This window comes from Otolemur garnettii, unplaced genomic scaffold (assembly GCF_000181295.1).
Source record: "Otolemur garnettii isolate 467f Iridium unplaced genomic scaffold, OtoGar3 scaffold00108, whole genome shotgun sequence".
Lineage (NCBI taxonomy): Eukaryota > Metazoa > Chordata > Mammalia > Primates > Galagidae > Otolemur > Otolemur garnettii.
The window spans coordinates 6,423,363-6,476,303 of NW_003852503.1; the positions used below are offsets into that span (position 1 = coordinate 6,423,363).

Here is a 52,941-nt window from a genome sequence, read left to right on the forward strand (position 1 = left end):
TTCCCAACTCTCTCCTCCTCTCTTCCCAGCCCTCCTCCCCACTTCCCAGACTCTCTCCTCCTCTCTTCCCCTTTCTTCCTCTGACCACTGTGTATTTATTGAACGTATTCAATTCATTGAATACCTAAACCCAAGCCGCTTGCTCTTTCTCATCTCACGGTCTTTCCCCCTTCCTGTTAGCCTCTCTTTTTCCATTTGTGCCGCCCAACCTAAAGCTCTACCACCTCCAAAACGGGAAGACCCTTCAAAGGAGATGGGAGTGAAATTCTAAAAATTCATATGGGAGAGGTTTAAAAAAGACTTAAAGTCTTTTTAAAAAGACTTTAAGACTTAAAAGTCTTAAAAAAGACTTTTAAAAAGGCTGATGTAGTGGGCGGTGCCTGTGGCTCAAAGGGGTGGGGCGCTGGCCCCATACACCGGAGCTGGCAGGTTCAAACTCAGCCTGGCCAAAAACTGCAAAAAAAAAAAAAAAAAAAAAGGCTGATGTGGTTTCCCAGGAAGCCCTAGGATAAATTCTGGTATAAAATAGACATCTATAAATAGAAGGGGAGGGAGAAAAAAGAGGTTTGGAGGGTGGAACTCCCAGGCCCTGAAGTTCTAGAACAGTGTCAGGGAGACTCAAAGCAGCAGGTGGAAAATCTTACCAACTAGATAGAGCAGGGAAAAGGCATTTGAAGATTGTGTTCCGAGCCAGTCGATGAGATGAGGTGGCTTTCCATTGGAACGGAGAAGGTGATGGTAACAAGGAGATTTGAAAGAGGGGGGTGAAACGATCTCTTCTGTTTGCTGAAATATGTGCTCTGCTGAGAGGAGAATTATGGTTTACATGAGAGTGCAGTTGGGCGGGTAGTGATTGGCTGGGGTGACTGTACCTTAGGTGGGGAACGTGGTGGGGGGAGACGGAGGGATCTATCTGAATAGAGATCTTTAATGGTGCATCACAGGCCTCTGCCTGTTCATGTTGTTATTAATGTTTGAACTGCACTAAAGATGACATACTTAGCGGATTTCCAGAAGCCTAGTGACTGCGTTACAGAACAAAACTGGGATCTAGGGAGATCTTGATAGGCTAGAGTTATGGACTAAATTCTGCAAGATGGAATAGATGAGGACAAAATACTCAGTCCTTCTCAAAGGCCTCAAATTCGTTAACACAGGCCTAGGGTGAGTGTAGGATCTAGTTCAGCAATTGCAGCTGTGAAGAAGCCTTGGCAGTTTTCATAAACAGAAAGCTCAGAGTGAGGTTGGAACCCCCTGGGAGCTCTGTCTTCCCAGCCTGGCCACTGCCGTGGAGGAAGGACCAACTTAAGTTGGTCACGTCCAGTTCAGGGCAGTCAGGGTGGTATCGTTCCCAGCGAGACCCCTAACCATTTCTCCTCCCTGCTGCCTCTCCCCCAGTCCTGCTGTCTGTGACCCCAGACCCACCACCTGTTCCCACCCTTCCATGGCCTTCGTTCTTCTCCCTCTGGTCACAGAGAGCTCGGGGAGGGAGGCCTGTGGGGCTCTGCAGGAGGAGCTCTGTGTCCTCCACACACTCCTTGCTGGGCTGAACCCTTTCCTCTGGGGTGGCATGGCCTGGGAACTGACCCCAAGGACAGTGCCTGGTACCCGTTGCCTTCTGCCATATTGAGGTGACTAGGTGAAGGCTAAGACTTCCTGAGAACTTTCCATGTGCCAGGCACTGTCTAAGTGCTCATTTCTTTTCTTTCTTTCTTTCTTTCTTTCTTTTTTTTTTTTTTTGTTGAGGCAGAGTCCCACCCTATGCCCCTGAGCAGAGTGCAATGTCGTCATAGCTCACTACAGCCTCAGACTCAGGCTGTAGGCATCCTGCTGCTTCAGCCTCTGGAAGCCGCTGGGATTACAGGTGCTCACTGCAGCTCCCGGCTAGGTTTTTCATTTTTTTAGGAGTCAGGGTCTCATTCTTGCTCAGGCAAGTCTCAAACTCCTGAGCTCAAGCAGTTCTTCCTCCTCAGCCTTCCACAGTGCTGGGATTACAGGCGTGAGCCACCACGCCTGGCCCAAGTACTCATTTTTTCTCCCAGAAATTGTGTGAAGAAGTTGTCATTATGACACATACCTTATAAATGAGGAAATTGAGCTCCAGAGAGGTTAGGTTAAGAGACGTGGCCTCTTGCTGCCTTAGCTCTGGGAAAGGCCAGGGGAGGGTACAGAGCTGGGGACAGGGGCCGTAAATCTCCCCACAGCCCACACTTTGCTCTTGCTGCTCTCCTCATCAGGGTCTCCCCTCTCTTTCTCTCCAGGAAGGAATGTCTTGTGAGTTCCTCAGGGAATGACAACACGGACAATGGGTTGCCTGGCTCCAAGGCAGAAGAGAAACCACCCACAAAAGTGTGAGCCCCTGCTTCGGGCCAAGCAGCTGTGGGGAGCCTCCCTTTCTGAAGAAGCTGATGCTTGAGCCCCAACGTGCTGAGACACCTACTGCTTGGCTCAAACTGTAGTCTTTCTGGCAGGAGAAACTGGGGTCCTGCCCAGCCTGGCCACCCCTTCCTGAGCCAGGGCTCCCCAGGGATAAGGGATGCCCAGGGAGAGCACCTGTGGAAGGTTCTGGAAAAGAAAGGAGGTGCTGAGGCGGTGTGGAGGGGCTGGTCCCTGACACCTGGATAGATGGTCCCTGACACCCCCTACCCTGTAGAAGCAGGACCTTGCTTCTCCTCCTGATTTCTCTTCAAGAGGGACTTGGGGGACCCACGAGGGCTGCCCCAAGAGCTGCTGTGTGTGGCTCCATTTGGAGGTGGAAGTGGGCTGGAGGACTCTGGAGGAGACCTGGGGCAGAGGGCTGCTGGCAGAAGGATTTCCCTAGTTTCCCAAGTGGGGAACTTCCCTTTTCCTCTGCCCCTGCAGCTCTCAGCTTAGTCCCATGCTCCTAGCCCGCTCCCCTGCTCAGTTTCTAAACCCTCCCAACTGGGGCTGGCCGCCTTGGTCTTGAGGGGTCCCGTAACCCCCACCCTGCTCCTCTGCCTGTGAGTTATTGAGGGGCTCGTGGCCCTTGAGACTTTCCAGAGCCCTGGAGCACCACCCACACCTTTCCTGGCATTTCTTCTTGGGGAATCAGGCTGCAGAAGTCTCAGGCCAGTGTCTTGGAGGCCTCTCTGCCACTGGAACGCCCACCCCAGCCCTGCCAGTGCTGGCAGCCCCTCCTGGGCATGGCAGGACCATCGCCACTCCTGGGCGCTCCGGAGCCCAGCTCTCCCCTGCTCCTCCCCATCCTCTGCAATAGTGGGTGCATTCTCTTGCTTGAGGGGTTGCACTGTCAAACCTCTCATTGGCTGGCCCCTCCTGTGCCTCCATTAGGCCCTCTCCCTTGCCCTGGGCCTGTCTTCACCTCAGGGACCCTCTTCCTTGGGATGAAGGGGCCCTCGGGTTCCCAGCTGCTTCCTGCTCAGCTGAGCCACCGCTTCCGCCCTGAGGTTGGGGGGAGTAGGGAGAGGGCATCCATAGCAACTTTGCTTTCCCAGGTCTGGTTTGCACACCCCTGTGTGGGGGGCTTGACTGTGCCTTAGCTCCTGACTTCCAGCTCTTGCCCCCCATCCCCTCTGTGCTGGCATAACAGTAAGGAAGGCAAGGTGCCCTGCCCTCCCTAAGGTCATGGAGGGGGCTGTGAGGCTGGAATCATGCTGCTGACAGCTCCTTGGCCAGTGATGACTCGTGGAGACTTCTGCCTGGTGCCCCTGTTGGGCTCCCAGACAGGGGCATGTGGTGATATTGGAAGGGGGGTTTCCTGATGGGGCCGTGTGGGAGGCTGTGACAGTAGACCTACTCCTTGCTCCCCTTTTGAATTCTGACACTCCAGCCTCTGGGTCCCTAGGATGGGAGGGGAGCAGCCCTCTCCCTGGGACTGCCCTTAGGGCTCTTCCTGCCAAAGAACAGCCACAAGCTTCCCTGAAGGTGGAGGTGGGGGGAGACTGAGGAACAGGAGCACCTGCCGGTGCCCGAGACGGTTCCCAGTGTCCCTTCCCCAGCCTGATAGGCTCACAAGTTCCCCCTCTGACCTGCCTCTGCTCCTCTTGTCCCCCACCCAACCTCTGGAGGATTGGGGTTCAGATTTTCCCGGCTTTGGGAGCAGACAGATCAGAGCCACTAGCCATTCCGGAAACTTCTTATAGCTGCCTTCACGCAAAACTGCTTTCTTCTCCCTTTCCGATGTCAACATTTGAAGAGGCGGAACTCCTGGGGTCTCCTTTTACTGTCTTGAGAGGAAGCCCAGATGTATGGAGCGGGGAGAGGAGGGACATCATCCTCTTCCTCTCCTGGGTCCACTGCTGACTTCTCAGCGGGTCACGAAGGCTCCCTGGGCTCAGCTCTTTCCAGTCAGCAACATAATAATCCTCACCTAGCTCACAGGGTCGTTGTGATGCTTGGCAAATTTTGTCGAAGATTTTTTTTTTGGTTTGGAAAGGGATCTGGGAATCCAGGTGTTAAAATTGGAGGAATTTTTCCAGATCCGTTCTAGTCTCATCTCTGTGTCCCATCCCTACGACACTCACACACACACACAATCACACACTCTTACTTTCCATCCTGCTCCCTTGGAATTATTTAGTCTTTGTAATATTAGAAACCCTGATTCTGTTGCTTACAGCTTCCTGTCCATGGCTCTTATTTGATGGTATTCAGCAGATGTGAGGGAGACTGCAAGGGGGACATTTGTGATTGTCCCAGTGTCTGGAGGCACTACTGAGATTTAGTGGGTGGGGACCGAGAATGTTAAACTTAGTCCCCACAACAAAGAATCACCCCATCCCGGTGCCAGCATTATACCCATGGAAAGACACCAGGGTGGGTAGTGTATGGGCGAAGCCATCTTTCCCAAGGAGACCCTCGGTGCATGGAACTCTAACCGGGTTCCCAGGCTGGTGAGAGTGTTCCCAGGGCTTGTGTGTCGCAGAGAGCCTTGTACATAGTAATCTTGGGAGACCTGAGTGCACGTAGCTGTGTTGACAGTGACATCAATGAGACCAAAGACGAAGTTCCAATCCCTTTATCTTTGACCACAAAATACGATGTCAGCATTCCAGATTTTGGGTTTCTCCCCATGTAGGAATTGAGCAGAAGGCAGCTGGAATCATCTTGTCATACTAGAGCGGACTGGGAGGGCAGTGACAGGACTCTGACTTTACCTACGTCTAGCTACCCAGACCTTTTGTGGCGCGAGGGGGGACAGGAGTGTGCTGCTGAGATGGCGGGAGGTAAGGTGTGCTTGTGTGGAGTGGATGTGGAGTGCACGTGTGGGAACGCACACGTGTGCAGGCAAGGTGGGCGTGTGGCAGTGTGATGGAGTGGGTAAGCGCTGCACGGAAGGGTGATGTGTGATGTGAGGGACTCTGGACCTTTCAGGAGTCACCTTTCCACGCCTATGCTGTGTGTGTTGGGCCACCGGGAGACTGAGGAAGGATGAGACAGAGGGGAAGATCAGCTGGGTTCCATCCCTCCACGACTGCATCTCATCCTTCCCGACAGCTGCCATTGGAAGGCCGGGGGGAAGGCAAGGCAAGAGGGGGGACTTCTCGGGAAAATCCTGTAGCTTGCTTCACTTCGCTTTGTCACAGGTTGGAGTCACTCTCACCTCCCACCTGACATGCAGTGCTTTTGACTATCTTATGCATGGTTTATTCCTCTGGCTTGGATGACAACAATACCCATAGTCACTTTTCCTGTATAACAATAGATCAAATGATACAGCGAGGGCCTGGGGAGGCGGCAGGAGCGTGGGGGTGCCTCTGGGGAGCACAAGTGTACACACACCCAGCACCGACTCGCGTGTAAGCACAGAATGCATATGATCAGACTTTCTTGCCTCTACAACAGGTTTTGCATTGTAGAATTGTATTTAGCTTTGCCTTGGATAAAATAAAAATTATGTTTACTAATTTGGGGCTTGGGATTTCCATTTTGGGCTCATTGGCGATTGGGTTCCAGTTTTATTTCTTGATAGCCACCACTGTACTTAGGACAAGTTTCTTTACTTTCTCTGAGCCCCAGTCTGTGTCTAGAACGTTCCTTGCCAAGGTGGGATAACCCATGTACGATGCACAAGAATGTCTGGCGTAGTCACAGACGTTCCAGTTGTATTCCTTCCAATATGTTCTCTGGAGAAGCTGCAAAGGTGCTCCTTTATACTGGAGTCATTGCCAGGGCCCTCCTTTCACTGCTTGGTCACGGTTTGGGGACCACTAAATGCAATAATATGTCCTTCCTCCACGCTCTAGGCATAAGGCCAGGTGGGGAGGAATTGGGGATGTGAACCAATGTATGTGTGTACTTATACCTTGAAATTCATCACACCACATTGTCTTACCATTCTGTATTCCTTTCTTTTTTTATTTTTTATTAAGTCATAGCTGTGTACATTAATACTATCATGGGGTACAGTGGGTTGTTTCTATACACAATTTGGAATACTTTCATCCAACTGGTTAACATAGCCTTCATGTCTTTTTCTTAGTTGTTAAGACATTTATATTCTACATTTAGTAAGATTCACATGTACCCTTATAGGATAAATCAGAGGCGTGATGCCACCAATCACCCTCCCTCCACCCATCCTCCCCCCTCCCCTCCCCCCATTCCTTTCTTTAATGGATTCATCTCAGACTGCATATCAAAGGGTTCTAGACACTACTCAAAAGAACTTATTGAAAGATTTCCCCCCTCAATCAAGGACCCCAGGAAGGCAGAGGTCTGGGAGGTCCTTTTTGTCAGCCCTGCTTTCTCCAGCGCTCAGCTATAGCAACTGTGCTGAGTGCTCCTGCCCTGAGTGGCTTCTCCATGCGGCCACTAGCCTGTCTTCAGGTCCTTCCTGTTGCCTGGGACCTCCAGCCACCTTCCCATCTGCTATGTAACTGTTGGACTTTGATTGCACTTTGGAATGCTGTGCATTGAACTTGAAGTACCCCTGTCTGGATCAGCCCCAGGGTCTGGTTAGGTCCTCATCATTGCTCTGTTTCACCTTTACTTTCTTTCTCTACCCAACGCCATTAGAGTTGATAGATGACTTAATAACTCAAATCAAATTAGGAACTGGGACTGCCCTGGGAAAACCTGGGGAAAGAGTTACCTTATGTTGAATCCCATGCCAGCCCTGTGTTGACTCAAGAAGACTAAAGTACGCCTAAATTAAGGGCCCCTAATTTGAGTTGGTGGCATGCGTGCCGATCAGGTGGAGTTTAGGGGGGGTCTATAAACAAGAAAATGAAGGTAAAAGTGTACATATGTTCTTAGGCTCTTTCAAAAGAGCCCTTGTGCAAAAGCAGGGTGTTATCCCTCATTCTCCTGCATCGGTGTCAGAAGAGGAGCGGGTTGTACTTCACCTCCCTCCCTCTCTAAACCTGCTTTCTTCTCTGTTGCTTTCATAAGAGAGGTATGGGCTGTGGTGAATCCAAGGGCCTAAGCCTTTGGATCTAAAGGAATTGGAAAGATTCTGTTTTGAGAGACTCTTTGGGCCTAATTGTCCTTCTTTCCCCCAAATCCTGCCTTTGGCCAACTCTCCTTCCTACCCTGCAATCAGTTACCCCTAGACTGGGTCAGCTTATTTCCAAATAAGAACAACTCTTAACTCCCCATATTCAGCTTTCCAGGAGGCTGGGGGCATCAGTGCAAAAGTGGGTACCAGACTTAAGAGGCAACGCTACAGGTACATCTGCTCCAAATTAGTAGACGGCCACCATTAAGAAGTTTGGACCTGGCTCGGCACCTGTGGCTCAAGCGGCTAAGGCGCCAGCCACATACACCTAAGGTGGTGGGTTCGTATCCCCAGCCTGGGCCCGCCAAACAACAATGATGGCTACAACCAAAAAATGGCCAGGCGTTGTGGGGCGGGTGCCTGTAGTCCCAGCTACTTGGGAGGCTGAGGCAGGAGACTCGCTTGAGCCCAGGAGTTGGAGGTTGCTGTGAGCTGGATGTTATGGCACTCTACCCAGGGACATAGCTTGAGGCTCCGTCTCAAAAAAAAAAGAAGTTTGGACCTTGGAGTAAGTGATCTGTTCAGATTATGGGAAGGAAGCTAATCTAGGTTATGGGAAGGGGGAACTCTGGGCTCTAACATTCAAGAGCTAATTAGAGGAAGAGGAGGTCAAAAAGGGGACTGATGGGAAGGGCCCAAGGGTAAGGCAAAGTGATGTTCTTGGGGCCAAAGTAGCAAGGAGTATTAAGAGCAGGATGGCCTAAGTTCAGAATCAGTCCTTAGCAAGGTTATTGTTGACCTCAATGAGCAAAGTGGATTGGGTCAGCCAAGTGGGTGAGGTGGCAAAATCTTGATTCTAGCATGTGGAAGAGTCAGTGAGAGAAAGGAATTGGCACCAGTGCGTAAGGTTACAATTTCAAGCAGCTTAGCTGTGAATGGCATTGGCCTAGGTTGGAAGGGAGGGGGATGGTTGTCTTTTAAAGAGGGAGAAAGTAAAAGCAGGGGGAAATGGGTGAGAGACAGTGGAGAGGAGAAGTCTTTGGCAGCTGAGAGAGAGGAAAGAAAGTGTCATTTGGGTGGACTGGAGGGAATAGGGCTCAGTGGCCAGGTGGAATGACTGGCCTTAGCTAGCTGAGGAGAGATAGAGGAAAGGAAGTCAAGGGGAAGTGAGTGCAGGTGAATTCACAGAGAGGATAGGACCAGAGACTGAGAGACTTTGTCTTATGGTCTCTGGTTCCTACTATGTTGACAGGTCATTTGCAGAGCAGACTCAAGGTTGAAGCCAGAGAAAGCTGAAGCTCCTCCCAATTCAGAGCCCTCAATGCTCCCCCTTCCCCAGGTACAGCCCCTTCCCTGGTATTACAATGTACCTGCATGCATGTAGCAGTAAACTGCACACAGTGGGATGAGGGCATTCTCTCAGCTCGCTGCTTACAGTGCTAACAGGTAAGATGGAAGTTCCCCTACCACTGCCTGTGAACAGATATGCAAAAGGACAATCCCGGACTTAGAATCCAGGGATCTGGGTTCCAGTTCTCTATTATGTACCAGTGAAATGGTCTTCAGCAAGCTACCTCATCCCTATGAGCCTCACAGCTCTAACCTGGAAAATGGGCATGGTAATGCCTGCTGCATGTGCTCCTGAGGGTTAAATGAGGCAATAGAAGTGAAATACTTAAAACTACAAAGTGTGGGCCATGTAAGTTTAAGTAGTTTGTAAGCCAGGTAACAGCATCCATAAGTGGTTCAGCACTTGGAAAAGACCCACCTGAGGCAAGACTCCATTGAGGGCAAGCCAGCAGGCTGGGAATTGAGCCCAGGTGTGGGCTTCACTAGGCACACCCCCTCCTGCTTCTGATCAGGCAGGGCTCTCAGCCGCAGAGAGAGGGGATGGGCGGAGAGTGGTGTGTGTTGAGAAATGGCTTCTTGGCAGACATGATAATATGTCAATTGTCTAAAACCAAACTCATGATCTCACTTCCTTCTGTCCCCAAATCTGCTTCTCCCCAGGCTTTCCCGTCCATCCAGTCATCAAGTCAGAAATATTAGTCAACCGTGACTCCTTATTTTCTCTCACACCTAAAACCTTTTGTCAGTGAACCCCATCGATTCTATATTTGAAACATGTCATGAACTTGACTACCTCTCACCACCATCACCATTCCTAGGATTCGGATCCAGGGCCCCATTGGCTCGCTCCCGGATTATTACAATAGCGTCCTCTCTGGTCTTCCTGCTTTCGCCCTTGTCCATCCTTAGAATCTAATTTCCAGAGTGATTCTTTTCAAACAGTATGAAATGATGTCACTCTGTCTCTAGCTAACGTGGTGGCCTAGGGACCCTTTACCTTTGCATCTTAAACAAATGAAAAATTGGAAAAAAGTATATGATGTAATGGTTTTCAGACACCAGACAATAGGCGATGGTGAGTGGTGATTCCTGAGAGGGAGCAAGGAATGAGGTAAGCCCAGAATTTCCAGGCTGCAGTGTGGAGGGTAGGCGGGATGACGGGCTAAACCCAGTGTTCTCTGAGTTGAAGAGAGTTGCTGGGAATCTGGGAGAAATTAAGGCTGTTAGAATTTGCAAGGCCAGAGATCTCCAGAGGGTTTCCCTAAGTCTTCAGCTGGGTACAACTGGTGCATATGTGTGCGGAGACCACCTAAAGCCAGGGAATGAACCACCAGAAGGGACTGAGGGGAACAATTCCTGGAGCTCCCCCAGGGCAGCCTTTCATGTCGGGCTGATTTTGCCCCACCGCTGAGGCAATGCCCTCCGAATACCCTTCCTTAGCTCTCATGAATTATGCAGTTTTGCCATTCTATTTGGTGGCAATGTGAACTATTCCTGGCTCTGTGTGAGCTCCAGGGATTGCTCCCTCTAATCCTTTCTGGCAGTTCTTTCCTCAGCCTCAGGCACGCCTCCATCAGGAGCCAGGGGGACGCTTTGCAGATCTTTGGGTGAATCTCTCTCTTCTCTTTCCACTGAGTTGGATCCGGTTCAGTTTCACTGCACTCTAACTCCACCTCCCTGATTCAGGGAGGCTCCCAGGCTCTGCCTGAGTCCCCCCCGCCGCCCTGCACGGTAGCCTCTGTCGGCCTCCCCTTACATGTCTTTCTCTCCTCTCAGGGATCCCTGACCTGTGCTGCCCGATGTCCTCTGGTTGAAAGCTGTTTTGTGTATTTCCGTCTCCCACCTGTTTTGGTTGTTTCAGATGGGCATGTCCATCCATTTCGTGTTACTTCATTCTTGTCAGAAGAAATTTACGTTCACACAAAACCCCCTGCGGAATTATTTATAGAGGTTTTGTTTTGTCATCGCCAAAATCAAGAAACAACCTAAATGTCCTCCGACGGGTGAGTGTATTAACAAACTGTCGTACGTCCGTACAGTGGAACGTTCCTCAGAAGTTCCATGTGCTAACACGGATGAGTCACAAATGCATTATGAGGAGCGAAAGAATTAAGACTCAAAAAAGTGCCTACTTCTCTTGTGACCAGTGGGTCCCCACTCTGGTGGGGAATCTTAACAAGGGAGGGAGGCTGAGCGTAAGTGGAGACCAGGGGTTGTTTGGGAAATCTTTGCATCTTCTGCTCAATTTTGCTGTGAACCTAAAGCCGCTCTAAAAAATAAAGTCTTAAGAAAACCCAAAACCTTAAAAAAGGGGGGGGCTCCTATGTAGTTCTATTGATGTGCCATTCTGGAGAAAGCCAAAACTACAGGGACAGAGGTTGCCAGGGGTTATAGGTTGGGGAGGGGTTGGCTACAAAGGGCAAAGGAGACTTTCTGGGGATGATGGAGCTTACTTGTATACGTTTGTGAAAATTAGCAGAACTCTGCACTAAAAATTGTGAGTTTTACTGTATGTAAACTATACCTTAAAAGAGCACAATTAGATGATGTCACTCTTGCTCAGAACCTTCCAGTCTATCTTACTCTGCCTTCACAGTGGTTTGGGAGGTTCTATTGTTCTGGCCTCTATGAACTCTGATATTGTTTTTTCTAACACTTTCATACTGACTTATTTCATTGTAGCCTCATTATGCTCTTTGTGGTTCCTCTCAACATCAGCCTTCTCTGTCTCAGGACCTTTGCACATGCTATTCCTCTACTTGAGTGCTTTCCCCCTCCATAGCCGCAGGATTCATCTTCCTGTTTCAATCATGTCTTGGCTCAAATATCATCTCAGAGATTTCTTTGGTCACCATATCTACCATAACATCTACCTGGTCACTTTCTTCTTATATGGCTTTACAAAGCACTTATAAGTAGTCTCTGAGTTACAAACTTCTGACTTATATACAACTTGCATTTATTAATGGAGGCTATTGCAGTTAAGTCCCTAAGTTGCAAACATCCAACTTATGACTCACACTTATGAACGGGGGCTATTACAGGTAATAGGTAAATGTACCTGTTTCAACTTACATACAGATTCAACTTAAGAACAAACTTATAGAACCTACCTGGATCTTAACCCAGGGACTGCCCGTATCTCCACCTGACATCTATTCATTTTCTGGTTTATTGTCTATTTCCTCTAATTAGGATGTAAACTCCAGGGGACCTGGAGCAAGGTCTGTTCTCTGGGGCAATCCAGACCTTTCCACCTTCCCTGAAGAGGTGGGATCCTTGGAGGCCTGCTCAAAAGACAGCAGCCCCCTGGGGCCGGAAAAGATTGTGTGGACAGGTGTCTGGGCCCTCAGCCTGGCAAGGCAGAGAGCATCTTTAGATGGCAGCAGCATGAGCCGCTGCGGGAGCTTGTTAGAAATGCAGAATTCTAGGCCCCGCACCAAATGCCCTGAATCAGAATTTGCGTTGTAACAAGCTGTCCAGGTGATCTGCGTGCAAGTTGGAGAAGCACTGGTCTAAAACCATGGATATGGGTCCCTGGCCCAAACATAGCTCTCACGCTGGGCACTGTCAGCAGGGAAGTTAGAAAACTTGGAATTTCTCTGTCCATTGTTCTCCTTCTCTATTGGCTATTAAAGGGCCCTAAAGAACAAGTTTGGGGGTTTCTGGGAGTAAGCACAGGAGACCCCAACTCTGTATAGTAACGATTAAGGAAAATACTGATTGAATTCTCAGGGTTGCTAGTCGTCTGCATACATGGTCTAAGTTTCCCCATGATCCTGGAAGGCAGGTTTAATTATCACCATTTTACCCAGGGTAAAACCAGAGCATAGAAAAATTTAAAAAAGCTTTCCAGGGCAGCACCCGTAGCTCAGTGGGTAGGGCGCCGGCCAGATACACCAAGGCTAGCGGGTTCGAACCCGGGCCAGCTAAACAACAATGACAACTGCAACAAAAAAATAGCTGGATGTTGTGGCGGGCGCCTGTAGTCCCAGCTACTCAGGAGACTGAGGCAAGAGACTTGCTTAAGCCCAAAAGTTTGAGGTTGCTGTGAGCTGTGACACCTTAGCACTCTACCCAGGGAGACTGTATCTCAAAAAAAAAAAAAAGCTTTCCAAAGACATGCAACTATTAGGCAGCAGAGCTAAAATTTAAACCTAGTTCATTTAGTAAAACAAGTAGACAAACCATTTATGGATGTTTGTGAATAACAGTGATGGCGAAGCTAATTGCTGACAAACTTTGCTTTGCATGGATTACGTCATTTAAACCTCACAGCAACCCTATGAGAGCTATTAGCCCCATTTTACAGGTAAGGAAATGGAGGCATAGAGATGGTAAATGTTTGTGTAGAAAATAGTCCAGAAAGACACACAGCAGACTGAGATCAGGGGTTGCCTCTGAGGAGGGTAGGTGGGGATTGGCTTGAGAATGGAAGGGGGGTGTTTTAACTCTTTACACCTTCAGGATTGTTTGACTTTTTGTAACTGTGCAATACGTTGGTAACACACACACACACACACACACACACACACACAGTTTTGAGTCAAAGTCTACCTGCCTCTAAAGTCCAGATTCTTTTCACTGCAATGCTGTTCCCCCATCTCTCCTTTCCAATTCCCTTTCTGTCCCTCCCTCTCACTCTAACCCTGCCCTGCTCCCCAAACACAGGGCTGCTTGGTGCCTGTTGCTTTGTGCTTGCTGGTCCCAGCAGCCATAATAGCCTCCCTGGAGTGGGCCTGCACCTCTCTGGTCTTTGGCTCCACTTCAAACATCGCTGCCCTGTGGCCTTCACATGCTTCTTATGGGGGGCTCTCCCACATCAGATGCTGGTGTGGGTGCAGATAGCAGGGAACACTTCTGCACTGCTGGTGGGATTGCAAACTAATACAGCCTCTCTGGAAAGAAGTATGGAGAATCCTCAGAGAGCTAAAAGCAGACCTTCCGTTTCATCCCGCAATCCCATTACCACCATTTTACTACGAGGACACTTGCACTGGAATGTTCATCGCAGCTGAGTTCGTAATTGCCAGGATGTGGGATCAACCCAAGTGCCCATCAATACATGAATGGATTAATAGACTGTGGGATATGTATGCCACGGAGTACTACTCAGCCATAAAAAATATGGAGACTTGGGCGGCACCTGTGGCTCAAAGGAGTAGGGCACTGGTCCCATATGCCGGAGGTGGTGGGTTCAAACCCAGCCCCTGCCAAAAACTGAAAAAAAAAAAAAAAGGAGACTTTACATCTTTTGTATTTACCTGGATGGAGGTGAATGAAGAACATTCTCCTTAATAAAGTATCACAAGAATGGAAAAGCAAGCATCCACTCAGGGCTAATATGAAACCAATAGACAAACAATTACAGGCCCACACCGGAGACAAACACAATTGAATTCAAACAGGAGAAGGGAGGAGATGAGGGAAGGGGATTGGTAAACTCTCGCCTAAGGTGCCCAGTGTAGGGTACACAGCACACCCCTGCGAAGGGCTCAATTACAACTTGAACTTTCCCTGAGAAACACAAACAATGTCACCTCATCATCTGTACCCTCATAATCTGAAATTAAAAAAAAGAGCAATATTCTTCACTGAGCCCCCCCATCCCTCCAGAAACAGGCTGTGGCTGCCCTCCTGTCCGCCTCTCTCTGCGGCACTTGGCCAAAGGGCGCACTCATCCTCTGTCACAGTGGTGTAATGACCTGCTATTGGGTGTATGGGGTCCTGTTCTGTGGAGACGGCTCTGAGTTGTGAGACTCTGTCTTCCTCATAAGTCACGATTCCTGGTTCCCTCTTGACCTCCCAGCAGAACCACCTGTGCTCTGAGTGCAGCGTGCAAAGGCAGCAGCTCTCAGCGCCGGCCCAGGTGCGGAAAGAGCTCAAGCACTTCAGGGTCAGCAGCTGTTACCCTAAAACATCCCATGAGTATATGCATGGGTGCTTGTCTGTAAATCTATAATATATATTTTTTATCATTCTATTGTAAGTAAATGTCTTTAACTTTTTTAACATATGATCTATTTATTTATTTATTTAGAGACAGAGCCTCAAGTTGTCGCCCTGGGTAGAGTGCTGTGGCATCACAGCTCATAGCAATCTCCAACTCCTGGGCTTAAGTGATTCTCTTGCTTCAGCCTCCCAAGTAGCTGGGACTACAGGTGACCACAACACCCGGCTATTTTTTGGGCGTAGTTGTCATTGTTGTTTGGCAGGCCCGGGCTGGATTTGGAACCTGCCAGCTCTGGTGTATGTGGCTGGTGCTTCAGCCGCTTGAGCTACAGGCACTGAGCCAACATATGAATTATTTAGAAGTATTTAAAAAATACTTAGATATTACCTAGGCATTTTATATTTAAAAAATTATTGTTTGGTGTCATCTTATAACTTAATAGCATTACGAGTGGAGATCTTCATTTGTTTGAATGACTTAGTGTAGGTTTCTTAGAAAACTTTAGTTTTCTGTTAAATTCACACCTTAAGATATTATTGGGGAGTTCAGTCCTCGGGAAGCAAGGGTGAGGGGGACAGGGCTGTGAGGCAGGGAGCAAAGAAAGCAAAGACAAGGTCATGGTTTCTGAGCTGACCACAGCTGCATCAGGTGCCGCCCAGTTGCTGAATCATAAAACCTGTCCCCTGGGGGATTAGCCTTCTCTGAATAGCTCCAGGCTGGGGAAGAAGGAGGAGCAATCTATCTGCTGGCTCCTTCCTTTCTCCTGTCTTCCACTATTTCACATACACACCATGAATAACAGTTTCTGTATTTGGTTACTCAGCTTCTCCAGGCAACATCAGGGAAAGCCAGAGCTCTCCAGGTGCAGTCAGCTGGCCAGGGGAGCTACGGCTGCTGTGGCTGTCATCTTGGTGCATGTGGGGAAGGCCACTGAGCCAAAGCCTGGCCCTGGCCCCAGGGGGGGCAGGGACCAGTGGTGGCTATGAAGATGACAGTGGCCAGGATTTTATACCTGCAGGGATGGAAGGGGCCAGGCCTGGGTCCACTGGAAGCAGGAAGCCAGTGGATGACTGAGGCCTGGAGATGGGGGGATGGGGGCTGCAGGTGAGGCTGAGAGGAAATTGCTGGGAGCACAAAACTAGCTCTCGTGCTCTCACTATTTTTTTTTTAATATTTTTATATTTTTATTTATTTTGAGACAGAGTCTCAAGCTGTCACCGTGGGTAGAGTGCCATGGCATCACAGCTCACAGGAATCTCCAACTCTTGGGTGTACGCAATTCTCTTGCCTCAGCCTGCCAAGTAGCTGGGACTATAGGCACCTGCCACAATGCCTAGTTATTTTGTTGTTGTTTGGTAGGCCTGGGCTGGGTTTGAACCTGCCAGCCCCTGTGTATGTGGCCGGCGCCCTAGCTGCCTAACTACAGGTGCTGAGCTGGTAAGATGTCTTTAGGTGATGCAAATGAAGGTGAACTTCATATGCGACGTTAGAAGGAAGATAGTGTCTGGTTATTCCACTACTAGGTAAGGCAATGACAGTCTGATCCCTTCGTTTTAACAGTAGATTTCTCATTGAGATTAGCAAGGAATCAATGGAGGGATATGTAGGTATTATGCAAATATTCAGTTCTTCATAGTCTTAATCCATTCCTGCTGCTGTAACAAAATACCTTAGACTGGATAATTTATAAACAACACACAATTATTGCTCACAGTTCTGGAGGCTGGGAAGTCCAAGATCAAGGTGCCAGCAGACTCAGGGTCTGCTGAAGGCTCGCTCTTTGCTTCCTGGATGGCATCTTGTTGCTGTGTCCTCACATGACAGAGGGACAAACAGGCTCCTTCAAGCCTCTTTTACAAGGGCAGGGATTCCATTTGTGAGGCTGCATTTCTAATGAACTGGTCACCTCCCAAAGGCCCCACCTCCTAATACCAACACTCTGAAAGTCAGAACTCAACACGTGAATTTGAGGGGGGCCACAAGCATTCAAACCATGGCAATCATTAATCTCTCACTGAATGGTTTTACTGTTCATTGAGGATCCTGGCCTAAATCAATGACTTCATTAGAAGTTGCCAACAGTGGTTTTCTGTCATTCATCCGTATCGATTGGTTACGCTTTTCAGGAAACTAGAGTGTTCGCTCACCACCTAGAGCCATCCTGTTAGCTGAAAGTAGATTCCCGTGGCAAAGCAGAATAATGCTAATAGTTTTCTCTTTCAGTACCATTTCAGAGTACAGACTCGGTGTGACTGCCAACTCCGGACTTGGGTGACAAACGGATTGTGCTGTTTTCTTTGTTTACAAGTTTTCACTTAATAGATCTTCTTGAGGAACTGAGCCTTTTGTGATTATGTAGTGACTCTCTTTATCTTAAAGTTAGTTTTGTCTTTTTTGTTCTAAATCTCTATTTAAAAAAAATTCTATAGCTACCCCCGGTTTGGTTAAGTGCTTGCTTTTTATATCTTTCCCCACCGTTTTTAGTGTCAATGGTTCTGTAATCTGATATTTTGTATATGTCTCTTATAAATAGCACATAGCTTGGTTTTACATTTTTAGCCAACTTGACTATCTCTGTATATTAATTGGTGAGTTGAACTTTTATTGTGATTATTGTACTTTTTTTTTTGACCATCTGACTCTTTATATTCTATTTATTCCATTTTTTTTCTTTGAGACAGAGTCTCACTATATTGCCCTTGGTATCGAGTGCTGTAGCGTCACAGCTCGCAGCAACCTCAAACTCTTGGGCTTAAGCTATTCTCTTGCCTCAGCTTCCTAGATAGCTGGGACCACAGGTGCTTGCCACAATGCCTGGTTATTTTACTTATTTATTTATTTATTTTTTGACTGTAGTTGTCATTGTTTGGCAGGCTGGGGCCAGGTTTGAACCCGCCAGCCCTGGTGTACGTGGCCAGTGCCCCAGCCACTGAGCTACAGGTGCCGAGCCATATTTATTCCAGTTTTTAATGCTTTTTCTTCTTCTTAGTTCTCCTCCTCTTCCTCCTTTTGAGGTTGCTTAATTTTGTTTGTTTGCTTGTCTTTTCTTAATCTGTTTCTTCTTTTGGAAGTGACACACTTTCTTTTCATTCTTTTGGTGGTTACCTTTTTGACCACCTAGAACATAGTACAAAGACTTTACGTAACATAACCTTATTTATTTATTTTTAAGCCAGTCAAATTGAGCAGCGGGGTAACATAAATATTTAACCCTCCCCTTGAAAAATTTAAGAACTTGGGAATATTTTAACTCCAACTATCCCCCCTTCTATTTTATAGGTTATTGTTACTCCATATTTAGTCAGGCACGACTATGGTGCATTTCACAAGGGTACATATTAAATTTTTAAGTGTAGAGTATAAATGTCTTAACACAATAACTAAGAAAATGTGGTGTAGGCTATGTTAACCAGTTTGATGAAAATATTTCAAATGGTATATAAAACCAGCACATTGTACCCCATAATTGCATTAATGTACACAGCTATGATTCACTTAAAAAAACCCATAAAATAGATGTTATTGTTATTTTATGTATATAAAGTTTCAGATTTATCTTCATTTTTACCATGTGCCCTCCCTCCCTTCCTCCCTCCCTCCCTCCCTTCCTTCCTTCCTTCCTTCCTTCTTGAAAGGGTTCTTGAACTGTCACCCAGGTTGTGGCACAATCATAGCTCACTTCAGCCTTGAACTCCTAGGTTCAAGCAATCCTCCTGCCTCAGCCTCTGGAGTAGCTGAGTCTACAGGTGAGAACCACCCTACCCGGCCAACTTCTAAATTTTTTATCAAGATGGGGGTTTTGCTAGTTGCCCAGGCCGGTCTCCTAAGCCTCAGGTGATCCTCCCACTTTGGCCTAAAGTGCTGGGATTATAGGATATGTGCCATGGTACCCAGCCAATTTTTATTTCTAAGACCTCTATGTGATTTTATTCTAAGTCTGCCTGTCATTTTTGCTTGATTATCAAAATACCCATTTTTAACAGAAAATAACAAGTGCTGGTGAGGAGGTAGAGACATAGGAACTCTTGGGTCTCCACATCTCCTTTTTTCTCTTGCCTCTCTTTCGAGAAACAGTTGTCTCCCTTGGACGTTTTTCTCCCCAGGATAAAGAATAAAGGTTCAATGGTCCTAGCTCAGTTCTTATCAAGCAGCCCAGCCAGCCCATGCCAAAGATTTCACATACCTGTTTAATAATATTGGCCATAGAGGTAATAATCATAACAACAGTAGGTAGCACTAGTGGTGCCAACAGTGGGACAGAGCATTTTACATTACAATAAGTTTCTTACTCCAGTGGGCTCGGGGATGGGTGGAGGAGGAGAGGGCTGGCTCAGACCCTTTCCTCCTCCACTCTAGCCCTTGGTGATCTGGGCTCTCATAGGAGTGGGAAAGTTCCTTCTCGGCTTAGCAATGCCTTTGAAATCTCAGCCCAGGCTCGTTCAGTGGACTGTGTCTCTCCCTGGAATGCTGGGAGCACCAAAGGATGACTGACCCAATGCTAGTGACTTCCTTCTGGGTGCCTCTGGGCTGTGGGGATCTCTTACAGGAATGGAGGCCCTTTACTGCTCCAAGGAATGCTGGGGCTGTGAGCGCAGAGGTGTGCCCAAGGGGGCTGTTGCTCCGTGTCTGACTTCGGGGACCCCTAGGTGGGCAGGGCACAGGGGAAGCAGCTCCCAGCACTGCAGAGGGGCGGCAGCATTATAGCTCAGCCTAGAATAAAAGAGACCGAGGAAGAGAAAGTCAGATAATGTTAAGCTGGGCAAAGTGGTGACATGTGCAAAATTAATCTTCCTTTTCTGAAGCTCTTTGTTTCTTTTCCTACCCTTTAAGGGTAATCTCATAAGGAAATCTCATAAGCCTTTCATCCTTTTCCTTATCTGAATCTTCCTTTGGTTTTTTTTTTTTTTGAGACGGAGTCTCACTATGTTGCCCTTGGTAGAGTGCTGTGGCGTCACAGCTCACAGCAACCTCAAACTCTTGGGCTCACACAATTCTCTTGCCTCAGCCCCCCAAGTAGCTGGGACTACAGGTGCCCACCACAATGCCTGGCCATTTTTTTGTTGCAGTTGTCATTGTTGTTTAGCTGGCCTGGGCCGGGTTCAAACCTGCTAACCTGCGTGTATGTGGCTGGCGCCCTACCCACTGAGCTATAGGCACCACCCTGAATCTTGTCTGTAGGAGGGATCTGTTAGTCTCATTCTGCCATAAAATAGAGACTTGAAAAAGCGGGGTGTATTCTATACCCAAAAGTATTTGCATTTAACAGTCATGTCTGATGTGAGGAATTTCGGCCTGAATTGCGGAATCCTAGGCTGTTACTTCCTAAGATGGAAAATCATTTGGGTTGGAAAGGGTTGTCAGAGCCATTTAGATCGAACCTAAGGATGATTTGGTACCCCCAGGGTGGAGGAAGGGAGGGGGAGTACAGTGGCTAGAGCCCACCTGCTTACCTTCCGGACACTGTAGATCCAGTTGAGATAGGCTGCAACTTTGGTGTATACTCCTGGGGTGCTTGGGCCCCCACAGCCGTAGCCCCAGCTAACAATGCCCACCACCTCCCACTGGGTAGATCGGTACATCAGGGGCCCACCGCTGTCACCCTGTGAAAGGTCAGAATAGGGGCTGCTGGGAGAGCAGGCCAGGGGCTGGGCTTTCCTTCCTCCCTCCCTGAACTGGCCCACCTGCTTCCCTGCGCTCCCCAGCACCCTGGAATGTTCTTCCTTCTGGGGCAGAAGGGTCTCGCTGGGGTCAAGGAAGTGGTGGGAGTGCTGTTAGCTCTCTCCCAAAGACTCAGAACCCCCATTAGCAGCAGAGTGAAGGCTCTGAGAGGTGCAGTAAGGAAGCCTGGTTCTCTTTGTTTAACCTAGTAGTCCCCACATTTATTTAGCCACTTACGGAGTGCCTATTTTGTGCCAGGTACTATTCTAAGCAATTGGGACTCAATTATTAAAAAAAACGAAAACACCCACAAAGACTCCCTGCCCTCAGGAAGCTTAGAATCAAGTGGCATGAGGAAAGACAGTAAAACAAGCAATAAGGAAAAAAAGAAAAAGTCAGATCATGAAAAGTACACTCATTTGGGAGTCCTTACTGGCTTCTGTAGCCCCTGGGGCTGCCTCCCCCTGAACCCAGTAGCACTGTAGGCATCTCACCACCGCCAGTGTGAGCTCCCTGAGGACAGATCTGCCATGTCCCAATGTTTGGGGCACACAAGAGATGACTAAGAGATACTTCTTACATGAAGGAACTTAGTGACTTAAAATGGGGGTGAGAATAGGGTGAGGGATTTTAACAAAAATGGCTCAGGAGACTCTGGCTGTGTCGGGATGTGAGAATACACAGGGTTTGCTAAACTGTCTGGCAGTGAGGGTGGGGTAGGGGACACGCACCAGTGCCCATCCAGATGAGGTAGCTTTTTATAAGTGCAGTTCAACAGCTTGGGGACAGTCACAGACAAAACAGACTTGGGAGTTCCATCTTTCAAGGGGCCTATAGTCCCACAGATCATAGAAGTGGGTGAGGAGGGTGAGTAATGTCATTTTCGTTGGAATTTGGAATCATTTTACTTGTTTGTATCCATCCATCCTTTTTTTTTTTTTTTTTTTTTACAAAGAGATGAGGTCTTGGTCTGTCCCCCAGGCTGGAGTGCAGTGGCACAATCATAGCTTAATGTAACCTTGAACTCCTGAGGCAAGCAATCCTCCCACCTCAGTCTCCTGGATAGCTGGGATTACAGGCTCCCATCCATTCTGATATCCCTATCTGACTATTCTTTCCTTCCCTCCCTCTTTTTCTCTCTCCCATCATGACACGTGGAGTGCCCGCCATATGCAAGGCTTCACATGAGGCATTCAGCCTCTGGGTCTTCTCATCTCTCGAGGACCTACATCTCTATCCACAGAATTTCTCAGGATCCTTGGAGGTCTCACCTGGCAGGCATCCACGCGCCCTTCCGGGATGCCTGCACATATCATCTTCTCCATGACCTCCCCCTGGTAGGCATCATCTGCATTGCACTGTCTTCTGTCAATGAACTGGACTGACGCCTGCATCAGAACGTCAGACATCTTCCCTGGAAGGTTAAAAACACACTGAGATTCCCATTCTTGCCTTCTGATGCCCCAGCTTATCAAGTCACTTTGCTTTTGTGCCTGGCACCTTGGTGCTTGGTCCTCCAGGGAGGAGGATTTTTCTATAGGATGGTCCTCCTACTCATACTTCTGGGAGTTGCTCCTGCAAATAAGAACCTCTCTTGCCCTGTGGTTCTGAGCCCACAACTTACCTCCATTCTGTTCTGTTAAGCCCCAACCGATGACCCAGAGTGGGGTGGCCGAAGTGAACTCCTCATTGAAGAAGGGCAGGCAGATGGGCCTGATTCTGTCTGCCAGGAGCAGAGAAGAAGGGGGAGACCCTGTATTATTTTCTCTATTTTATGATTTTTTTTTTTTTTAGTCGCTTCATCCTCTGTTGATTTATTTAGCTGGTTAACTCTTGGCTCCCAGGAATCTCTGCTGCTGGGAATTTTTCTTTTGTCTTTTTTTAAACCTTACTCAAATTAATATGAGGGTACAATTTTTATGTTACATTGTTCCCACTTGCTGGGTAAAGTTCTCTTTGTAGAAGAGCCCCTCACCTAGGGGGCGTATTATACACCCTCACAATGTACCATTAGGTGTGATCTCACCTCATGTCCTCCTTCCTTCTCTCAAAGGACCTCTCCCTTCCCTCCTCCCACTTCCCACTACCCCTGACCTGGACTATATTGTGTTTTATTGTTCTTACGAACATGTTTTTATATTGATTTCATATTAGACTGGAGTACATTGAATATTTATTTTTTTCATTCTTGCTATACAGGAACACTTCTACACTGCTGGTGGGATTGCAAACTAATACAGCCTTTTTGGAGAGAAGTATGGAGAATCCTCAGAGATCTAAAAGTAGATCTTCCATTTGACCCTGTAATCCCATTACTAGGTATATATCTAGAAGAATAAAAATAATTTTACCACACAGACATTTGCCCTGGAATATTTCTTGTGGCTTAATTTATAATTGCCAAGCTGTGGGAGCAACCTAAGTGCCCATCAACCCATGAATGGATCAACAAACCATGGTATATGTATACCGTGGAATATTATTCAGCCATCAAAAAGATGGAGACTTTATATCTTTTACATTTACCTGGATGGAGTTGAAATACATTCTTCTATTTTATCATTTTTATGATCATGGGGCTCTTGCTGGTCTGGGAGAGACTAGGTTAGCTAATCTCTACAGAGAGTAAACAACTTGCCTGTGGGCGTGCCTTTAATACAGAAAACAACCAATCCGAGTGCACCTCCTCACCCACCTCCTTTATCTAATTCTCACACATCAAGTCAACATTTTCTTGCCTTAAATCACTCCAGGGCCAGGTACCAGACAATGGGAAACCTCTGTAGCCCAGAGAATTGCTCATGCTCTCCAGTCCCACCCTTGCTCAAACTTGACTGCCTTGCCTTGTCCAGAGCTTCCTGTGGAAACCACAGCCATGACCCTGAGTCATGCTTTCCCCTCATGCCTTCTGCCTCCTGACTGTCCCGGGTGATTCCCTATGTGGTTACCTCTCTTTCCCTCAGGAATTATAAATAATAAACTCTTCTTTCAAAATTCATAATTCATCATCTTACGCCCCCTGATTAAAACAAATCTTGAAACAGACTTGGGGTTCAGGAGAGCCTGGCAGATGAGCCTTCTGAAAGGGTTCAGACCAGGATTTCTTTCTTTCTTTCTTTCTTTTTTGTAGTTTTTGGCGGGGCTGGGTTTGAACCCACCACCTCCGATATAAGGGGCTGGTGCCCTACTCCTTTGAGCCACAGGCGCCGCCATCTTTCTTTTCTTTTCTTTTTTTTTTTTTGAGACAGTCTCAGTAGAGTGCTGTGGCATCACAGCTCATAGCAAACTCAAACTCTTGGGCTTAAGTGATTCTCTTGCCTCAGCCTCCTGAGTAGCTGGGACTATAGGTGCCCGCCACAAGGCCTGGCTATTTTTTTGTTGCAGTTGTCGTTGTTTAGCAGGCCCAGGCTGGGCTCAATCCCTCCACCTTTGGTGTATGTGGCTGGCACCCTACTCACTGAGCTACGGGTGCTGAGCCACACACCAGGGTTTCTATAATACTTGTTCTGTGAGATGCTAGTAGAAGTGACAGGAAAAAGGATTCTATGGCTAAATAGTTTTTAAAATGTGGGTTAAATACAGTCAAACAGTTTCTTTTAAATAACTTCTCATACCTTTAATAAATGAATGTGCTCCAAGAAGGGGCCTTCCTATGAAAATGTTCCCTAAACGTATTTGATGATGGAACCCTCTCTTTCCCAAGGGACCAGTGTCCTCTGGAAACCACAGCTGGAAGTGCTGACTGAAATACTATTCGGTGTAAGCACGGGGCATCTGATAGCTGTTCAAAGATTCTGTGGGTGGCCTTAGAGGTAACGAGTTCTCTTCCCCAGGAGGAGAACAGACAGTGGTACAATGACCCTTCGGCACAGATACTGTGCAGACTCTTGGGCACTGGTCATGGGTGGGAAAGGAACTGGATGATCTTTTTCAAAGGTCCCTTGCAACCCCAAGATTGGCTGGATCTATGATTCCCACTTGAGAGGTTCCAAATGGAGAAAATAGACCTTGGAAGGATCTACCACAGGGGACGGGGTGGAGGGTTATCTGATGGCAGCAGCGATCAGAAACAAGAGGAGAGATGATGTGCTAAGGCCGCCCAGTGAGCTAATGGCAGAGTGTGAGTGAAACCTGACATAAGGGGCTCAGGTGGCCCTCTGCCTGTCACCCCAGGTACCACCTCTCACCTGAGAATATGAGTGGGGATTGCAGCTTTATAAGAGCAATGTCCTTCTCTTTGGGGTATATGGGGTTGAGCTCAATGACGACGATCTTGGCCACAGGCAGGGTTAGGAAGTTGCCCGCTTTGTTCGAGCCAACCCTCACCTTCCAGTTGGGCACATCGAGATACTTCCTGGGGGGGCAGAGAGAGCTGAGGTCAGGCCCGAGCCAAGCATGTCAAGAGGCTGTGCCAAAGGCTGGGTCCCCAGGGCCCTGGGATTGGGGTGCTGGGTGTTGCTCCCCAGAAGGTGTATGGTGGAGAGGAGGCAGTCTGAAGACTCACCTACCAAAAGCAAATTCTAAAAGGAGATTTGATTCTTTTTCCTCAGCGAAATGTGCCCAAGGAAACTTGAAGGGGGGCTGGGGAGGGGTCCCAGCGCTCTCTCCTCCAACCCTTTTCATTGTCTCTGTGACTCACACGGCACTTATGCTGCGGTCAGTTATGCTATAAGCTTGTTCTGTTAATGCCAGACACAGCTTAGTGTGCAGAGGTGTTTTTCCAGGAAAAGATTTATAGCAGCTTTTCAAAAAAAATGTTCAGAACCACTGGCTGAGACTGTGAACTCTTTGAAGGCAGTGATGGTCTAACGTGCTTGGGCACATATCTGGTGCTTGGTACCCAAGTGGGTACTCAGATGGTGAATGAATGAATGAAAAGAAGTGAGACTTCCTATGAGTGGCCCTTCCTAGAGGTCTGGCCAGGTCTCTCTCTGCTGGAGAGAGTATCGAAAGGGAATCGATACTTCTTAATTTTTTTTTTTTTTTTAGTTTCTGGACATAATGAATAAGTGGCTGAGACTCTAGACCCTGGAACAACTTCCTGGAAGACAGGTGAAAACAGAGTGAGGACTCTAAGCAGAAGGGTGGAGTTAACCATGGGGGGTGGGAGGGCAGGAGAGGACACTGGTATCTGATGGCTTCCCGCTAGGAGGGGTCAAGCTTGCTGCCCAGCAACCTCTGCTAATATCCTCGGTTCCTAACAAAGGGCATCACAGCCCGTGTCTCACTGGGGTGCCCACCCTCTGGCAATGGTCTGTAGGGGAGACAGGGTCTCAAGCTCTTTGGCTCTTCCTTGGCCCCACTCACACCCCCACCCCCTGGGCCTCCTTTCTTCCAGAGCCTTACCTGAAACAGTGGGCGGCGGTGAGGATCCAGCGGTGGTCCAGGATGCTGCCTCCACAGATGTGCTGCTTATTGTACTGGAGGCTGACCTGCCAAGGCCAAGAATCGGGAGAGGCCTGGGACCCGCCCACCACCCGAGGACTCTTCAGGCTCTCCCCACAGGCTGCACTCCACGTTGGTCAGAAGGAGGAAGAAAGCAGGAAATTAATCAACCTGTACAGGGGGATGGGGCGGCCTCCCCTTGGGGTCCAGCATCCACCCTGAGCACACACCTACAACTGGGGAGGAAGGGTGGAGGAGAACCCAGCCACTCCTGAATTGTTCACGGGGGGATATTGAGTGTCCTAGACCACAAGCTTTCCCTGAATCTTCCTCTCCTTTTTTCTTTCTGGCTTTGGATGTGTTTAGGAGTTTAGACTGTGCACATGGGCGTGCCCATTGTGCTGGGAATTGATGACCTTCTAACCAAACAGTGATGCAAAATTATAAAAGCCCTGCCCAGGTGGAGTGTCCCTAGTTGCCTCTGCTAAGCAAGAGATGCCTACAAGCTGCTTTGGGACCTGGAAGTGGAAGAAAAGTGCCAGAAACCGAATCTTTCCATCCCAATCTCCTCCTCCTGCAAGTCTCTTCCACCTGCTAAGCGGGGGTCTTCCAATCTGACATCCCGCTGACCCGGCTTTCCCATCCTGGAAACACGAGCAAGGTCTCCAAATCCCAGTCTCTGTCCCAGGCTCTGCCTCTCCAGTCCTTCTGGCAGCCACTGCCCTGGTGTCCATTCTAAGGGGGAAAGGCTGCTGCCCTTTCCTGCCTGTCCGGCGCTGTGCTTTTCAAACTTCACCTGATTTCAAACATCACTTTCTTCATTCTACCCTGTCCATCCCCTCAAGGCCCCTCAGCATCCCCCCTCGTGGGCAGGGTAGAGTTTACACGCCTCCTGTGTAAAGTTTCCATCCAGCCAAATTGATCTGCTTGCAGCTCCCTAAAAAATCACTCTGTTTTTGCTCGAGGAAGTTGCTCCTTTCTGAAATGTTATCTCTTTTCCTGTTTATCTGCCGTTAATCAATTCAACACATTCGTGCTGAGTTGCCTACAGTGTCTCCGCGCAGTGCTGGGTGCTGGGAGAGAGTGGTGGGCGAGACAGAAAGTCAGTCATGGCCCTTCCCACGCTGTGGCCTCCAGATTCGGTTCTCAGTGTTAAGTCTGGGCACCACCTCTAGGCTGTCCCACGAAGGCTGATCTAGGCTTGCCCAATCTCCAGCTGGGCCATCAGTGTACCCCCCACTGTCAAAGTTGACCAGATACCTTGTTTGGACAACTGAATATTGTTGTTTCCCCCTGCTATGAACCAGAAGAGACTTCTGGAATATCTGAAATAGATCTGGAGCTGGGGGGTTGAAAAGGGGATCCCTAATACTTCTCCTGAGCTCTGGGTTCTGGACAAGGGGTCCTTGGCAAGGCCACATCAACACTGTGCCTAGAGGTGAGTCCTGAGATGCCAAGGGATTGTCCTGTGTTGGACTTTTCACAGCTGGTCCAGGTGTTGGCCAGCTTTTCACTGAGGTTATTATGCTTAAGCCTTGTTATCTGGGTGAGACAGAGGCTCTTTAAAGGAGGACCTGTCCCTGGAGCATCTTTGTACCTCCAGGGCTACTTTATGCCACACCTGAGGTGATGGCTGCTCATTCTTCACCGACACTCACTATGTGTCAGATCCCACACAGTAGGTGTTGTGGGGATAACAAACCCCTTAACATCCAACGGGGGGGGGGCACATACACTGCTGAACTACGCAGGCAGTGACGTGACCTTCTTCCTCTTCTCTTGGGCTAACTGGCCTGGCTCAGTCCTTGCCCATGTTGCTGGTAGGAGCAGCCCAGGCCACAGTGTTGGTTTTCCCTTTCTTCTCTGTTAGAGCTAGAAGGGACCCCTGAGATCCTCATTGGGCAGTTGGACCAAAGAGCTTGTTAGGAAAATTCACCAGACCTCAGAGAGGTCAGGGGAATCACTCAAGGTCACACTAGATGTGAACGTGACAGGGGCCCAGGTCTCTCTGCAGCATGGCAACTGTGATGGCCACTCAGTTGGGGACTTCCCACAGGTTGTCACGCCTCTCTCTTTCACTCGGTTGAGGATAATGATCAGTTCTTTTACTTCTCTGGCATTTTCTACTTCCACTGGCATGTGACAGAGTGAGACGTATTCTAACGGTTTAGTGAAATTTGCTCAGGGGAATGTGGATAATCTGATCTCGGTTACCTGAGCTGATTGTGACAAAGGAGGTTATGTGTGCCCTGATTAGGGGTGGGAAGGATGGGAGGCCCAGTCCCCCCTTTTCAGTTTCCCCAGTCTCCCTCTCAGGTCTCTGCATGGGTCACAGGGCTGCGTGCAGATGGGTGACGGGAGTTCTTAACGTCAACCATGAGATGGAGCACTGACCCACAAGCTCGAGGGCTGAAGTACTAAGGTTGGGCCAAAACAGAGTGAAATTTGGAGGCTGAGATGTAGGAAAAAGGATGAAGGCCTTCCTTTCTGCACTTTGCTGGCCCGGGCCCCAAACCCTCCGAGACGGGGCATACTCACCAAGGCAGTTCAGGGAAACCAGGGAGCCCGAGAGACAGGGTCTGGAAGAGACAAAAAGGGGCCTGTAGTTTCAGTTTCTCTCTTGGCGGGGAGGCAGTGACTTGGGCCTTCTAGTGTTGGTGATTGAAGTCCCCTCCCAATACCTGGAAAATCTAGAACCTGCACAATAGGGACATAGAAACAGCATTTGTACTTTAATTCGATTTGAGTCATCCCCCTCAGTGCTGAGCACGAAGCCTGCCTCCAAGCCTAACCTGGCCTCCTGGCAGCCCGAGAGGGAAGAGAGCCGAGCCAGGAACAGAATCTGCTGCGCTGACGACTTTCCAAACGCAAGAAGGATCTTGATGGGATTCCAGGCTAATGATCATTCTGCTACCAAGCCTGTCCTTCTCAAGATTTATTCTTTGGTGAATAAGCAGCTCTCAGCAACATCCTTGAATGCTAAGAAGCCAGCATCTTCCCTGAGCCACTTGACTGTAGGGTGACAGATTTCATCTAGGGACTATGCTCCAGCAGGGTGGTGAGGCACAGGAATAGGCCATCAGCGGGGCCCTGGGGGCTCTTCCCTGGAGCACTGGGCAGATAGAGAGGTTTTACTCTGGCCTGGGTAAGTGGTGGGGAAGGACAGGTGACCTTGGGAAATTTATTAGGAAACCTAAGGTGGTAGCAAAACAATTTGGTTTTACTATTCAGATGAATGGACAGGTCACTTTCTCTCTCTCTCTGCCTTTGAGTAGGGCAGCATACTTTGCCCAGCTCTCCATTGTATTAAAAAAAACCAAAAAAACCGATCAGAAATCTGATTCTATGGCTCTTGGCATTCCATGATCTGCCTCACTAGGAGTTCTTCTTGTTGTCTGGCCTACATTCCCCTTGCTGGCAGTCTGCTCCGGGTGAGCTGGCTGCACCCCTAAGAGCAGCCTCCATGCGCTAGCCTGCTGTAGGCCAGGCGGTGTCTTCTCACTTACCTACTCGTGTTCAGCACCCGAAGCTGCTGGGTCTTCTCCGTGACTAGAACAACATCCAGTTCCTGGTCTGGGTCCATCCTCACATCCTTGAAGACAGGCTTACTGCTCATATCAGGAGGGAGAGAGAATTGTGAGCTGGGGCTGGAGGTTAGAACAAGATGGTAGGAACAGTCCCTACTCCTAGGAGAGAGAATGGTGGAGAACATCCGGTGGAAAGTAGCAAGGGAGTAGAGGTGGTCTTGGCCAGTGAGGGTGGGGCCTGTTTTGTTATACAGTAAGGAACATTCTCTCGGCATCCCAGGACTCACCCCTAGGCACAGCATTGACATGGCCTTGCAGGGACTCCTTGTCCAGAACCCAGAGCTCAGGAGAAAGGTTAGGGATCCCCTTTCCAACCCCCCAGCTCTAGACCTATTTCAAATGTTCCAGAAGTCTCTTCTGGTTCATAGCAAGGGGAAACAAAGAGGTCTAGGGGCCTGGGTTAGCTCCTTTGTCACCTTGGAGGAAATTGGAATATGAATATTCGGTTGTGCAACCAAGGTATCTGGTTGACTTTGATAGTGGGGGTACATTGATGGCCCAGTTGGAGATTGGGCAAGCCTGGATCGGTCTTTGTAGGAACCAGAGAAACATTCCCCTCACTTGGACCACCCTTCCTCTTTCTCTGCTCATCTATGCTCGCCTCCTTTCAAAGTTTGGGTTTATGTCTTCCCTCCTCCAGCAAGACTTAGCTTATTAATCCCATCCCTCTGACTATTCCTTTACTAAATCTGTCTCTTCCAAATCTGTTCATTCTTCCCCAATAGTGCTAATATGTGCCAGTATGCGCTCTGCATGGAGGGTTGGGCCAATTCCACGAGACTGGCTGAATGGCACGTTCTTGGGCAGGAACGCAGGCACTACCTGTGTGGACCCAGGTCTTCAACCTGGGAGGAGCACAGTCTGTTATAAGAGCTCTCAACACATAGGTTCTTGTCCCAGCTCTGACATTAGTTTGAATAGTGACATTGAGCAGGTCCTGTTCCTTCTCTGGGTCTCTTGAAGCCTCAGTTTCCTCCTCTGTGAAATGATGGGTAGAGTGGATGACCCCTAGGGTTTATCCCTCCTTAAATTGCTCATGGTTTTAGGGCTCTAGAAGAAGAATGGCCTCCAGGAGGTGGAGGAAAGAAAGCAGAGAAACCTGAGACCCAGATGAGGGATGTGTTGGAAGCAGACGTTCCCAGGAATGTTAACCCCGGCTCACCAATTACCTCCTCATAAATGATTCTGATGAGCTTTGATTTTGTTCAGCCAGGTGGTTTGGTGCTTTAGTGAGCTCCGGAAGGACAGAAATTCTGGGAGCCTATTACATTAAGAACTCCTGGAGACACCCAGATTTCACAGTCAAGCCTCAGCCTGCTGTGCTAGGTATGGCTGACGATGACACAGCAGTTGACTGGACTACAGTAGGAAGGAAGGGCAGCCTGCAACAAGGCTGGGTTGGGCCACTGCAGAAGGGAGCAGCAGGTGTGGGGGGATGAGGTAGGGAGGTGGGGTGGAGAGCATGCCTCCTCCACTTTTTGAAATGAAAGTGGCAGGGTTGCACCCCCTGGAGGAGAAACAGCAGCAGAAGCCAGATAAGCAGAACTGAGAGAGGAAATAGGTCCGATTGATTTGCAATGACTGCCCGGAGCATTTATTGAAAAAGGACCTTGAGGCTGTGTTAGAGATCAGGGAGAGGGGTCTGTGATTGATTAGTGATGGCTGCCTAGTTATTATGGGTCCAGTTTCTTAGAATCCTGAGGAAGTCTGGGGCCCGCCAGATCCCACTCTGCAGCTGCACACGTGGGTTATTTACCACTCAGTTAGGCTTTCTGAGTGACCAACTGTCTCATCTCCCTTTCCTTTAGAGATAAAGTTCCATGAGAGGAGAGAATTACCCAACCCAGAGAAAGAGATTCTAGAACCCCTGATGCCTGGGAATTAGGGGTCTTAGACATACATTCCAGCCCCCTACCTCCCAGCAACGATCTGAGAATGTTATTCATCTTCTCTGAGTCTATTTATAAAAGCAGTATGATAACTACCTTTTGGGTTTTCTGTCAAGATCAAATGAATATAAATATCCATAATGCTAATTACTCTTATTCTAACTCTATACCTTTTCCTTCCCTCCAGACTTGGAGCTGTGTTTGAAATCTGCTGAGAGAGCTGAGCTTGCTGATGATGAGGCCCTAATGAAATCAGCCTCGCTTAAACTAAATTGTAACCGATGGAACGTTCAGTAAGTAAATCAGGCTTTTGTATTACTGCGCAGGGACAATTGCAAAGTCAGGATGAACAAGTGAGGATTGAGGACAAGGGTAAGCTGGTACTGTGTGTGTGTTGGAGGTGACCTCAGATCTTCTCTCATCGGCATAATCACCCTTTGAGAATGGCATTACTTTCCCTAATTAACTTTTGTTCTTTTTAGAGATAGGTTCTAGCTCTACTGTTCCAGCTGGAGTGCAGTGACATGATCATAGTTCACAGCAGCCTCAAACTCCTAGGCTCCAGCCATCCTCCTGCCCCAGCCTCCCGAGTAGCTGGGACTGTGGGTGCCCACCACTACACTCGGCTCCCCGAATGACTCCTGAGGAAATTGAGGCTGAGGAAATTTCACTTCATGTTGCTTGTAAGTGAAAGCACTGGGATGGAAAATTTCTGCCTGGCACCAATGCCTGTATTTACAGGAAAGGAGGAGGAGGGTATGTAGGAAAGAAGGAAGAGGAAGGGAGAAAGGCGGTCACAGGGGTGACGTGACAGCCTCCAGAGGCTTGGGCTGGGTACCTGCTATAGCCCATCTGCCTACAGGCTGTCTTGGCCATAGCCTCTGTGAACTGGTCGAAACAAGCAGAGTACCACTTCTTTGTGTCCTGGTCCAGCACCTGCAGGGTGGATTGGTCCTTGGAGAGGCGAACTAGAAGGAAAAAGACCTGGGTCAGCTGGAGGGTGAGACCTACCTGGCCCATCCCGCTCAGAACACATCGTAAGCCCAGTTCCAGCTTCCCCAACCCAAAACTGAGGGCATCACAGAACACCACCACTTTCTCTGGTGATAAAGGACACGGTCACGCTACCTTCGGTCCATGCAATTTGCCCTGCCTGGAGAAACTTCTCAGAGAGGGACCTTGGTCCCTTCTCCATGTAAAGTAGAGGGGCAGGGGCATGAGAAGTCCCACTGACAGGAGATGGCAGGAACCTATAGGCATCAGACTTCTGATAAGGAAGAGCAAATTCCTGCCCCTTGAAAGCCCCTCACCCATCTCCTGGACTATTTTTTTTCTCTTCAGAACCCAAGTACCAGGTGGATCAAGCTAGGCTAGTCCTGTCCAAGCAAGAACATGGATTTTTATATAAGCTCAAAACATCTTATATTCTCTGCAAGACCCAGCTTGATCCCGTTACATGGCATGCTACAATAAACACCAATGGATAGAAGGATGGATAGCTGCTTGGTCCCTCTTGTAGTCTCCTTGGGACAATAGATTTCATAGAAAGGAGGAACTCCCCAAGATCATCTGAGTTAGCCATCTGCCTCAAACCCACCCAGGTGAAGCAGGGATGGGGCAACTTAGTTACACCTTGCTTGCTTTGTGTTAAGGACTGGGATCTAAGGGTAGACCAGGCATGGTCTTATACAACAGGGTTGGAAACTGACAGATAGTTGGCAGGTGCTACACAGTGCACCACAGGGGGTCCAAGTGGACTTCCTGCTGTGCCCATTTCTCTTGTCCCTCGGCCCCTGGACTCACCAGACACTTTAGGCCCTTCGGGCATGTTCTTGACACAGTGTTCCTCATCCTCCCCCGAGGCACAGTCCGGCTCCCCGTTACACAGATTCCTCCTTGGGATGTAGTGGAGGGGCTGCCCACAGAAGAAGTAATGTTTCTCCAGAATCTGCTTGACTGGAAGGCAAGTACAGGGAGGGGGCAGAGAGGGCTGAGGTTCCAGCAGGCAGCCTGGGGCAGGGAGAGGCTATGCTTTCCTAAAGACAATGTTGGGCTTGGAGGCAGGCAGGTGTCTCCAGGCCCTGTTGTGCCACTCCGCAGTAGCGACCTGGTCTTGAGCCTCAGCACTCACTTTATCTCAGTAAAGTGGAGATAATAATGCCGGCCCATGCCTATAAGATGGGCGAGGAATCAAGGGAGATAATGTATGTGGGAGAAATTTATAAACAGACCCTACTGGCCTTATATCCCAGGTGCTGGCCAGTGCTCTCTGGTAATAGGAGCAGAGACAGAATAGGGGACTTGGAATCCAAAGACCCAGTTCTGAGTCCTGGCTGTGCTACCAACTGTGCAACTTTAAACCAATCAGTTCTCCTTACCAGTCCTCAGTTTCCTCATCTGTACAATGGGATGGTAACACCTACCTGGCAGGGTTGTTGAGAACATGTAGTGAGTTGTGAAAGCGTCTTATAGGTATCAAGTGCTGTGCTAGAGTTGAGTGCTTTTATCTGCACCCAACTCTAGACCCATTAAGAGCTGGTGTTTCGTTTTGTTTTGTTTTTTTGTCCTCTATCTTTAGATTCTGCCAGCTGCCTTCAAATTCTGTAGCTTCTTTGGCATCCCGGGGTGATAGAATGCAGTCAGTATTTTTAACCCCTCCAAGAAGAAATATTTTAAAACTTCTCCTCAGTGAAAACTCACAGCCGAACACCCCTGGCAGGAAGGAACTGCTCCCTCCTAACTGAACTCTCTGGGCCAGATGTTCCTTTTGCTAGTCCAGCATCACTCCTGGTTGGTCCTAAGAGTGGTGGCCCTTGTCACTGTGTCAAGACATTTCCACACATTTCTTCATGTAATCCTGATAATAGCTTTAGGAGACAGATGTCATTGTTAACTCATTTTACAAATGGCAAAACTGAGAAATAGAGTCAGGGTTTATTTCTCAAGGCTGTATGATGCTTATATGGGACAGCCGGGATCTGTCTAAAGATAAGGAGCTCAAGATATCACCTGCTGGTCCCCACGTTCCTGGTTTGAGTGAAGCAAGGAAGAAGAAGATCAGATATTACCTCGATGTTTGATTTTGGTTCGTGATCAGGTGGTAGGGTAAGGCAGAGTCACCCCATCCTCCTAGGCCAAAGCTAGGACACAATGTCACCAGTTGAGATCCCCAAAGCCAAAAAGTTAAGAGAGCCTAGTCCAGGATGGAGGATTGGGTTACCACCTCTGACTCAAGAATCTGGTGCAGGGCTTCCTGGGACAGGGAGTGCCCAGCTCTAAATTATGCTTTGGTGTCTGCCTGGCTTTCCCTGATGAACTTGACCCCATCTCTCCCCATTGTGGCAGGGCATATACTCAAAGAAAGCAAGCTCACTTTAATATTAGCCTGAATAAAACAGTATGGCTAGTCTGCTGCTGTTGGTACAAAATCACCGTCATGTTGGGCAAGCCAAGGTCAAGAAGCAATGCATTGGGGTTACCTGCGGGGCATGGGGGTCCTGTCCCAGCTCTGTCCCTGACTGCCACACCTCCTCCCTGAGCCTCAGTGCTTGTGTAGAATGGATCAGATGATCTCTGAGTGTCCTTCAACAAGGTAGTGGCTACTGCTGGTGGAAATACCACCACAGTTACAAGTGCAAGCTCCCGACAGCCCTGCCCCAGTTAGTAAACGCACGTCCTAGGTCACATCTCTACGTGGAGCCTCATGACACACTCTTTTGCAAAACTTAGTTTTTGCCCAGATTCTTTACATCCCTTTTCTCATTAATGCTCATGACACTGCTCTGAGGGAGGCAGGATATTTTACAGGTGAGGACACTGAGGTTAAGAGAGATGCAAAGACTTATTCAAGGTTACCCAGCAGCAAGCAGCAGAGTCAGGATCCCCATCCCAGGTGTCTGGATTCCTAGTCTGTGCCCTACTCCCTGCCGTGAAGGCTGTGGTCAGTATCCCACTGTGACTGTGGGTTAATAAAGGCAATGACTCTATCACAGCATGCAGGAGCTCTAGGGACTCATATCACTGCTCATTCAGTCTAATCTTCTTTACCACGGATAAGGCCCTTAGGCAGAGGGCCTGCTCACAATCACACAGGTCTCAGGCACTGGCCATGATGAAGACTGGGCTGAAGGGGGGGAAGGGTGAGTCTGCCTGGGTGGTCTTCCCTGATGACTCCTCTTTCTCCCTGCTCAGAGCAGAAATGCCCCCTGTTCCTTCAGCTAGTGGGGCTGCTCAGATCCATTTAGCTGTCAATCTGCAGAAGAGGGAAGGAGGAGGCAGGGGGCGTGGTCGCCCTGCACATTGCCTGCGTGGGTTCGTAACATATGCCACTGTGCTCATCTGGGACAGAAGCCACCTGGGATAGATGGGGGCTGAGTTCATCTTCCTCTTTCACTCTTAGAAGAAAGCTCCCTTCAAAGCAGGGGGTGGATACGTGCGGATATATGTTTTTTTCTGCAAAGCTTCATGCCTATGACTGCGGGGTAGGAAGGTGGAAGGTGTGGGCAGGGCTTGCCACTCACTGGGAGGATAAGTGTAAGGGTGGGGGCTGCTCAGGGGGCGAGGGTGGGGGGCCTGGCATCTACTTAGGGGATTAAAGTTGGATAGGAGCTGTCACTTACTGACGATAGCCACAGTGATGATGGTTGCCAGGCCCACCACTGCTGCGATGATGGGGATCCCCACCTTTTTGAAGGTCTCGAGAGCGCTACCAGGTTTATTCAGGGAAGCATCATCTGCGTGGAGATGAGAGGCAGGGGAAGGGCAGGCAGTCAGACCTTGGAGAAACCCCTGCCGCAGCCCGCAGCCTCCCACAGCCCGCAGCCTCCCACCCTCTGGCCTATGGCAGCAATGCCTTGGGGACAGTTTTGGTTAATAGTGGGGGAGGGGTGCATTCTTGTCTCTCACTTACCTAGGCTCACCTATCTCTCATGAGCACCCTTCAACAGAGTGGCCAGCCCAGGCCACTTCCCCCTGTCCTGCCTGAGCCTGAGCTGGCATGTTTCTCTCTATCCGGTCCTGCCCCGCCCTGGAGGAGGCCTGAGCCCCTCAGGCACATACTGGGGCATGTACCCTTTCATCACTCTATCATTTAGCCCTTCCCTGACCCCTTGACTTATCTCTTGATTAAACTATCAGCTTCAGGAGGGCAGGGCCCTCCAGCGCAGGATGTGCTTTCTAGAAACTTAACTCCTTGTGAATGAATACGTCCTAAAGCCCCAACTCCATCCAGCCCAAAGAACAGCGTGTCCCCAGCGTGGTTCTTGTCTTTAAGGAGGTTACAGTCTGAGGGAGGAGGTAGACAAGGACACGGGAGCCAGTGCCCGCAGAGGGAAGCTGGTGTATGCTATAATGAGGGCACTGTTAGGAGTAAACTGGTGAGAATTTCCTCAGGAGGCAGCACCTTTTTTTTTTTTTTTTTTGAGACAGAGTCTCCTATGTTGCCCTTGGTAGAGTGCCATGGCGTCACAGCTCCCAGCAACCTCAAATTCTTGGGCTCAGCGATTCTCTTGCCCCAGCCTCCCAAGTAGTTGGGGCTACAGGCTCCCACCACAACGCCTGGCTATTTATTTTTGGATTTGTCATTGTTGTTTGGCAGGTCCGGGCCGGGTTCAAAGCCATTCCTGTTGTATGTGGCTGGTGCCCTAGCTACTGAGCTACAGGTGCCAAGCCCAGGATGCAGCACTTAAATTTAGGTAGGGGTGGGGTGCGGGGCACTGCTCCAGCTCAGGAAAGGCATGGGAGGGGGCAGCTGCCAGACTGAGCAGCCTGAACCCCAGGGGAGCAAAAGCTTGAACACCACACTGGGAGCTTAGATTTTATCCTGAAGGCAGAGAGGAGCCAATCAAAAGTTTTCCAGCAGTGGAGAGACAAGATCAAATTAATTTTAGAAAGATGACTCTTTGATCAGAGAGGGGGTGGATTAGAACAGAGTCTGGGGTTAAGGAGACCAGGTAGGCATCTATCACTGCCTGAAACAGAGGTGTCCCTTGCACATGGTTGTCCAAGGAGATGGGACCTGGGAGAGGCTTTGACAAGTTATTCTCAATGAGTTATCAGGAGTAGGTTCTCTAAAGTCCTCACTCCTTGCAGACAATAAGCTGAGCTGGTGCCATGGACACTTCTCCCCATGAAGAGCTGGGCAGGGATTACGGTGACACTTGAAAACCCTGGGAAGCAACAGGCTGCTATCCTGTCCCTCCCCTGCACATGCCCCACCTCCTGCGGCTCTTTCTTCACTGTCACCTCCTTCCTGAGCCCTTCCTTGCTCTCCCCAGATAAAAGGCACTCTGCCAACACTGCCCAGCCTCCTTCTTTGATTTCTTTTCAAAGCACTCGTGACCTCTAACATACTCGATATTTTATATATTTCACATCTTTTCTGTCTCTTCCCAGAAAACTCCATGAAACTAGGACTTTTTGTCTGTTTGTTCATGGCTGAGTCCCCAGGACTTATGACAGTGCTTGGCCCACAGCAGACATTCAGCAAATATTTGTTCAATGAACAAATGAATTGCTCTTGGCTCTGTCCTCTTAAGCACGTCCCTTCTGTCTTATGGGTCTCTCGTTATGGTGCCTTGAATGATCATGAGTCACGTGTCTGTCTCTAGTCTTTTCCTCAGCCCCACAAAATCAAGGAGTGGAGTCCTGCCATAGACTGGCGCTCAATAAATGCTGATAGTAATGAATCTGTTGGTAGTGGGAAGCTTAGGAAACAGTGTTTCCCTAACAGAGGTTTTTTTTTTTTTGCAGTTTTTGGCCGGGGCTGGGTTTGAACCCACCACCTCCGGTATATGGGGCCAGTGCCCTACTCCTTTGAGCCCCAGGCGCCGCCCACCCTAACAGAGTTTTAAGCTCAGATGCAGAGGCCAGGAAATGGGGATGTGGGCAGGAAGTATTGTTGCCTGTGAACTATTGGGTTATCAATAATGTTAGCGGCTATTGTTTTTAAAGCTCCAGCAGCTAGGGCTCAGAATTGTCCTCTTTCCTGGGTCCATGGCCATGGGGATATTTGATTCATTCATGCATGCATGATTTATTTATTGAGCACCTCCCTCTGAGGACATGAGATGGATTTGTTTCCTTAGCGAGGGAATGACCTCTAGGGAGCCCTGAGTCCCCATGTCTAGGGCCCAATGGCTCTGCCCCCTAGATGTTCTCAGGGAAGACCTGCTTCCCCCATCAGTAGGGGAAGGCAATTCATACTTAAAGTTAAGGAACAGCCTCCCTGCCTGTATGTTCCTTCCTCCAGCCTGCCCTGACCACTGCTGCTAGACAGAGCTTCCTAAAGTTTCCCTTCTTTCTGTTTCTTTCTTGCTCTAGAGCTTCCCCATAACCCCTACATGTGGATAACACTGTCCTCTAGTGCTGTCCAGCGTAATTTGGCCACACTCTCTTAGCCAAATAGACTCCCGCCGCTGGCCTCCCCAACCGCCAGCCCCGCCTAGGTAGGTTCACCCCCTGGTCCTCCAGCCACCCCTATTCGTTCATACTTCTGAGTCTGCAGAGCTTGGGTTTTTCTCTCTACCACTGACACTCTCATTGCTGCCTCCTGTTTTGTGACAGCTTATTCATCCTACAGGGCCTGACCCTGGGCACTAGCCCTGACCCATGGTCCTAACCCTGACCACATGAGATGCACTGATCTTTCCCCAGCTCCCTTTACGCCAGGCACTGGTAGCAAATTCGGCTTATTTTCTGGTTTGGTAGTTTTCAGACTCACTCAGCTGGGTAGAGAACTTGGAAGTCTGGTGTTCTCTTGGGAAACCATGGCCTATTGCTATATAAATTCCAAAGTGCAAAGTAGGCACTATTTTACTAGCCCAAGATTACTTCCTTATGACCGCTATGAACTAATGACCCAGAACCAAGAAATAAATAAGCTGTTAAAGTAAGTAGGTTCTGCTATTTTCTTATCGATCTGCTCATACTAATTCTTTCCTTGCTTATTTGTTTTATTGTCTATCAGGAGTGGATAGCAATGGTTTCAGAAAATGTAACAGAAGAAAACCCTGACATTTGGGATTACTCTATTTATTAATTTCGTTTTCTCTTATATATGGAGTAAACACTGCTATTTTCTTTTCTACCAGTGAAAATGCCTTTGTCCTGTTTGTTCCCTGGCAGCGTGGTCAGACCATAAGCTCCTTGAGGGCAGGGGCTTTAGCTATCTTATTTATTGCAAGGGCTCAGATGCACCCAGGGCCTGGCACATGGCAGGCACTTGGGGGTTTATTGAACGAACAAGAGAATGAGTAACTGAATGAATGAATTGGGAAATTATTGCTCTTGGTGTTTTAAGATTGTTGGTTTGGGGCGGTGCCTGTGGCTCAGTGGGTAGGGTGCTGGCCCCATATATAGAGGGTGGCGGGTTTGAACCCAGCCCTGGCCAAACTGCAGCGGAAAAATAGCCAGGCATTGTGGTAGGCGCCTGTAGTCCCAGCTACTCCAGAGGCTGAGGCAAAAGAATTGCCTAAGCCCAGGGGTTGGGTTGCTGTGAGCTGTGACGCCCTGGCACTCTACTGAGAGTGATAAGGTGAGACTCTGTCTTAAGAAAAAAAAAAAAAAGGAAAAAAAAAAGATTGTTGGTTCTGTTTCCCTAGAGATCAGACCTCCTGCTGGTAGAATGAATGCTGAAACTTATAGTTCCCTAATGTGTTTGTTGAATGACTGAATGAGGGAGAGATGAGGAGCTGGGTGGCAACCATAATACTTAGCACGTGGTGGTGCTGGTGAGGGCCATCCAAGACTGGCTTAGGATCTACTGCGTGGTTAGTGCAACTCAGAGGCTGAGGTGAAGCAAGAAAGCAGGACCTGTGCTTACCGGCATCTTCCGGGGCTTGATCAGTGGACTTGTTTAGGGTTTGATCACTGGCCTTGGTTGGGGGGCGTTCACTGGCAGTGCTCTCAGCTACATCACTGGCAGTCTCATCTGCTGGCTCACTGGTTAGGGGTAGTTCGCTCTCAGTATCCGCCTGTAATTGAAGGAGAAAGTGAGCTGAGCAAGTGACTCTCTTGGCTGGGGGCTAGCAGCCTAGGGAAGGTTCTTCATTCTTGCCTATATTCCCTTCTCCCTGCTAAATCTAAGGTGGGAGTCTCTGTGATATCCAAATAATTGGTTCAAAATGAGAAATTCAGTTTTGTACCTGTTTGACCTGGTTCAACGAGTTTATTAATTGTAACAATTAGTTAGCAGTTGTAGAAACAACTGGTTGCTGGGTTGGTATGTGTATTGCTGAAATCCTCAAGATAATTCTGCTCTACTGTCTGTTTTTGTTAAAAATGTATTTATTTTTACGGACATTGTATTTCTAAAAATGTGGATACTTCACAAAAATGAAGACCCAAGTGGCCAATGAGTACCTTAAAGATACTTCGTATTTCTTACCAGGCAAAATGCAAATTTGAACAGAATGAAATATCTCTTCATAAACACCAGAATAGCTAAAACTAACATAACTGAGAATATTAAGTGTTGATAAGAAGGTGGAGCAACTAGAATTCTCACACATTGTTGGTAGGACTGTAAGTTGGTACAAATACTTTTGAAAATGATTTGGCTAAATCTACCAATGCTGAACATACAGCTATTCTATGATTTTATGATCTAGCAATTCTGCTCCAGGATAAAGCCAAGAGAAATGTGTGCATTTGCCTAGCAAAACAGCTGTCTACAAATGTTCATAGTCACTTCATTCCTAATAGCTAAGCATTGGAAAAACCCAAATGACAATCCCTGGTGGACTAGATAAATAAATTGTGGTATATTCAAGTAATGGAACATATTTCAGCAATAGACAGGAGTAAACTAGCACTCAATGCAATGACCTGGATGAATTTCACAGATTCAATGAAGGAAAGAAACCAGACAGCAAATGTATACTCTATAAATGATTCCATTTATAGAGTTTGAAAGGTAAGGTTAATTTATAGTGCTAGGGATCAGAACAGTGGTTACCACTGGGGAGGCAGGGCAGTTATTGGAAAGGACACAGCAGAACTGGTGTTTTATTAGGTCAAACACATTAACTGCCGTGTGAGTTATATTTAACTCGCACTAGTTTTGAGCCTGGGGCCTCATGAAGCATATGTAACTAACATGACTAACATGACCTAATAAAGTACTGTGGCCCTAAGGACAAAAAATTTCTCTGGTGTGGCAGTCAACGTGCGAGAGACCAGTGAGTTATATATGCTTCACGAGGCCCCGGGCTTGAAACTAGCCAAGGTTAAATACAACTCACATGGTGGTTAAATGTGTTAATAATCCCTTCGAATGGGAGCAGTGCCCAAACAAGACAGCAGGGGGCCTGCTCTTGAGAACCTTGCTTTTTGAAGGGAGAGGGGAGGGTCTGGAGATGGGGAAGATGGGCCAGAAACAGATAAACTAGGAAAGATAAGAGAGTGGTGAGTGCTTTGTGGAGAGTAATGTGGGGTGAGAGGAGACAGTGCCTGGGTGGAGACTGAGAGTGGGAGGTTGAGGAAACGGTGTTGGGTAGTTAGGGAAGGCTTCTCTGGGGAGGTGACATCCAAGCCAGGACTTGAGTGACAAGAAGGAGCCCAGTTTGGGGTTGGAGGAACTGAGTAGAAATTGGCTTGGCTGGAACAAGGTGAGAACATGAACAGACAGGAGGCTGGTGGTATAGACACGCCATATGAGCTTGCAAGATACAGGCAACAGGGCTCGCCAATGAATTAGATGCACTTGGGTTTCAGTTAAGCAGATGAGAAGGTGTTTGTTGAACTGTGGAAGGCTAGAGGTGGGGCTGGCTGGAGGGACACTATGGGCCCCTCCCTGTCAATTCACTCTTTCCCACAGAGTGGATTGTGCATGCATGCCTTTGTTGAGGTAGGTAAGGCAAGTTTCTCTTGTTTATTACTAAACCAACAGATACTGCCTTATACAGTCAATAGGATGGACCCGGGATAGTGCTAGACGCTGAGGCACAGAGGGGGAAAAAGGGAGGCTGAGCGTCTGTATTCTCTGGAGCCTTGGGTTTCTCACCCCTGAACTGAAGTGACCCCGGCACCCAACTGTGGCTAATAGTATGTATGTTTTCACTTGCTATCCACTGACTAGTGGTTGTGGAAAAGATTCCATACTTTTTGCAAACAAAAGAGAGACAGCAAAAGTATGCCAAATCAGGCTGTAAGCTACAATTACAGGGACTATGACCATCTTGTTGATTGCCACGCCCCGATGTCTTCTATAATGCCTGGTGACGTTGAATAAAGAGTCGTTAAATGAAGGAGGTGATGAACTTGTCTGAGTTTTAGGACCCAGTCTCAGGCCAGCTTTTAAGAAGCTGGCTGTGGTATAGTCACACAATGAAATGTTATATTGTAGTCAAAACGAATGAGCTACAGGGACACAAAATAATAGGAATGGCATCGGCAATTTAATATTAAGGGAAAAAGTAAGTCCCCAAAAGTTACATCTAGCACAGACTCTTTTTCATAAAGAAGAAAGGGAATGATGAACAGGAGATTTGTGGTGATGCTTTTCTAGCACAGTTCCTGGCCTTTCAGAGAATACTGTAGTTAATATTTGTTGAATTAATAAAACAAACATATTAATTGAACTAGTAAAACAAGACACAAGAAGTGTCTTGCCCTAAAGTGAATAGAAGGGGGAAGTTGAAAGGTTATCATCGACTACCTGTGCTTCCTTCTGCTTTGCTGGAGATGTCTCTGTTTATCCCCAACTTGAACTCAATCCCTGGCCACAATTGCTGCAGCCCAGGCCCAGCCCAGTGTAGCTCAAGCCTTTTTGTCCGGGTCATGGCCTGGGCCAGTCTGCCACAGAGCCTTGACTCATGAGTCCAGCCCAGCTGGTGTCTGCCCTGGGGCTCATCTGGGAATGAAGCTGCAACCATCTGGAGCACAGTGGAAGAGCTGGAATGCTCAGGACCCAGGGCCCAGGAGGGCCAAGGGCAGAGGAAGTAGGGGATGAGGTGGGGAGGTGGAGGTGTTTATTTGATAGCTGGAGAACCCAGCTATTGCCTGATTGCTCAGAGATGATTTTCTTGCTTCTCAGTTGGTTACTGGCAGCTGAAGGACACCAAGGTAAGACCCAAATGTGGAGACAGAACTGTTGACTATTGCATTTTCAGTATCATTAAATAGCTTCCAAATATCCTTTTATAAACGCTATCCTACTTAATCCTTGGAACAACCCTGAGAAATTATCCCTCTTTCACAGAGGAAACCATGGCTTGTATGGTTTCCACCATTAGGTGGCTGCTATGGCTTCAGAGTAAGTAACAGATCCAGCGCTTGGGGCCAGGTTTCTGGATGCAGTGGACTACTGTTATCATTTCCCTGGAGTTTTAGGAACCCATTTGGGTAAGCACCATTAGCTGGTGTTGGTTCCTTTTGAATTTCTACTCTCCTGGAAAGCAGTCTTGTGTACAATTAGCAAGCAATCACCATGCAGAGATTGCCCCCAGCTTCTCCCCAGTCCTTGCTCTGTATGAAGGCAGAGTAACCTCTGCTCAGTTCTTCCATGAATGGGGGTGAGAGACCTCTCCCAAGAGTGTATTGAGAAAAGGGCGTACTGCAGGGCGTGGGACCAAGGAGGGGTTTTATTGACAGTAGCAGTCCTTCTTTCTCACCTGCTTCTCCTTCCTTAACCCCCTCCCCCCAAGCCCCCATCCCCACCACTGTTTTAGACCTTGGAGAAACTCCTGGTTGGGCTTAGCTCAGCTCCAAATGACAGAGGGACAGTTAGAGTCCTATCTTCCTTCCAGTTCAGAGATGAGGAACCCACACACAAGGCAGCTTTGGTTTTAAAACGGAATGAAGATGAAGTGTGCTACACAGAAGTCACAAGCAACCAGCCTGGGGAGTATGAGTTCTCATCTTGCCTTGTCTTCTGACCTGCTGTGTGGCCTTGGGCAGCCCCTCAACGTCTCTGAACCTCAAGGTCTCTTTGGGTAATTGGAATTCTCTTTCAGAGGTGGGATAAAAATGAAATGGACGCGTTCTCACTGGGCTAATAAGGAGGAAGAGGCAGCAGGTCAGCTCCTCTGTCTGTTTTCCTGGCCAGCAGCCTGCCCCCAGGCCTCCTTCCTGTCCTGCTCTCTACGCTGCTGACTCTGCATTGCTTTGCCCCAGAAAGAAGCCAGTAGAGGCAGAGCCGGAATGAACGGGGTGCAGAGTGAGGACGAAAAGTAGGGGCACATAAAGGGGGCTTTCTGGCCCTGCTCCCATCTGTAGCAGCTTCAGTCTCCCTTGGGGGCCAAGGCCCTGGCTTCCTATGGTCTCATAGGGAAAGCCTAGAGCCAGTGGTGCTGCTGTTGCTAGGTGATGGGGGTAAATAGGTCCCGTGAGCCTCTCACAGGTGGCAGCTAGGTTGCTGAGGCTAGTGACAAGCAGTGGGGGGAAACTCAAGGGAGTGGGTGGGGAAAGTTCCCTGGGTTTCCAGAGGCTGCTCACAGTCACTCCTCAGAGCAGGGCTCAGCCACTGCGGGAACAAGGGCTTGGCTGGTCCTCTGAGGAGGTCTCCCTGCTCTCTGACCCCTGAACCTGCACCTCTCCCCCAGCCCACCTGCAAGCAGCTGTGTCAACACTTGCATCTGGGACAGGCAATTTGATGCCCTTGCTGGGCCATAGAAAGGGCCCTCTCTGTTGGATGTCCCAGCCATGACAGGTAAGGTGAGGAGAGGGGGCGTAGAGGGCTGGACGGTCACTGCAGAGCTGGAGGGTGGCCATGATGAGCAGTGCAGAGTCCATGGGAAGCCCTCCGAGATGACTTAATTGTGCACGCCTCCAAGTTCCTCTGACCTGTTACCCTGTCTCCAGGCAGGTCCACCCCAGCCCCGGCCCACACAGGGGGGTATCCAAGCTCTTGCACGAAGCTGCTTTAGGAAGTGTCCCCAAATACACTGCCTCGCCTTTAGATGTCCTTAGAGCAGCACTTCTTCCTTTAGGTCTAACTTCAGCCTGGGCTGCTACATTAGAAACGATTTTGCCTTGTTCTAAGCCACAAAGGTGCTGACCTGTTGGCAATCAGAGCCAAGCCTTGGGCCCCCCTCCCAGCACTTTCTGGCTCTGGGCAGGGCCTGCTGTTATCCTGCTGCCAGCCTGCTGTTCAGCTTCTGCCGTGCTTAACTCCAGGTAGGCCTAGCGGAGATGTAACCATCCCTGTTTCACCAAAGGAGAAATTGAAGGACAGCAGTTACACTGTCCCCACAGAGACAACGTGAAGGGCAGGAGCACAGCATAAGTACCTGCCCGCTGTGTTGAATTGATCTGCAGCCCTGGCTCCCATGGGAAGCCCCTTGCTTCCAGGTGGTGCCCCTGCTAAGGTAGCTCTTACAAATCCCTCTGAGAACCTTCCCTTGGTCGCAGGGGAAGTAGTCCATTCTCTCCAGCCTCTCTGAGTTATCAACGATTCTACTTTGCTTAGATTTCCCTCTGCCCATGGTGGTGGGTCCATCTGAGCCCACTTTCCCTCCCCAGGAGGGTCTGATTGAAAGGAAGGCGCCAGCATCTTTGCACACCTGAGACCCCTGACCAGACAATGGCTGAAGGGGACTCCAGGGAGCCAACAGGGGCCAGGCTGCAGTTCAGACTTCCAGCCTGATGGGGACACCTGGGGGTTTGCTATGGGGAGGGCTGATGGATTTAAAGCTTAGACGGTTTCTGTAACATTGCAATTCACTGAGCTAAGGAGCTGCCACCCGGGACGCAGCCTGATGTTTATAAGAATTCCACAGCTTTATACTGTTTTTGAAAAATCGTGTGCCCTTTTGCTTGTCCTGAATTATCCTTTTAAGGACAAGGGAAATAGCAGGGAGGAAGAGGAGCTTTGGTGGTGTGAGAAGGGCTAATTCCTCTGTTACGTGGGGAACAGCTTCAGGCAAATCACTTAACATCTCCCAGACCTGGTCTGCTCCTTTGGAGTGCAGGTTACCACAAAACTGACTTCACAAGGTGATGGATAGTGAGCGAGGTGCCCCCCTGCTAGGTACACTGTGCCTTTTCAAGCTTGCTCACGATTTTTTTTTTTTTTTTTTTTGAGACAGAGTCTTACTATGTTGCCCTCGGTAGAGTGCAATGGTATCACAGCCCACGGCAACCTCAAACTCTTGGGCCCATGCGATTCTCTTGCCTCAGCCTCCCAAATAGGTGGGTGGCGGGTGCCTGCCACAATGCCTGGCTATTTTTGTTGTTGTCATTGTTTAGCAGGCCTGGGCCAGGTTTGAACCCACCAGCCCCAGTGCATGTGGCTGGCACCCTAACCACTCAGCTATGGGCACCGAGTCCCTGCTCATGATTTTATAGACTTGCTCCTGGCTCCTTTCAGCTGATCCATGTGGTTTGAGGGGTCTCAGTTGCTTTGGTTAGAAGGGGGTTGTCCCCTGTCTCTGCTCTTCCCAGCTCTGAGTCAGGCACACCAGCCTGAATCCAGCTCTGCCTCTTCCCAGCCATGTGGTCCTGGGCAAGTTAATGAATTGTCTACGTCTCAGTCTCCTCATCTGTAAAATGGGGAGAAGGTGATCTACTGCATGGGGTTGGCAGTGAGCACAAGCCTGGCCTGTGCTTGACATATAGAGGAGATGAGTAGGGGAACTTCCTGCCGTCAGTTCCAGCTCCCCTAGAGGCCTGGGGAGAGGACTCCTTATGGTGTTCCAGGAGGATCTGCACAGAGGCTCCACGCAAGGGCAGGATTGAGCATTCACATTTGTTCAGGGTGCTCCAGTGATGACCAGCCTGGGTTGGGCCAGTCTGGCTGCAGCAGCTCATCTGCCAAAGGTCTTAGTGACTCCTGGATCTCTTCCCTGTGAACCCTGAACTCACGATCCTATAAATAGTGCTTTAATGGTGCTTCAGCGACTTCTCTGCATCTATTACTTTGTGATTGCATAACCTGGAGTTCCTTTACCACTTCTCTGCCCACTCATACAACTCTGTGAGTGCTTTGTCAAATTTTTCCGTGCTGGGATGCTGTTTTCTAGAAGAGGCTGTGTTTACAGCAGAAGGAGCACAGGCCTTAGAATCCTGAAGCCCAGGTCTAAGCCCTACTTCTGCTTCTCACGGGCTGGAGGCCTTAGGCAAGTTATTTAACCACTGAAATCCTTCATTTAGTATGTGCAGGAGAGAGAGAGAGATACAATAAGTCTTCCTCCTTTTGAGCCCCAAATATGCTTAGAAGATAGCACATGGTCTGGTGCATAGTTAAGGGTATAACTATTTTTGGCTGTAATAACAACAATAATACTGTATTCATTCAATTAAGCACCTTCTTGGGGGCTGGAGATACAGTCGTCAACAAAGAGGCAAAGTTCTTGCGCTATGGAACATATATTCTATTGTTTTTATCAATTATTAAAACAATATTAAAATAGAACCCGCTGAGTGCGTGACATAGTAGATACTCAAAAACTATTCATTATTAACGAAAGAGCTTCACAGAGGGCCTGGCATGTTACTTAATAGGAGCTGAACAAATGGTAGTTATTTCTGTGATTTCATAGGCCTGACTTCAGGAGGGGACTCTATGGACTAAGTGCATCTGGGGAGAGTGACCAGGGGAGTTAGGGGACCCAAAGTGATGTCATGTAAACTGCGTGGACTCTGCAGGGAAGAGAAGCAAGGGCCAACAGGAGCTTGGACATGGTACTTTCAAATGTTTATCACATCCCAAGGAAGAGGCCAAGGACCAGGCAGAAGAGGAATGTTGGAAGTCACAGAAAGCCCTTTCTCTTGGCAAAGGGAAGATTGGTTTTTTTTTTTTTTTTTTTTTTTTTTGAGATGGAGCCTCAAGCTATCCCCCTGGGTAGAGTGCCGTGGCATCACGCTCACAGCAACCTCCAACTCCTGGGCTCAAACGAGTCTCCTGCCTCAGCCTCCCAAGGAGCTGGGACTTCAGGCGCCCGCCACAATGCCTGGCCATTTTTTTTTGGTTGCAGCCATCATGGTTATTTGGCGGGCCCGGGCTGGGGATTCGAACCCGCCACCTTAGGTGTATGTGGCTGGCGCCTTAGCCACTTGAGCCACAGGTGCCGAGCCAAAGGGAAGATTGTTTTAAGCAACCAGAGCTTCTGGGAAGAGAAAGCTTGTGGGGAACGGGCTATGAGGTGGCAGGGCCCCTACAACCTGGGGAAGCATTCAGGGAATGACCCCCACCCCCAGCCACTTCTCTTAGATTAACCTTCTTTTCACCTGCCAGAAGTCACGTAGCCCATGCATACTTTCCTTATTATCAGCTAGTACCCAGTCTTTCCTCCTTAAAGTTAATCCTTACCCCAGGTGTTAAGATTTACCTTGTTAAAGATAGTTTATAAATAAAGCTGCTTCCACAGTTTGGTACTGGCCCCATCAGCTGCGTCAGTCCTTCCTGACTCCATCCTAGCTCTTAACTCCCGTCTTTCTTGGCTTTATTTCTCTATTTCTTAAGACAGCCAGTTCTTCTTCTACCCCCACCCCAAGACAGGTGAGCAGCTGCTAATGAAATTTATTTCTCTAATTCCACTCAAGTCAACTCTCCCTCCTCACTTTGGTTCTCCAGAGAAGCGGGGTTAGATTGTGAAAGTAGTTTCGGAGGCAGACAAAGGCAGGGCTAAATAATGGCTGTAAGCACCCTGGAGAATTCGGCAGAGACCCCATCCCCACCCCTTGGGCAGTGCAGCCAGAGGAGGGAGGCAGGAAGAACAGGTGGGGGGGATGGTCCTCTCAAACATCGGGGCTCTGTTTCTTTCTCTGTTCTGTGTGGGAATTCTGCATTAGATTTCAGTGGGGCAAAGTGTCTAAGGCGGCAATATACTCAGAGAAACCACTCACCTAGAAGTTGGCTAAGGCTCTTTCTGAAGAGTCTGCTATTAGGCTGAAACTTCTTGTGTTTCCTCCCATGGATAAAACTAATCCTAGGCCTGATTCACTGATTCTCTAAGCCGATTTTCTATCCTTGATGGTTTCCTAGTAAGTTTTCCTGATCAGCATTAGGTAGGAAACTTTATCTTAGTCTTCTCAGAAATCTAACATAATTATAGCCACTGGCTTTCCCTTTGTTCCTGGCTGAGTGACCCTTTTCAGCTCACTGACTTCTTTGAGCCTTGATTTCCTTGTCTGTAGCATGGGGCTTACAACATCTCAGAGGGTGAGCATCAGACTCGAGGCAGATTCTGGACATGAAAGAGCCTCAAATACGCTGCCTTTGTATTAGGTTAGAGACGAAACGTGGCCACTGTTCTCATTCTTAAGATCACAGTGACTCCCAGTTAGGATAGGTCCTCCCAGAAGCCTGACCACACCCTCCTCTCTGGGCTTCGGAGGTGTGCTCATGGGTGATATCCCAATGTCAGGGTGAAAATGGGGTGAAACCGAGGTAGCTGACCTCAGCTGCAATTGCTGACATCAGTGGGTGAATGAGAGGCCTGCTCTGCCTGGGGTGAGGGAAAGCATTTTCACCTGCTCCTGTTCCACCCTTAAAATACCCAGAGCTTAGGGCCTGAACCTTGCATACCCTTCTCTGAATCCCCCACAGTATCTTGCCAGTACCTAGCACCTAGTAGGTGCTCAGGGAACACACACTGAGTGAATGAGTATGTGCAGATTATACAAGAAGGGTTTGAGAGCATTGGACATGCCTAAAGCCTGGGTCAGCCCAACCACACCAGCCGACAAAGCCTAGCCAGACTGATGTGTAGGATATTCTGTGACAGATGTCACTGCCACCCCTGGACAAGGCCCATCTCAGTCTCTCATGCCCTTGCTCCAGTGCTTGTTTCATTTGCTCCTGTCTGAGGGTTTGGGGTTGCACCTGGATTATGCCAGGAAACTGGGAGCTGTTCTGCTAGCCAGGAGGGTAGGAGAGGACTGCCATGGTTATGAGGCTTATTTACAAATTTCTCTGCTGCCGTCATGAAGGTTAGTCAGAGCACAAGCTGGAGGTGGAGTCAGATGTATCACAGGGGGATTGTCACGTTGGCTGTGCTGACTCTCCCCTGTCCCTGTCACTGTGGTTTCCAGGCAGGCTCAGGCCCATTCCTTCCGCATAACTAGCCCCATCTGGGATGAAACACCTTGGTAACACCTCAGCTGGAAGGGGGCATGTTTTCTAACTTGGCGTGAACCTTGTTGTCAGGGTCAGATAAATAAATCAGCACCTGGCTCTAGGGGATTCTGTCTTCAACTCCTTATCTGTCATTCATTCATTCACAAACATTTACCAAGCGCCTGTCTGATGCCAGGCCCTATGGTAGGTTTGGGACTAAAAGACATAGACATTGTCTTCAAGAAGCTCCCAGTCTGGTGGCCACAGATTTATAAAATCTATGACAGCCGAATGCACTTTAGGCTTGCAGGAGCTCATGTCTTAGTGAATCATTGCCTGGGAACTTGAAGTACTTTATTGAGGCTGATGTTTTTAACCTAGCAGGCTGAGGGCAGAAGAGGTGCCTGGGAAATCTGAGGCTGTGAAAATGTTTAAGCCTGCAAGCAGTTGTCTCCTGCTGTCCTGGGTTGGTTCCAGGGCCTTGGAAAGCTTTTTGAGAGTCCCTGAGTCCTGTTTTGGTCTATTTTTCTCATCTCCATCCTTACCCACTTCCCTCTCTCCTCCTTTCTCACACTCAGCTCGTCAGCTCTCTTAGGCTTTGTCATGGTTCTAGGCTGGGGAGTGAAGGGTGCTGGTGCAGGTGACTGCTGTGTTCTCAGCTGCAGTGAAGGAAGGCTGGGAGGACGAGTGTGCAGGAGGCCTGGCTTCCAAATCCCTTCTCCAGCTTAGGCACAGAGCTTGATCCTCAAGATCAGGAGGGAGATGGAGAACGCTGGCAGATGCTATTTCCACATTGGCAAGTGCGTCTCTCTGGGCCTGGAGTGCTCCCCACCCTCCGCCCCCTCTAGCTTCTGAGCTCCATGAGTAGGATCCCTGGTTGCTTTCTCTTCCCCTGATGGGTGAGTCCCTAGTGCCTGGCACAAGTGAGACATTCCACCCTTCTGTGGGATAAATAAACAGAGCTGGGCACCTGCCGCCCTGCCTGCTGGGGAAGGGTGGCCCGTGCCTAGTTCTGGAGGTGGCTCAGCCCAGCCCCCCTGAGCTCCAGGGCACAGAGGGGACCCTGAACCCAAGTACAATGGAAGGGTCTGCCTGATCACCCAGATCTCAGACTCTTGTCCCCTGTTTGCTCCGGCCATGACACGAGACCCCTGTCCACACACTCCCACTCTCATGCTGTCCACATGCAGTTCCGTCTGTCTGAAACACCTTCCCACCTTCTCTGCCTGGAGAGACCCTGCTCCTCCTTCAAAGCCCAGGGCAGATACGTTTTATTCTGGGATGACCACCCTAGAGAGAACCTATTCCCTTCTCAGCTCCAGGGGTACCTTGTTCATCACCTCTGGTATTATACTCATCACACTCTTTTCTGAGCATCCCCGGGTGGAACCTAGGCATTGCACCCCCCGCCCCCTTAGAGGCTGGCCAGTGGCAGGGGCTGATTAAATGGTTGGAGCTTCTTTGGGGGTCACAGTGACACCAAGTTCCCTCAGGTGGTGATGGGTCCTGGAGAGCTGCAGAGCAAGCAGTGCTCCTTTGCCCATCTTGCCCTCAAGGGACTTTCCATTGTCCACCTCTCTGCTTGCAACCGCCAAGCCCTGGAGGGTACCACTGGGGCTGAATGGGCAGCTGGGCTCCATGTCCCACTCTGGGGTGGACGCTGCAGTGCCCCAGACCCCTGTGCCCTCAGGCCAGCCTGCTGCTTTGCCACATTCCTGAGCCCAGGCAAGCCCTTGAGTCTACCCAGGATGGCACGGATTGGAGGTGGCAGGAGGGAGGACCAGCTTCCCCCAGAGCAGCTGGGAGGGTCAGGTTGACCTCAGGGGTTCATACCTTCTCTGTGGCTCCTGGGGTGTTTAAGCCTCTGGGGCAGTAATGAGTCAAGGCCAGGATGGCCAGTCACAGGGTCCCTGACTTCCCTCTAGGTCTCAGCTACAGAGTAGGGATCAAGGGACACACTTGCTTTGGAGATAGAATTTGGGCTCTGATCTGTGCTTGGGGGCCTGTCCCCAGCTTCCGCTCTCCCTGGGCAAACCAGCTTAATGGGCTCCAGGGAGAACCATTGTTCAGGGGGAGGGCCTGTGGGTAAGGAAGGAGGGCAAGGGAGGGGAGGACTGAGCCTGTCATGACCTGTCCCTGTCCTCTCCTTAGGGCTGGAGCCTCATTAGAGGGGAATAATGGGTTATTAGACACAGGTGGTTTAATGCTAGCTCAGGGCCCAGAACTCTGGATCCTACCCATGCTGCTGCCTCACCTTCAGGGCCCCCTGCCCTCTGTCTCCTGTAAGGTGATGCCCAGTTGCTTTCCTGGGTGGCACAGGGTCAGTGTTGGATATGCCATCCAGATATCACTTCCTAAAGTGGATTCATATTTAGTCACGAGTGTTTTTTTGGTTTTTGTTTTGCAGTTTTTGGCTGGGACTGGGCTTGAACCCACCACCTCTGGCATATGGGGCCGGCGCCCTACTCCTTTGAGCCACAGGCGCTGCCCGTCATGGGTTTTTACATTTATACAGGGCATCATGGTTTACAGCACGGGCATTCAGTCTCTTCACTAACCCTGTGTGTGTGCATGTGGGTGTTATAGAACCTATTTCCACTTATGGGGAAGAAAATGAATAGAAAAGTTGAATTCTCGACTCCATAGCTGATAAATGAGCTGGCCTCTGGCTGTCATCATAGCTCACTGCAGCCTTGAACTCT

General features: G+C 49.0%; 2 protein-coding genes across 4 annotated transcripts in view; one reads left to right on the top strand and one right to left on the bottom strand.

The window, feature by feature from the left end:
• The window catches only part of SCN4B (sodium voltage-gated channel beta subunit 4), an 18,718-nt gene extending 16,363 nt beyond the window's left edge, over positions 1-2,355 (top strand). For all 3 annotated transcript variants that reach the window (XM_003796860.3, XM_023517341.1, XM_012809564.2), the window contains one exon: positions 2,262-2,355. In XM_003796860.3, coding sequence (XP_003796908.1) covers positions 2,262-2,355 — 94 coding nt within the window. The remainder of the gene's footprint in view (positions 1-2,261) is intronic.
• A 16,927-nt stretch (positions 2,356-19,282) lies between these two features.
• TMPRSS4 (transmembrane protease, serine 4) lies at positions 19,283-50,844 on the bottom strand. Its single transcript, XM_023517304.1, has 13 exons — positions 50,785-50,844; positions 40,064-40,214; positions 35,862-35,975; positions 33,046-33,198; positions 32,081-32,210; positions 29,273-29,374; positions 28,305-28,345; positions 25,728-25,887; positions 24,569-24,735; positions 22,006-22,104; positions 21,653-21,795; positions 20,174-20,323; positions 19,283-19,306 (listed from the first exon to the last, which is right to left on the bottom strand). The coding sequence occupies exons 1-13, from the start codon at positions 50,842-50,844 to the stop codon at positions 19,283-19,285; spliced, it is 1,494 nt and encodes a 497-aa protein (XP_023373072.1).
• Between the last annotated feature and the right edge of the window lie 2,097 nt (positions 50,845-52,941).

What these genes read in the sequence shown, in the direction of transcription:
- TMPRSS4 (XM_023517304.1), bottom strand. Translation starts at nt 50,844, where the DNA reads ATGACAAAGCCTAAGAGAGCTGACGAGCTGAGTGTGAGAAAGGAGGAG. An exon ending in CTTAACAGAACAGAATGGAG is followed by an intron (nt 21,796 to 22,005) that starts GTAAGTTGTGGG and finishes TTAACCTTCCAG; the next exon opens with GGAAGATGTCTGACGTTCTG. An exon ending in GGCGCGTGGATGCCTGCCAG is followed by an intron (nt 20,324 to 21,652) that starts GTGAGACCTCCA and finishes GACCTTTCACAG; the next exon opens with GGTGACAGCGGTGGGCCCCT.